Below are 70,871 nucleotides of genomic sequence, written 5' to 3' on the forward strand. Positions count from 1 at the left end.
TTTGGTGGGTAGCTGGTCCAGATGACATCTTCCAGACACATAAAAGAATTAAACCAGCTCTTCCCTCTGCTTGGGGTCACACCAGTGTATTTTGTTACAAGAATTAGAAGTCCACGGCCATTTGACCATCATCTGAAGAAAGATGGTGTATGGGAACTGTTGAGTCATGGCCTGAACAACTGATTGAACACCTGAGGATAGGACTGGGTCAGCTGTGAGAGCACAGGTGAAGGCAATTCCTAGACTCCATTTAAGGGCTGTCTGCTATGGAAAAGGATCACTTTCTGGAGATCCCTCTTCTGTGGAGTCTTTTCTGTGAGTCTAAATCTTTGGATATAGGTTTGTTTTCTGTTCCTTCTTTGTTTCTTTTCCCATTTTCACCACAATAATCTTTCCAGCTGTAACATCAACTGTAACAGATGGCCAGTGCTACACTTTGAGCCAAAAGCTTACATGCTTTTCCAAGTGAGGTTGTAGTGTGGGTGTACAGGTATGAGGAGCTGCACATTGCTCCCTTGCAATCAGCAAAGCTAGCCCACACTTTTCCTTCTCTTTCTTTTGAACGTACTAAAAGTTCTCCTTGAAGTTGCGCTCTAGTTATTGATGTAACCAAGGAGGAAAAAAAAGCAAAATAAAACCCAAGACTAATTACCCTTCCAAGTAGAGTGTGGAGATGGTTGGCTACAATTAGGTTAGGCCAGGATTATGCTCTTAGTTTATGTCCATCTTGCTAAGAAAAACCTCTATATTTTTACACATACAAGTTTTTGCTGGGAGCATCTAAACATGTCCGAAAAATTTTGTTTGCCACCTGACATTTTGCTTTTGTTGCCTGAGAGATTTATTAGATATTGTATGGAAAGCATGTACCAGACTTGGAACAAATTCTAAGTCTCCCTACTTCTAGTCTAGTGCTCCAGCTGCAAGACCTCCTGCCTTGGTCCCCAGAGTTTTACTGCATCCTCTTTTTCCCCAGAATCTCTCAAAATCACATTTGCTTGAGAGAAGCATTGTCAAAGAAAGGGCATGTGGATCACTGTATCATATTATTACATGCTGCAAATTAACTACTCACGTGTTGGAAAAGGAAAAGCTGGATTTTATTGCTCTTGCCTGAAAACAGAACAAGCTCACTTAATGTCCTCATACAGACTGAGACTCCCTTAACTGAGACCCCCTCATGTGATACCACCTGCATTATTCTGAGCTTAATTGCAACACTTTATTTGTTATTTGCACATATTTGCTCCTGAGTATGCTGAATTTCCCATGTGTGTTTTCTTTTCTCAGACTTCCGCAGAGCTCCTGAAGCCAACTGAACAGAGACTGCCCTACTGAAAGCTTTCTGAAGTCGTTCCTGAAATACAATGCATAATCTCTTGAGATTAACTCAATGGCAAAAATTAAAATGTAGGTTTAATTTGGCACCTTCCACTTAACTGATTCCTAGCGTATGAAAAAATGCTTCAGTTAAGTACTTAAGATGACATTTAATTGGTCCTGAGGTTCATGCTGCTCTCTTTAAAATCTCTGTACCCTTTAAAAACTTTAATCGCTGTCTTTCAGGCAGGGTTATACTTCTAAGGTACATAAAAGCTTTAAAAGGGGGCTGACTGAGAAACTTGTTCCAAACTACACAGCTGTTCTCGGTGCCTCTTAGTACCTCTGATAAGAAAAGGGGTTGTTGGTGGGAAAGAGTTTTGGAAAACTGTCGGGGCCAGTTGTTGCTGTTGTTTTTTTTTAACTCTAATTAAATGAGAAGGGAAGCACCAGTAAATAAGCAGCTGAAGGAAATGAGGAATTATCCTTGCTTCTGAGATCTATTTTAAACACGTGAAAGGGGTAGTGGGCTCTTTTGCTGCTTTCTGCTTCTATTGCACGGTTACAGCTCGTGAGGCCTAATCTGAAGTACCAAAGAGGTGGAAAGTTATCCAAAATTGCTCTCTTGTTTAAAAATAATACATACATTACTGTTAGTCATTCTGTGGCATTAGGACTTACGGTTACATTTCTGTGAAGTGTTTTTGTATGTTCACGTTCTCCCTCTTGCTTTTTTTTTGTGGCAGTGCTGCTCCTTTCTAACAGTTTTTTAGTGCTGAGAACTAATGGTAAGCTATATTTTATCCCCAAAATGTTTAATAAGGCAAAATGTGATTATTTGAATTAATTAAAGTATGCAAAAACTATGTCTGTAATGATAGTCACCTTTAAACGCGTGCTTATGTCTATTGGTTTATAAATATTTGAGGCAAATATGCAAATTTGATACACTAGCAATGCAAGGCATTATAGATCATTTGCAAGGGTGTTGTAGTGTGAGTTCATAGGTAAGCAATGAGTGGTGTTTGTTAAGGGAATGTGCTTCAGCTGGGTGTTTGGATGGCAGTAGTTTTTCTTCTAAAGCTTAGCTATTAACTCCATTGTAAAATACTGCAGAGTTGTATCTCAGCCTTTTTAAGTGATTGCTTGACTCCAGTGACTGTTCAGTATGGCAACTATAGTCAAAATATGTCTATTTGAAACAGATGTAATCATTAGCAGGCCTTCTAAACTATGGCTTCCAGCTTCTTCTAAGTCAAACTGTCTCCTAAGCAGGTTAGGAGATAGATGATTATCACTCTTTCCTCATGCATCAAACGTAGCCATGTTGCTGCAGTGGGAAGGAGGTGGAGCCAAAGAAACAGGGCTCACTGCTTAGTTAGCAGCTAGGTTTGCTGATACTCATGCTCCTCGTGATGTCTCATTGATCCTGTTAAAAAATAAGTATTAATACTTATCAACAGGCACTCTAAGGAATGTTACTCCCCAGTATTAGCTTTAGCTTTTTGGTTTTGTTTTTTAATTGCATTGTGTTGCAATGCTACGGAATGCTGGAAGGAAGGTCCTCTGGTCTGCTATGATCCCAGAGAAGCAGCATGTCAGCACCTAGGGTGGATTTAACCACAATGCAGAGAGCAAGAGTGGGCTACAGTGATCTGCTATGAGAGAGAGAGAGAGAGAAATAGCAGAGCCTGAGCAAGGCCTTGTCAGAAACAGAAAAGAAGCAAGATTGTTTTCCAGACTGCTCTCATCCCGACCTTAAGATAGGGATTTCTGACTGACCCTGAGCCATGAAGCATTAAAAACGCAACAAATGATCCACTGGGCTCTCACTTCTTGACCTCCCTGTGAGTCGAGGAGCTTTTCTAGCTCTTACTGAGAGAATGATATAATTTCTGTAGTTATCTTTGAAGGTCTCAGACTGAGTTTCTCACCTGCCTAAAGAGAACTTGTGGCAACAACTACCATTTCACTCCAGTTATTTTCTCATTTTAGGATAGCAGTTCCTTCACTTCTGCCACTTGACCAGAAGAATGTGAACCTGCCTGCCTGGTTTCAGTACTTTTCTTCATTTGTCAAGGTAATTTGTCAGTTTATCCACACACTTTAGGAGTAGGGGAGTTGCCACTACTGCATATCATGGAAAAAGAGGAGTGCTTTCTTGGGGGCTCAGTAGTTCACAAGCTCAAGATCTTCCAGTCTCTTAGCTGTGACCCCATTATTGCAATCACATTTCTCTGTCTTTATCCACTGGGAAGACAAGGGAACAGAGGAAGTAGAGGTGATTTACATTCTTCCTGATAGAGGAGTTTGATGATATTCTGACAGTATCTGCGTGAATCATGGCATGTGTGATACAAACAGGTGTTAACACATGCAAATGGATGCTTCAGGTGTGTTGCTGGTGTTATAGGTCTGAGTCTGGTGTGCACTCCAAGCAAATGGTGTCTTGAAGCCAAACTCACCACTGCAGCAGAGTTTCAGTGGCTATTCTCTTTGGGTTGCATCCGTAAGGATGAAGCTAGAATTGACCACTGCTGCTTTGCTGGGTTATGTGCTGACCAGTGTATGTTTACTCCGTGATGCTGTAGTATAGACTACTGCAAACACATCCTGAATTCTTTTAAATGAAGGCAGGCTACATTTTGCTCTTTAGAAACCTCCAGAATTCAGCTGCAGCCATATAGCTGCTATCAAATACAAGCTGGCTGCAGTTCAGGATGTGGTCCAGTATTTTTTAACAGCATGAAATTCAATTGTAGGCCCTCTGGAAGGATAGTGTACACTAAATGTTGAACTGAAGATAAACCAAAACTGACGTTCTCTATGTGGAAAAACAGGTGGGGAAGATCTTGGCTGTGTTTGAGAAGGTAGATGCATCTCTCATGTGTGATGCAAATGCCCTCTAATGACATTAATTCAGAATAAGGTATGTCTTTACTGTTGACTTATGTTAACAAATGCATTATAATGTTGTGGCCTCTAGTATCTGAGCAGGCATTTAGTGGAATATTAATCTAATCGATATAATAAGAAAATGACTTTTTTTAATGTTACGAATTAAAACATAAATTCTATTCACTCTGTCTGGACCTGTCCCTCTGTGTGTACTTTCATGTGGCCGCTGGTGGCTTTTTGTTTGCGTCACAGCAACCGAAGAGTAAATGCAAGGCAAGATCCAAGGTAGGAAAGCAAATTGTTTTTGCAAACATGGCAGAGAAAGTGTCTGGAATCAAATGCCAATATTAATGCACGACATCTGCTCTCTGCTCCAGTTCTGAGTAAAGTAATCCAGTCCTAATTACACACTGCTGTGCCCTCTACCAGCTAAGGAGAATGGTGCAGCCATTCTTAGTATCGGTATATAAATTTCTTTCTGTATCTGATAGATACATTTGATGCAGGGCAGGCTTTTCATTTTTTGGCTGTCAGTTGCTTTGGGTAGCACAAAGAGAGGGGAGGGGAAAGGTTGCAGCGAAAAAAGATCAAAATCTTCCAAAAAGGACTCTGCTCCTAGAATAATTTTCTTTTCCTGGAGAACTTTCCCTGCAGACCTCAATCAATATTATTCTCATCTGAGTGCACATATTATTCATTAAGAAACATTGGCAAGATGTGCACTATAGTGTATGCCTTCATTAGAAGCTCTACCTGCCTACTTTTATCAGAAGATCTCCAGTAACTTTCACCTACATTAAATTTGTATCTGTCTTTGGATTGGGAAAGAAGAATAATGTAATTTCCTAGGTTGGATTTCTTTCTTTCTTTTTTTTTTTTTTAATTTTAGAAGAGAATAGTCAAATAGTACTCTCATTGTTTTGTGGCTGCTTTTTTTCCTCTCACATTAACAGGTCAAGATTACCACCATTAGATTCAGACTGAGCTGGATGCTGGTGGAAGCACGTGCAAAACAGTCCAATGCAGCAGTCCCTCCCTGGCTGTGTGAGCTGGGAATAGCTGGAATTCCTCTGTTGAGTGTTCAGCACTTCTGCTGTATACTTTGTGTGCACCTACCACTACTGTGCAAGCAGCTTCTTTCCTACAGAATCAGTGTTTTAGATGACATGTTGTTGGAATGACACTATGAAGACCTGGCAAATGTCACCTATGCCAAGTAGAGACAGAGGGAACCACAAAACACAGGTGGCACTGCAGCGTCTTAGAATATTGTCATCACAAAGCAACAAGAGCCTGACACTGCATTGTATCTGTTCAATTAATGTATTTCTACCTCTGACTTTCTGTGTCAGTCCTGCTGGTCTCTTCAGTAGCAAGGCAGTGAGGGAAGAATGTATCTTTTTTAAAGAAAGTCACTGGGATTTTTGGACGTGTTATGGTCTAGTTCTGTGACTGGGACCACATGTAGTGCTGCAGGGTGAACTAAAACCAACAGCAACAGGCTAGGAAGAGTCAGCTCCTTAGCTCTGCCTCTGTTCACCCATCTCACATTCGATTAGTCTCTGCTTGACATCAGGCTGGGAGCAATGAGCTCTGATCAGAACAGTGGATGTGGCAACATGCCCGTGAGCTCCATGTGTCACTCCAGAATTAGATGCTGTCCCACTGGATTCCTCCATAAAACAACAGAGGCAGATACGTGGAGGCCAGATTTGTCTTTCTTGTCTATCTACCACACCCTCTGAGGTTAGGAAAAAAGGCAGAGCCACTTGCCAGAAAACATTACAACATGAACTTTAAGACAGAGAAGAGCATTCAGGGATGTTGGTTATCCATCCAGATGAAAGTGAGAAACATTACACAAACACTGTTGCCCCAACGTACTCATATCTCGGTGGTGTTTTGTTTCTGAATGATCCTTTCTCTCGTGCATTAGACTCTGGAAAGTGTTCAGGCTGCTATGCGAAGAGGTGGCAGAGCCAAAATCCATGTGTTGACTTGTTCAGGGAGGTTGGGCTAAAGGTGGAATCCCAAACTTCTGCCTAACTTCAGTTTGAACAGAAACTTTACATCGGCATTGAGAACTGGTTCACCATGCAGGTGGAAGAACATGAAAAGGAAAGCTTCATCCATGGTAAGACAAAGGAGGCTTATTTTGGAAAAGATCCATTTCCTATAAGCACGCTTTCCCTGAGGCCTGGGGGAAGCTAGCCTGTCCTAGCTCCTAGTTTGGGCTTCTTCTGAAGCCATCCACTTGGGTCATAGACCTGTCCTTGTCTCCAGCTGTACGGATGCTGGGGAGATGCTGATGGGTCTGCAAAGTGTCACACCCAACCTGATCCTCCAGTGGTTTATACCCACTCAAACACTGTGGATTCTCCTGTAGAAAGAAATGTTATGGAGTTCATTGCTACCAATCTGTTGTGGGGAGGCAGGATTTACATGTGAAACCAGGAAGCAGACCAAAAATGTAGGTCTTACTGCTTCTGTTTTTCAGAAATACTTTTTTTTTTTTTTTTTTTTTTTTTTTTAAGTCTGTGCTATGGGGAACAGCAGCAAAACTTCTAAATAACTAATTTATCAGCTGTAAGTTTCTTTTGAAGATTGCTACAGGTTGTAAAGCCTAATGACGTAAAGTGTCAGCCTTATATCACCATGGTAGAGAGCTCATTCGCTGGATGTTGCGTTTCTGAAGCTTTGCTGTTTTTACTCTATCAAAGGAATTGCTGTGTTTTGAACACGGCATTATTTTATTTTTTTTTAGTACCTCAAATTTGCAAAAACATTTAACATTATTTTCATGCAAAACATTATCAGAATTGAATCTGGTTTGTTTTTATGATGTACATGCACAGAAGTTCAGTTAGTCAAGCAGGACTTGACATAACTGAGGTCTGCAGATCTCAGGTATATGTTTAAGTGGTCTTTTGAACTGCAGCCCATGTTCTCTGTGAACATAAGTTTTCAGAGCTCTTGTGATTTTCCTCCTTCCCAGGAACTGTTGAATTGCAGTGTAAGGTCAGAACTGTGGTCAGTCTCTTCTGACACTCGCAGGCTAGGTGTAAGTGATTCTGAAATGGGTACTGACTGAGAGGGCTAATTCAGTATGGAGCTGTGTAAGTTGTTTTGCTTATTTGGGTAGTTTCAAGCAATATAATCCATGTGTCTAAACCAGCAGACAAATCTCATCTGCTCAGAAATCTGACTTTGGTAATAGCTGCTAAATTCACCGTGTGCGGCTGTAGGCTTTGGTACGGCCTGATCCTGCCCTCCGTGTGGGGTTCTGACTGCCACGTGGCTTAATCACCCTCTTTTCTTTTTTGTTTTTGGTTTTTCTTCCTCCTGTCAGCTGAAAGATAAAATAAAAAAAAACATATTAACCTCCCCGATGAAGCTTTATAATTCCCAACACTGAAACATTAACCAACTCCTTAATTAAGAGAGACTGAAAGTAGAAGAATGCTTTTATGTCATTAGCTGGTTTTTGCTCCAGTCATCTGCCTCATTCAAGCATGGGATAATATGAAACCTCACGGGTCTGCTGAAGGCTTGACTTAAGTATATTGCAGGCTTCCTTTGCAATTTAATAAGGGCTGCACGTTGTTCTTAAGAAACTTGATTTTCTTTTGCTTGTGCTCAAGACTAGCAAAATGAAAGGAAGACCAGCTAGACAGTGAGAGCCAGAGTTCCAAGCCCTATTCTTGCTTCAGCACGTGGATGTTTTTCCTTCCTGTGGCCTCTTTCCTCCCACACCATGAGTACTGGGAATTTGTACTAGAGCAAAAGCTCTCCTGGGCGGAGAACAGCTGCTCTTTTATCTGCATTTCTGCAGTACTGAGCACAGTGACTTCCCAGTGCTGCCTGGACAGAGTGTACAGTAATGGGGTGGGCAATGTTAGTGATACCTGGTACCTCAGTGGCTGCAGGCATGGTCCTCCCCTGCTGGAGCTCTGCCTGGACACTGTGCTGCAAAGGCTGGAGATGTGGCTGCTGAGGCTGGATCCCATTTCCGCCACTGACCTGGGTCAATGTTCCCAGTTGCTCCCTGTGACACCCGTTGTCTGTAAGCACTGTAACCCGCTGCTCATCTGTGTGCTGTCATGGGGCTAATAAATGGAAGCGTGGTAAAGTTCTTTGTATGGCATTTCCATCCCACTGGGTGAAGGAGGCTTGGAAATTACTCAGAGCTGCTCACTTGTTTGAAAGGACTCGCTGAACAGATCCAAAGGAAAACCATTCAGAATAGTGCTTTGCCACACTGAAAAAGTCATCTACCTGAAGTGAGGGCCTTTATCCCATGTTAAGGCTAAAAACCCCAAATCCATGTAGATATAGTGTTAGGATTACAGCAAGCTGCAGAACGTTTGTTTGGGAATGGAATGATGTAGGCTTTGTCATTCTTTTGCATTATTTTTCTTCCCTTGTGTGACGCTCCCTCATGCGCGTGCACATGTGCAAATTTGCCTCTCACTTTTCCCCTCCACCTCTTTCTTTTTCATCTCCAGTGACCACATCTCTCTCAATTCAAGTGTGAACATCACTTCTTAAGAAGGTACCGAAGTCAACATCTGTTCCTTCAGTTTCTTCCCGTTTCACCCTTGGCATCCCAACAGTGACCTTGAGCTCCAGTGCACACAGACAAATACCTGCTGCTCGGTAGGTCTGTGCTTAGGTGAAGCTGTAAGTAAAGCTCAGAATAGGGCTCTACAGCTGCACACTGAGATCCTGAGGCTGTGTCTTTGTGTCCAAACTCTTTGGCCGTGGGAGCAAAGGAATGGGCTCAGGGACCTTGGGTACAGACAGAAACATGCTGATACACAACGCTTTGTTGGGAGGGAAAATAAAAATGGGTTCATTGAGTTAGAGTTCCTGGGGGGTGCTGTGTGTACCACAGACTGGAAATGGGGTTTGTTGTGTTAGGAAGTTGTAGGCATTTTTGTCCTTATATGTGTGCATTACAGACAGAGGTACCGTGTTAATTAAACACAACTTTATGTCCCCAGACCTATTTATGCTCACAGTGCAGAGCCAGTTTGTTTGCTGAGCTTTTTGGTGCTGTTTGCGGGGAGAACAGCAGCTCTGTGTGCTGGCTGCCCACGGCCCCACCTGGGTTCTCAGTGTACAAGGTGTGCTTTGCGTGAGTGGGGAGGGCTGCCAACTGAGCAAGTGTAATCACAGCTGTCTTGACGGGGGGGAATGTGACGATGGGGAACTGGGGAGGTTCCCAAGAGGAGACATGCAGCATTTTCTCCTCTGAAACCTACCAAATATGCTCTGTCTCCCCTGAAGGGGGACCAGCCTGAACAAGGTACAAAAAAAGGCAGCTTGGGGGGGAAAGGAGGGGGGAGGGAATGGGGTGGGAATAAAACCAAATAGATGAGCTGAGCTAATATCAGTTTCCTGATATATAAAGCCAAATGGATTAATGGATTGGCTCATGCATTGCCTAAGGAAACAAAAAGAAAATCTTCAATACTTCTGCACACGTTGAGGACATGAACAATATAGGTCTTTACAAAGTAAAAAACTAATCTGGGGGAATCAATTACTATTCCTTTTTCTTCCCCCCACCCCACTCCCCTTTTCTTTTAATTGAAAGGAGGGTCATGCAGAGGTAAAATTTGGGTAACGTGCAAGCCAGAAGCCATGTGTCTCAGATGCTGTAGTGATGGTCGATCTCAGTCTGCATCAGTCTTGCCCAGGCTCTTTTTAGCATTCCAGCTTCGGCTAATGGAAATCAAGCCCATTATGGTAAATGTAGGAAGCAAGTACATTAATAGTGGGCACTGACATTAATTCAAATGGTAAACAATTCAGAACCGTTCCCAGTACATACTAGATTATGTATCATCTTACCGGCTGCAGCAGAGGGCCATTTCTTTCACTGGTTTCTAAAGTACAGAAGATTGTCTGCCGCGCAGTTTTCTGCTTTGATAAACAAAACTATTTGCGAATCCTGCTTTGCTGCCCATCACTCCTATGTACTTTGTGCCGTTGGGGTCTGGCTGCCACCATTGCGATGCAGATCTGCTCCCTACTTTAAAAGAGATTATTTTGGTGGAAGGAGATGTGGGAAACGGTCTGATGCAAAAGGTAGAAAGAAAATAGAGCTTATTTGTATAGTAACACGTGCGTTAGAGGAATGCCTCCCTCCCCGGCTGGGCGCTCCCCCATTTTCTCTCTCACACACGTATATACACACACACTTTAACTGTGCTTTTGTGTTTTGTCAGAATTAATGAGAAAAGTTCCCTTGCCCTAGGGGTAATTAGTGTCCTTGGAGTTAAATAAGCTAATACTTAGACACCTCTGGCACAGGCAATTATGTTTGTGTATTGAATAATTGATTCAAAGAGGGGGGGAAGGGGCTGCTAATCAGATCTGAGCATAATGAATTGATTTAATTAACAGGGGAATCTGAGGGTCCCTGGGAAATGTGTGCATTTATTCAGCAGTAGGAGAGAGCGCAGAGCACATAAATTGAGAGAGAGAGCGAGCGGGCGGGAGGCAGGCGGCAAGTGCCTCTGCTTTCCGTGATAGGTTCGCAGCTTTCCTCCCTCCCGCCCCCCCGCCTTTGAATATAATTTTAGATTTAGAGTGAAATCGAGAGAAAAGCACTTTAGAAGCCGGGAAAGCTCTCGCAGCCGCAGCAGCGAAGCGGGGAGAGGTTGCGAGCCGCCGTCTGCCACCGCACCGCGGCGATTTCTGACAGCGCGGATTGCGGGAGGACGGAGCCGGGCCGCTGTGCCCCGCACCGAGCTCCGCACCGAGCCCCGCCGGCTCCGCACCTAAGCTGGCCGCCGAGCCGCGCCGGCCCGCCTCTCTGGCCGCTCCCAGAGCTCGTCCCGGGGCAGCGCCCGCCGCCCGAGCTCCGCAGCCCAGCCCGGAGCCGCCCCGGAACTCCCCAGCCAGCCGGAGCGGCGGCGGCCGCCCCCGGCGCCCGGGACGATGGTGCTGGACAAGGAGGACGGTAGGTGGGCCGGGCTGCGGGGAGGGAGGCGGGAGGGAGCGGGCCGTCCCGCAGCCTCACGAAGGGCCCCGCGGCGGCCGCTCCCCGCCGGGGGTTCGCCGGCTGCGGCGCGTCCCGGCCCCGCTGGCCCCGGAGCGTCCCCGCCCGGCCGGGAAGCGGCTGTGCGCCGGGTGCGGAGCTCCAACTCGGCAAAAGTGAGTACGGGGCGGCGGGCGGGAGCGCCTTCGAGCGCGGTTCTTCCGCGGGTTTCCCTCTCTCCTGTTCTCCGCTCTCTTTTGGACGCGGAGCCTCTGCCCCGGGGAGGTTCGAACCCGCCCGCCGCGGAGTCGCCGGCAACCGGGGAGGGGCCGCGGGGCTCCAGCGCTTCCCGAGCCGCGGCCCCGCACCGCCCGGCCCCGGGAGCCGCTGCGGCCGTCCCTCGGAGCCTTCCGTGTACGGCCGCGGCGCTGCAGCCGAACGCGTGCGTGGAGCAGAAGAGGGAGCGAACTTCCCCGGCCCGGCGGAGCGCCGAAGGACCCTCTGGTCCAACCGCCCCGGGCGGAAGGTAAAAGGGGGAAGCGACGGCAGAGGCCGGGATAATTCCTTGCGGCTGCGGAGCGGAGCTTGCCTCTCGAGGGTCACCCCGCTCAGAACGGAGCGATGCAAGTTTTGCTCGCATGTTGCGCGGAGTGTTGGGGGAGGGGGAAGGCTCGCATCCGTCACTGTCCCCTAAGCGTAACAGTGAGCGGGGCGATGCCTTCGTGCCAGCTGTTTTCGCGCCTGCCTGGCGCTGCGGGGGTACAGGTGGGCTGCAGGGGGCGGGGAGCTCTGCAGGGGCTCCTAACGGTGCTCCTAACGCTCTCGTTAAAACACGAGGAGCTCGGGGTTGGTGCTGTGAGGAGACGAAAGCAAGTCTGCTGATTATCCAGACAGTTCTCAGCAGCCTCCTTCCAGGAGTCCTCGCGAGCGGCTGCGTGGAAGGGGGTAACGGTAGCAGAGCTAAAGAGGAAATGAGTGCAGGGTGCGCCTGAAGGGAGTGCAGTGGGCAGCAAACCTCTGAAGAAAGGGATGTGGGGTGGCAGCACTCAGCCAACTGCTGTTGGCCAGGCAGTTGTGCTCCAGGAGAAAGGGCACTCACTTCTAAAAGTGCTGGGGAAACAAGTAGGAGATGAAGTGGAGAGGAGAAACTCTTTATGAAGAGCTCATTTTGCCGTATTGCATTTCTTCCCACTTGATTCAAACGGGCTCTGTGTGCCCATCTGTGGGTGTTAAAAGGGGATCTGCATTACTCCCATAACCGGCTCTATGTCTTATCACAGAGCAGTCTGATTTCTGCCACCTAAAAATCCTGCTGCTGTGGCCAGCATCCAGTTGCTCCCCTTGGTTTGGAGAGGGGTTTGCCATGTGGGGTTTTGGGGGGTGTTTCTTATGTGGTCCTTACCATCAAGGTGGGGTTCACAGCTGTCGCTGTGGAGAGTGCAGGCTGTCGGAGATGGTTTCCCCACCATGCTGGTGCACTACAAGAATGCTGGCCGACTTGTTGGTGGGGTCTGCAGCATGCTGCACTCCCAGGGCTGTGCAGCAAGCTGTGCTGGGGCTCAGGGGCAGTTGCCCACTCACCCAGCCTCTGGGTCTCATTGTAGCAGTGCTTTTGGAGCCATGCAAGCCCTCATGTGACAGCCACATCATCCGTGGGGTCTGACAGCCACTGTACAGCTTCGTGAGTGAAAGCCTTCGTTGGTGCCAAGGGAGGCAGTGGAGGTACTAACACCTTGCTGTGATCTTCACAGTTATCACTGGGGGCGAAGGGACAGGCTGAAAAAATAACAGCAATAATAATGTTTCGGACTCGATGTGTCGTGACATCGTGTCAAGTTGTGTCAGGGAGGTAACGTCGCTCCGTGTGTTGGAAGTGACATGGTGTAACCTGACTGAGACAGCATGACTCGATATTAGAAACTACAGCCTTACCGTTTGGCAAACATCGTCCCGAAATATGAGCTGGGGGGAGAGAGCTGGGGAAAGAACAGAAAGGTGGAGAGCAAAAAAAGCTTCCCCTAGGTTTGCGTTGCAGTCGCTTCCCCTGCGTTCATCGCTGCTGGGTTTGCTATGGGCAAGCCAGCCTACGCACTGCATTGAGGGAGCTCGGGATAATGAGAGTTAAGATACTTCTCAAATACATAAATGTTTTGATTGCAAAGCCCAGATTTCTGCTTAAAAAAGTAAACTGACATGAGGCATCGTGATTAATTCCGACAGATTGTGTTAATTGTCGTTGGCTTTAATTGCGGTACAAACGCGTTGGGGGTTAGGAAACTTTTTTATTGTTGGTGTGTTAAATGAGTAAGCAGAGAAAGCACTTAGAAATAACCATTTTCAAAGGGAGTAGTGCAGCTTCTGTGATGCTATGAAGCAGCAAGGGATGAACACGTATGGGATCTGCACTGCATCAGCATACCGCTGTCTGCATTCCTCCCGTCAGTTCGCTCTGCCACAGAACTCAGCTGCAGTAGGCAGTGGCTAACTTTATTTTTATCAGAAAGCTGCCCCCAACAGTGTGAGTGTGAATGTGCCATGTGTTGTAGAATCAGCGTGTCCTCTTTTAAGGCGATGGGACTGAAACAATGATGGAACATTTTTGGAGTTCACAGATCTCTGCTGAAGGCGGGTCTTAACTTCAGAAGTATTAAGACGCTTCAAGTGTAGAACAGCCCAAGTTCTTGTTAGCTTGTGCCCAATGCTTTCAACTATTAGCCTTAATTTTTGAGTGAACCCTCCTTCTTTTTGGGCCATGATACTTATTGGGTTATTGGGATCAAGTGTTTAGAATGAAAGGGAAGGAAATGCCACCTCAGCTGGGAATAAGGGATAGTACTGCAGATACGCAGCCTGAGCCTGGAGCGCATTGTACGGGTTGCGAAGGGAAAGAAGTTAAAATAGGAATATAGTGCTTTCTGTATCAAAGGCTGACCGAGGCGGTGCGGCTGGTGGCAGCGGAGCTGCTGACCCCGCGAGTTGTGCGAGCGCGGTCCGGTTGAGGGCTGTTGCGAAGCGCAGGATCCGCACTTGTTGCTTTGCGTTCGGTCGGCGATGGCATCTCTGACAGGTGGGGCGGACCTGCGAGCTGATATATCCACCGTAATTGCGACCTAGCGAAAGTGGAGCTACAGTCTGCGGAGCGAGGCAGTAGCGAGCAGCGGGCTGCCGCCGGGTACCACCTCCACTCGCTCTCCGGCGAGCCCGCGCGCTGCGCTGCGTTCCGCCAAGGGGAGCGGCGGCCCCGAGCCCTGCGGGCCGGTCTCCGGGAGGCGCCGGGCCGGGCCGAGGCGCGCGGTGCGTCCTGCAGGGGGCGCTGCCGCGCCGCATCCCGCCGCCGGGGGCGGGCGCCCGCCTTCCCCGCTGCGCTCGGGGCCGCGGGCCGGCCTGCCGGGGTGACGGGCGGTGGGGTTCAGCCCCAAGCCAGAGGGAGACGCTTCATAAAGCTGCGTGCCGGCTCGTTGCGGCGGCCGGGGTTACGGGCCGTCAGAAGCGATCGCATTAAAATAGGTTATGCGCTGTAAATTGAGCCGTTGAGGAGGTGAGAGCCGGAGGAACCGCTCCGATCGTCCTTCTTTCTGAATTGCAGTTTTAGTTCCTCGCAGTTCTGCGGCGCAGAAGTAGGTGAGCCCGCAGTCGATCCCTCAGAGCGCTTTACCCCCCGAGCGCCGCTCTGCCGGAGCGCCATCCGTGTTAAACGCCGGACGGGAGGCTGTCGGAGCCCCGCGCCGCACGAGGACTCTCCCGCTCCGGAGGTCCGCGCTGCCCGAGCGCAGCCCCGCGATGATGGTGCTGGAGCAGGACGACGGTAGGTGGGGGAGCGGCGCCGGGACGCGGCCGGGAACTGCGCGCCCGCGCGTGTCAGCTCCTGTCGGAGGGACCCGAGGGTTTACCCCGAGCTCTGCGTGCAGAAGCGGCTTCGTTTTTATTTTTATTGTTACGTCTGTTTAGATTATTCCTCCTCGAACTCCCTCTGATACATCCATTTTAGCCCGTTTATTTTAACAGCTCTCAATGTAAACCTGATGTTGAGATGTTTTCCTTCCCGTTTCGTATCATTTGGGTCTCCTTAATGTACACCCTTAATATGTATTTCTTGCAGCTTTTCTCCGTAACTGTGCTGATGATAAGCTAATGAGCTGCTCCGGCAGAAAAGCGGTGCCTTCTTGCCGGCTCTAAATGGAGGTTTGCTAGGAGGTGATTGAATGAATGAACGGAAGTAGGACCTGACTTAATTGAGGACTTTGCAGACACTCGATGTTAGGAGCAGCCCTCGCTGCTGGTGGCTGAGGGCTGTGTGTTGATGCTGGCGGGCAGTGCTCAGTGGTACCGAACCCGGCTGCCCGCTCACCTCCTGTGCCCGGGACAGATGCAGTAAGTTCCATCACAACTTCTCAATGAGGATCTGCTATGTTGTGGTTTGAAAATTCCCTGATAACTTGCACACTGCGAGCAAAGAAAGATTGAAGCAGTGGGAGCCATCCGTAGCCATCCATCCCAATGGAATCCCATGCTGGCAGTGCCACTTTGTGTAGCGAAGGCAAGAGCTGCATCGTAGCGCCCAGCACACTGCTGTAGCCATCATCTCCTTGCTCCATCTCACCTTTGTAAGTGAGCAAAGGGCTGTGCTGATGGCTCTGTTGCTGGATTCTCTGCTTTTATTTTCGTAGAATTCTCTTTCTGTGGTTAGAAAATAGAAGTAACCAGCAAGTTTACTTGGAAGTAGGAGAAAACAGTGAATACTTGCAGGCTGTGGACAGGAAGCAGCTTTTCACAGGGATCCAAAGTGCTTGGAGAAAATGGAATGTTCTGGCAGTACGGTGGATTTTACTTGAATGTATGTATTACTTTTAGAAATATTTGAAGAAAATAACTTGCAATTCAAAGTCTCTTGCTTTCCTGTAATTGTGCATTGTGAGCAGTGCGGAAAGCTTCCCTGTTGATAGGTTGGAGCAACATAATTTCTTTTCCCCAATACCTATCTATTTTTTGGTGTTTCAAAGCCAAATTAATCCTGCCCTGGACCACAGTCAGAAAAGAAGATTTGACTGTAATGGAAGCACTCACTTTTAACGAGTCTTGGACTGAAGCTCTTCTCTCTCCCCACACGGCACCCCAAGAAATAATAAGGGGAAATACTATGCTTTGCGTCTAGCATTTTGAGGTCCTTCATCTCCTGACACCTTTGATTTGTAAAATAGTGCAGTGTGCTGACGTGCGTAGAGTTTGAGTCTTGTTTCTGGGATGGAATGTGGATTTTTGTCTCATTCAGGTGTGGAGTGCTTGGGACAACGGACAAAATGTATGTGGGCTTGGATGTTACACACCCAACATTCGTGACCAAGCAGAAGTGCGTCGTTGTCAGTGTCCTCTTTAAGCGGATTCTGATCAAATGTTGACTCAGTGTGGGGTCTCAGCACCCACACGTAAGTTCTCTTGCCCTTCTGAAGGGATTCTGCTCAGTGAAACTGGCATCCTAAAACTGTGAAATAATCTGCAGGTCAAAACACATAAAATCCCTCTCTTGATTTCAGTTCAGAGCTCATAAGTCCCTTTGTTCACGCAGGAGAGCTCTGAAAAAAAGAGGTAGATGTGAAGCATCTGTTACACATCTTCTAGATCAGCTTTGCAGTTGACTGGACTGCGGATAAAAGACACTCTAAGTGGTTGAGCATTGCTTATGCTGGGAAAACAAATGGAGCTAACAGGGTTTCAAAGGCTTTGAAGCAGTGTCGCTCTCAGAGGTGTTCGCTTGTTTTCTTTGGCAATACAAGTTGAAGCAAGCTAGTTTACTTTATTAGAGGCGTAGGGCTACTCTTGTAACCTTCCTCTGACTAAGATGAATTTGGCTGGCTGACCTTATTTCTTACTGGACCACACGTGTTGTGCTGGTCTTTGTTATTTTTTGCTTTCCTCCCCCCCCTTCTTAAGGCTCATCTCTTAAAGGACGGCAGCCTTTTCCATATTTTGTTAAATCTTCCTTTTCAATTTGTGTTTCCCTATAGAGTTGTGTTCTGCTATGATGGAGCAATGCAAATCAAGTAGAATAGCCCAAATTAATTCTTCACATTGGCGGCAGCGTGGTTGCCTGCATGGAATCAATAATGCGTCGTGGAGGGATCAAATTTTTGAGTATAATGTGTGAATAATGCTTGACACAAAACAAAAATTCAGTCATCATAATAGCAATTAGGAAAAAGCTGCAGCTTATCCCAGCTGTAATCTCTGCTAACAATGAAGCACAGCCTAGTAATCAGCATGTATGGTATGAAATGCACTAATAGAAATCACAGTTCTTTGTTATATGTGGGGAGGGTGAAAGTTTCCTTTTAGCTAACTTGTACTGTGTTAACTAGACATCGTATCCTTGAACCAAATTATTGACTCTGCGTGCACTTGTAAAAGCCCTGATCAGCTGTGCATTTGTCCCAGTGCTTGCACAGACGTTAGCACCCCAAATCATGGGTCCTTTGTGTTTTGAAGTAGAACTCTGATTAAATAGACTGTAAGAGTAAATGGCATTGGAAGGGCCGTGTGCCAATACACAAACCTTAGTTTTAATAATAGTAAAAAAAAGAAAAGAAAAAATAAAATCCATAGCTCTTGAAAAATGAGAAGAAAAATGTGAGTACCCAGTGGTTGCGTGCGCCAGCGTTGGAGAACCTCCCGAGTTTGATGGGAGGCATTTAGGGCAATGAACGTTTGGTAATTTGAAGCTGGCTGAGTAGCAGCAGTTGGGTTCCCTGTTGCGTATGAGCCCATCTCACCCTGCTCAGGAGGAAAGAAACAACATTTTGGAGTTGGAAAATTGATTCTGTAATGGCAGGCCACAAGTGTGCCCTAGCCAAGGAGCAGGGCTGCAGGCTGGCCTTGGGAGTACATTTGTGAGCAGCTGTGTGTGTGCACATCGGCATGTGAGCATGGAGGGAGACCTGCTGCCAGGCAGGCAAGCCCTCTGATCTGCTTCTGTTGGTAACAATCATGACACCTGCAAAAGTGAGGCCCAGAAGCCTCATGAAAGTAGCGCTGCATTGGAAGGAGAGTTCTATGTGTAGCTGGTATCTTTTGTTTTCACTTTAAGGCATCTTTCTCACACCTACCTACTGAAGAACTGTGCAAAGGGAGAGGAGGAGAAATGGCAGGCTGGCTGTTTTTCCCTCCTGTAAGATGGAATTTAATTTTTCTGTTTCCAGACAGTCCCAGCTGGTTTTTTTGTTTCTGTCTTCTGCACTTGTCCAAGACCTTCCCTATGATCCATCATTGTCTAGCTATCCATTTACAAAGAAATACTGTGGATCTTCCCAGGCAGTGGCTTATTTGAGGAATGGTTGATGCAGGACACTGAAGACCCCGTATTTCCCTATTTATTTGGATTACCCAGTGGTTTGTTGGGACAGCAATCTTGGCACATGTGGTCTTGGTGTAATTGCAGAGGTTTGGCCTGTCTAGTCTTGTGACTCAGATGCACAGCAGTGGATTCGTGTATTTACGAAACAACAGAAGGTTGTAAAAGCAGGAATCTGAAGAAGACCAGAAGAAATTCTGAAATGCTTCTCCAAATCTGATTAAGGGCAGAGCTGGAGGTAGTCAGGGTAGCCTTCCACAGGTGCCCTCTGCACCTGGACGCGGTGTACAGAGGCGTGAGCCACTGGGAGACTGAACTGCTTAAACCTTTTCAAGAAATGAAAGGCACTGTAGTTGGAGCCCTGAAAACCTAGAGCTCTATTAAATGAAAACTAGTTACTTTTTCTATGAGAAGAAGATGGGTGAAAGGAGTTAGCAGTCCCGATAGGAACACGCTGCTTTGTGTAGCTGCATTGCTGCCAGGCAATCAAATACTTTTAGTATCTGCCTCGATGAGATAGCTGAAAGATTGGGGTAGGCATCTTTATAGGGCATCGTCGTTCTTCATTCCCAGATGCTGGTGAGACGTGCTGGTTGTCTGGTTGACATAAGTGCTCAAACAGCCTATGAATGTTTTTCAGCCCGAGTAACATGGCAGAAGAGGAAGCTGATTCTTGGAAATTAGTAGCACTGTAATTTTGGTTTAATACAGTAGAAAGGATGCTTGATACCCCGGCAGCAGAACATAATTTGTCTTCTTTGGAGTTATTGTTAAATTTTATTATCTTTAATAGCTGCAATGTGAACGTGTCAGCCTGTTTGTCATAACCATCCTGAAAATACTCTCTTATGGTAGAATCTTCGGAAAAATTCCTTTTAAGAGCAGTGCATTATTAATAAAGTAATCCATTAGGTCTGGTGATAAAGGGTCACAGCAGAGTCTGAGATATGTTTCTTAAATGGTTAAGAAATTTATCATGGTTGGAGGATTAATTGATTTCATTCGGAGGCTTTCTTGAGGTTTTCAGGCTTTGTGTTCGGATATAGTTTTCTTCTATCTGCAGATGGGCTTGCTGCTCCAAGTTTTGCTTCCCTATCATTGGCGTGAGCCATTCCGTTCCTGCTAAAGGCAAACTATTCTTACAGCATTATGACCAATTGCATCCGTGAGAAGCCTTACTTAGGTAGAGAACATGAAAGTTTATGGCAGATAAGGTGTTTCACTTGAAATCAATTCGGAATCAGAATGATGGTATCAAGCATTAAGCGTTGCGATGGAAGAATAAAAAAGGCAGTGCAGATGCTGCTAAATGCTGGACTATAAAACTCTAATGGGTCCATATCTTTTTAAAATTGGACAGAACTGTCACCATTTAGAATACACAGACATTGCTTTAAGCCGCATGGAAGGCACTGCCCCCAACTTCAGTAATGTCCGTAACTGTTGCCAGGGAGTGATTTATTCAGTGAATGTAGAGCCTATTCACTGAAGACTTGGGGGCGGACGGAAGGGTGACTTAAAATGAAAGTTGCTCACTATTAGATTAACATAATTAAACCTATGGATGGTCGGGGATCAATTCACTGCAGCCACTGTTTTTAATTCTGGGTGTGTAAGCGTGTGTGCCTGTGTTTTCTCTGTTCTCCAACAGGATGACTCCCGAGCCTGAGTTTCCAAGAGTGATGTTGGGTGCTATCTGTGCGAGCAGATGCTCGGCTCTCCTTTCCACTGGATGTTCTCACAAACTCGTTCCTTCACACATTGCACATCAAAGCAGATAATGAAGGCTGTTGTCCAAATTTAGAGGGTTTTTAAATTTCCTTGAATATTTGAGTTCTTTTCTCCAGTGTTCAGAGTTTCTTGCACGCTAATCGAGCTCCGAAAGGGTGATTTGGGTGGTGGAAGTAATATTTGCCTTCTTTTTAAACTATTTATTTTGACAGTTGTGTTTTTTCTTAAAGAAAAAGTGGATGACTGTTGCATATTCATGACTGAACTGCGGAGAACTTGGACCAGAATTAAACAATTAACCCTCTCGCCAATATAAACATCCATTTGAGTGGAAGCCAGGGATGTTCCTACTCATTTTATTATGGATCTGAGATACAGAAATGTATTCTGGAAGACTGTGTTTCTAATAAATAAAAAAGGCATAATGAGAATGTAACTGGGAAGGAAGACAAAAGCAGCCATGCTTTAAATTGTTAATGATGGTGCCAGTGGCTGCAGCTTTACCACAGCTGTTTAAATTGATCAGCTAGTGAAAATGTTTTGTTTTGGCATTTTCCCTGCCTATGCAAATCTTTTGGAGGGACTTCTGGATGCTTTTCAAAGGAGAATCATGATCTTTTTCAGACTAGACGTAGAGCAGCAGAGTTTACAGTGCTTTAGAATCCAATATGTAAGAGTGCAGTTCAGTTTTTCTTTTGTGAAATTCTTGCCTGATTGCTTCCCCTAGGTCCACTTTACCCCTCTGTTTGTTTCATTCCTCCTCCAAAAGCACTGCAGATTGCTCCCTGCCCCAGTAGAGGTGGCAGCAGCACGCTCCTTCCCATCCTTTCCTCCCATCACCTCACTTCTTACTGCTGCTGAGCTTGGTCAGAAGAGCAGCGAGGAACGATGTCAGTTTGCTATGCATCTTTTGGTCAGACAAGCAGTGTGAAATTGTTCTGCAAAAGGTGCTTTGTCAGAGGGTGCTTGCTCTTGACTTGCTTCCTGGTTGGCTCTACCTTGCACTGACGTGGGTTAACCAACATCTCTGCGATGCAGCAGGTGACTTGTGGACAGGCCGTGCCAAGGAGAATGTTGAGCAACTTGGGTTCTGCCTGCTGTGCTCGCCGTGGGGGTGGGTATCGAGCATTATTCAGAATCCATTATATGTTTGTCTTTATCCTCCTTTGTAGAAAGTGATTTCTGTAAGTACCCTGTTATGGTTATGAAAGCCTGAACCAAGCATCAGTCTCAAACCCTTTGACCTGTCTGCGCAGAATGGAGATCTGTTTTGAAAAGGACTCCTTTATATCTGTTTTTACTCCGTGCCCTTCCATTCATTTGCCTATACAAAGCAATAAAGGGTAAAACTAAAGTAACATAAATTGGTCTGTCTTCCTGAATCCATGTCTCGCTAATGTACCCAGATTAACTCAACTGTAAATTGTCTCCTTTGGATGTCGTGTCTTGCTAAAAGTTTCCTATATGATTCATGATTTGGATTGCTTTTAACAGCTATTGGCTAAGCAATATGGTAAATGTACAAGGTGATGCAATTGGCATTAGTGAGAGGATGCACAGGAGCATGTAATGCAGTCAATACTACATTAACTACTGATGCCCAATTACAGAAACTGGAAGAGTGGCTTTTAGGAGCATTAGGACTTGCAGAAGAGCTGAGATCACCTGCCGCTCCTTGCCTAAAAGCTTCACCCTTTATGCGCTGGGATCAAAGCAAACATTTAGTTGCAATTTTGTCATGTATAACAACGAAGGTATTTTTCCCCCTTTCTTTCCCCAAAAGTGTCACACCTATGCTTTTAGCACATGTAAAATCCTGTCTCCGTCTTTCAAGATTCCCTTTCCCTCTCCTGGGGCAAGACTTTATTAGAATGAAAACTCTGTATTCACCCCAGAAGCTTGCTCCTTCCTCCGTTTTAATTCAAAGAGGTTCTCATTGCAATTCAGGGTGTCCTATTGCAACGTGTCAGATGAGGCTCCCCTTCGCTTCCGCAGCTCCTTCCATTTCCTAATCTCAGTGTGATTGTTTGTGACCTCAGCTGGCTTGAAGTCTCTAGGAAAAGTGTTTTAAAATACAACCAGATACCACAGAAAACAGGATATTTGAGTGTGTGACCTCTCTGCAGGCCATGCTCAGATTAAGCACACATTGTTTCCACCGTTGCTTTTAGAGCCCATTTGCAGTGGGTGGCGGAGGACCACGCTTTGCTGAGAGGCAGTGTATACTTCTGGATTGAGCTGAGTGTGATCACAGCTGCATTACTCTGCAAGCTGTCCCAGGCCAAACGCTTGAACAACTCTGTGTTCAAGCATCGTTTTCTGTTTTGCTTTGACTGGATGGAGCGTGTTGGTGTGCACCTGGGCAAGACGGGAGATCTGGCTGCTGCCATTCCTCCTTATCCCTGCTGTGCTTTTCCAAGGAACCTGGCCTGGAACGTAGGGAGCTCAGACTAAGCAAGGGTTTGAGTTGGCTTCTCTCGTTCCCATATCTCTCTTTAATTTGGATCAAATAAAACACCAAAGCCCGCATAATAAGGCTCCCTTAAAAACCCGCGTGTGTGCGTACAATCGATCCATCGACTGGTCTTTTTGGGGGCTTTTAGGCATTCAGTCTAAGTGGGCTGCTCAGTGAAATTTGTACATTCATAAAATAGCTGATTGAAAAGCAATATTTCAGATAAATACAAGCCAGCGATCTATCAGCAGTTGTAATAAAAGCTGGGCTTCAGGCTGTGATTTTATTTTGAAATAATAAGAATTGCTTTATTCTTTTTACTTGAGTTACCATGGTAATTCTGTCGTGTAGCGGTGTTATATTGATTTAGAAAGTGGACAGTAATATTTCTTTTGTGTTATTCTGTTTCTAGGGGTTGATTTCTAATTTCCACTTGGAGATTACTTTTATAAATTTCTTAAGTCCTTCCACTTTTTTCTCTAGCAGTGTAATTTTCCTCTCACACATTGCTATTTTCTGAGCTTATTGGTTTGCTCTTATTTTAAATTAAACTTGCTGGTTTCAAATATTGAAATGACATCTTTGTCTGTGTCTGTACTTGGGTTTAGCAAAATATTACAGTCTGCTGTTTTATGCTTAATAATTTAAGGGAAGCTTTATGTCTGCCATCGGCGCTGGTTGGTAACTTACGACTGAACCAACACAGGGCTTAAACCTCTGACGCTTTAATAACACGTAATGGTGCTTCCACCCTGCACACCTTTTTGAATCCGCCCTGATGAGGTGATACCACTCCTCCTCTATGCAGCTGAAGAGCATCAGGTTCCGTGAGAGCAAAACTTGGGTGGGCAGATGTGTGTGCATGTGGATGGCAAAGGGCAAAAAGTAACGAGCCGCTCAGTTCGGTGCTACATTCCTATGGAGAGCTGATCTGGGGTTGTGGCTGCTTTAAGGAACGACAGCCTGAACAAGGTGCAACTGTGCCTTGTGGCACAGGTTTCTTTATTAAGAAGTGGCAGTTGAGAAGCTAAAGCCAAAGCCATGAGTTCTGCTGTCAGACAGGGCCTGTCTCGTTAATGAACCTATGGTGCTGGTTGACCTCAAAAGGCGGTGGGGTGTGATAGCTGAGGAAGAGGAAGGGCAATCCCAGCATGGAGTGAATGAGGAACTGCCAGCAGGTGAAGGGAGGTGATATTCCTCTATTCTGCTCTGGTGAAGCCACATTTAGACTACGGTGGCCAGTTCTGGGCTCCCCAGTTCAAAAAGGACAGTGATCTCCTAGAAAGAATCTGGAGGAGGGCCAGGAAGGTGATGAGGGGCCTGGAGCATCTCCTGTATGAGGAAAGGCTGAGAGACCTGGAGCTGTTCAGTCTGGGGAAAAGAAGATTGAGAGGGGATCTGTTGTATCTGAAAAACATTTATAAATATCTAAAGGGAGTTGGGAGGCAAATGGACAAGGACAGGTGGTTCTTGGTGGTGCGCAGCAATAGGGCAAGGAGTAATGGCCTAAAACTTGAGCATAGGGAATTCCATACTAACAAGAACTTCTTTGCAGTAAGGGTGACGGAGCACTGGAGCAGGTTGCTCAGTCTCCTTCTATGGAGACATTCAGGACCTGTCTGGGTGCCTACCTGTGTGACTTGTTGTAGGGTACTGCTTTAGCAGGGGGTTGGACTCAATGATCTCTTGAGGTCCCTTCCAACCTCTGCAATTCTGTGATATTCTGTGAATTGCCGATCACGATGGCTGTCAGTGCTGGAGTGGCTATGAGTGCTGGAGAGTGCACAGGCAGACCTCTGTCTGTAAGAGGTAAGCCACAGGTCAGCTGAGGACAGTGAGTGAGTGAGAAAAGAGAGGGTACTCCTGAAGAGAGAGGGGTCTGTGCATGGACCAGTCTAGCTCTGCAAAGCAGAGGCTGGCTGCTTTGCCCTGCGTGAGGCCACAGGGAGGGGAAGCATCAGGGAGGAGAGGAAAAGAGGCTTTTTGCTCCCTAAGGATTTTATTGTTGTTACCATAAGCGTTTTTAAATGGCTGAGAATATTTCTAGGCTAGAAACAGGAAAGCTTCTGGTCTTCAGAAGGAATTTAGTCTTTAGGTCATCTCTCCCAGGGGAGTCCTGGAGGTGTGGAGCTGAACCGCTCAGGTTAGGGATTGAGGTGGTGTGAGAGCCTGTGGCTGCAGGATGTGGGACTCACCCGTCCCTCAGGTCCGCAGTCCATGTGGAGGCATTATATCACGCTGTATGAAGTTCTGTCAGTGTTTCCATATAAAACCCATATTTTCCTCAGTGTTCATTTATGGTGGAAGTCTGCACATAAGATCCTGCCCGAGGATACCTTTTTCTTTCCTATTAAAATTTTATAAACCCGTCACTTGGCTGGGATTTTTACTCCTCTGTGAAAGTAAAATAAAAGGGGGGCCCCAATGGGGAAGCAGGGAGAGGGGCGTTCTCTTCCTCGATGCTCCTTTAAAAAATAAGAAGGAAAAAAGTGATTACACCTTCAAGTGTAAGTGATTACGTGATTAAGTGTTAAGTGATTACACTTGCAGATGATCTCCTTGGTAGGAATGGCAAATGCCACGTCTGCAGTTTCTGAACTTCCCAAGGATCTGATGTGGCTGGATCCGAGTGTCAAAATCCATAAGCAGCTGCTGTGGCAGAAGCGTCCCCTTGCTGTCCTGCACGTGTGTTGATGTGCAGGTGTTGCCCATGCTGCTCGGTGTGAGAGCAGTGATCCACAAACTTTAAAACCTTCACACAGGTCTTGACTTGTGAGGCTGTAATGGCCCTTGGAGCCTTCATGGCCCATCGGGTGATGTCTGTTACACATTACCCTGTAATTGCTCCAGAATAAAGAACTTAATTTTTTTTCTTTTTTTTAAGTCAGTAATTATATCTCTCTGCCATAGAGTGTGATGGCTCTTAATGCTAAAATGCAGTTTTAAAGTAATGCAGCAAGAGACTGCTTAATGTCTCTGGCAGTTTCTGGACTGAGCGAAAGTCCTCTGCTCTTTCTCCAGCATTTTCTTTCTCCTGGCAAACTCAAATTACAGTATACTCCTGTTTCAGGAGCTGACATTTCTCCTGGGGTTCTCTGTGTTGCAGCAAACCCTTATTTGATATTATGGGTCTCCTCAAAATAATGCTTTGGTCTGTCCCCATCTCACTTGCTTTTCAGGAAGAGCTTGAGCTGATAATTTGCACTCATCTTAGTAGGGCTCTGCACTCGAGAGAGCAATCTTGCCCTGGAAGGAGAAAGGACTAGGTGATTTAATACTTTTTTTTATAAGCTTTTCTCTCTCTACCTGATCTTTCCACAGGATGACTGCATCCTAAGTTGGGATTTGGGTTTGCTACCCCCTACCTAAAATATATTTTCTTTCCCTATGGTTCATTCAATTATAACTGTAGGATATATCTTCTGGGACTGAGTAATTGGCTAGGTCAGAAGTAATCTTTATTTTCACTAGAGAGATGTTTACAAACTGATGCTGCAGTATCTCTTTAAAACCCACTGAGAATCTGATTAAAGGCCTGAGGATCTTCTGCAAAGATTGCCTGCTCCCAGTTGACTTGAAAGGGTCAGCATGCTGTCACAGATTCGACTACTAAGAATTAACTTAAGGCTGATTCAAATGCCTCTCTCTATGCGTAGCATTGATTGGACTGCTTTCAGATGGGCAGAGGTAACTTTATACTGCAGCATGTGTGAACTCCATTTAGTTAAATAGGAAGGCTGAATGAATATAGTCACTTGTGACATGGCAGCTCAAAGGTGAACGCATACTACCCCTTTGGCCCTGAATTAAGTACGTAGGGGAAAGTGGGAGAGAAATATAATTCCCGTGGTGGCTTACTTGGGATGCTGACTGGTGCAGTTGTTCTTCATCAAGTGCAGTTCCCGGGTTTCATAGCATCTTTTCTGCTCCTCGTCCCCCATGCACACTCCACCCTGAGATGGAATTGCTCATAGTGGAAATGGCAGCAGAATGCTCTTTTGAATGGAGGAAAAAACAACCAACAACAAAACAGGCCCAATGAAATGAGTCCCAATGACTTGCCTCCTGCAGTGCCTGGAAAGCTAAAGGTCTTTCTGCTGATACAGTCACAGCACCTGCACCCACAGGGGGGATTTCAGAGATGCATCAGTTTCACCCACAAATGAACAGCCTCAAAGGTTTGGTGTATCTGTATTAAACGAGTTGGATTTCGCTGGGGACATTTCATGGGGGTCTGTCCTAGCATTGTCTCAGAGTGAGGGTGACGTACCTATAGACTGAGTTCTTAGGCTAACCTGAAGACTTGCTGTGTTTTTATTTATTTATTTATTTATTTATTTATTTATTTATTTATTTATTTATTTATTGTCTCGCCTGTTGTTTTCTGTTGTTTTGGAACTGTTGTAGTAATTCCTGGTGAAAGAGCTGCTGGAAACGCTGACAGCTCTGAGTTAGAGCAGCCAGAGGGGCCCTGCTATAGTAATGCACTGCTCGGCTCTAACTGTGCCCAGCGCAATTCCTGTGCTCCCTGTGGGCAGTTACTGCGCAGCTCTGGCATGGTGGCTGCATTATGTCCGGAGTTGAAATTTGCCAGTGGTCACTCTCAGAAGAAAAATGTGTCCCAGCAGGATCCTGAGTGGGCTGAAGGCAATAACAACTGTGTTCTGGCCAAGATAGAGGGAAGGAGAACAGTTTTGATGTCTCCTTGTAGGTGTCCAGCCATGAAGTCAGAGAGTTTTCTGTCTGCAAGACTTGAAAAAATGACACTGGGGATTGATAGTCTCATGTCTTCTTCCTCTGTCTTCTCTCCCAGGCTGAAGGATCCACTGCCCTGGGGTCCCCATGGTATGTTTCACTGTACACAATTGAGTCCGTTTTCTGTATGATAAACAAGTTTCCGATTGCCTCCTGCACCAAATGCTATGACAGTATTTGTTGTTATAAATGTTTTCTTGCGTGAAACAGAGCACTGAAATGAGAAGCTGTGGCCATGTTGCAGTAGCCTCTGTTTGCTTCTTTCTGTCTGATTGTTTTTTTGCTTGGGATGGTTGGCTCCTTCCCGATCACCGAGCAAGCTCTGTATGTCCAAGTCTCAAGCGATGCCTCATTCTGCCCCTCTGCACCCAACAAGGACCCAGATGAAAAACTGAGCTCAACAAAATCATTTCCAAATCCTGATGGGTACTCAGGTTCTCTCGGCATGTGTTCTATTATCTTGTAAACTTACAGCAGTGACTCTTTGAAGAGCACTCCTTGGTGATGCATTATCAAAGAAAACAAATGTTTCTTGGCTTGGCTTGAGTTTCCATTCAACTTAGAGCAAGCCAGTTATGAATGTTATTGTGCTGGTTTCAGCTGCAAGACAACAATGTGAGTTAGTCAGCAGTACCAGCTGAGAACTGTGTGACAAGTCTTGTTTTGTTTCAATTAAATTAATACTCTTAGAATGGTATTACACTAGCTTAAAATTTTGCTTATGAAGGCAAAATGTTTAAAACAAGCTGGTTAAGTGCATAGTGCTGTTTGAAGTTGTATGAGAACGCAGGAGGAGTTGCTAATTCTTCCTCTGCGTATCATGATCAAGCACTCAAGGCAGCTTGAGCATCCCAGTGAGCTTGTCGTTAAAGGAGCAGTGTTCATAGCAGGGCTGTGTTTACTCAGCATTTCCCTCTAAGCTCTCTGAGAGCTCTTTCCACGTAGGTGTTTACCTTTGAGTTTAACAGGGATGCCTACCCCGTGAAGGAAAGGTCTTACACATCCTGTGGGTGCTGATTGACAGTGTGAATACTGAAGATGGTTTCTGGGTCCTGGAAGAAATTATTAAGATGTCACGTAGGTGAAATAAATAATAATGAAATAAAAATGCATGACCCTATTTGTACTTATTTGGTGCTGTACTGCGTAAGGTAGTGTATGCATACAGAAGAGGAACAAATAATCACTATATATTCCAATTTTTGAATTTTGGACTGAGCATCTGAAAAAAAAAGTTGAGAAAGACAAAGAAAATGAGATAAGTTTCCCAAAATAGCACCATTTTGGTAACCTGTACTGAGGGTGCAATTCTGTTCTTCAAATCTCAGGGCTGAATACTATATGCTGAATTGCAAATAACATGTAAGTTCTTGTGATTCTTGTTTCAATACTATACCCAGGGGCAGATCAGCATGGGTGTTGGCTGTTTCCAGTTTGAGAGTAAAATTCTGTGTTTTACTGTGTCAAATGTTAATCTGGCTAGGGCTCTCTGTGTTGCTTAGGCAATTTAATATATGTCATCTTCATTTTCTTCCTCATTGACTTCACCATTCTGTGTAGCATGTATTATGGTTTTTCCTCTGAACTACAGATATACAATTTGGGAACAATGCATGAACTTCGTAAAGCATCTGCTCTACTGGAAGATCCCTGGAAATGCTGAAGAAAAGGATGGACATCGCACTGAGGGACGTGATCTAGAGCAATTCAGGCATGGGTTGATGGTTGGAGAGGATGATCTCAATGGTCTCCAACCTGAGTGATTCTTTGATTCTAAGATTGGTTGAAATCAAAGTTTTAAAAGTATTAGCAGGGAAACACACACATATCTTTGGAAATGTTTAAGTAAACTGAGTCTTGTGTACGTATGGGAGGAGAAGAGGTGTGGTCACCTGGTATGGGAAGAAGAAGAGAGTGGTACATATGGGTTGGAAGAAAGACTCTTGCTTTGTGTGAGGTGGTGGGCATGGAGGCTGTGCCTCGCTCATTCTTGGGAGCATGTGGCCAGGAGGCCTGCTTCAATGTGTGGGAACAAAGAGGGATGAAGGGGAAGTGGAGACTGGCCCAGGTGCTGTGGCAGAGCTTTCTTTCCCTTTGCCCCCACGCTGTCTGTAGCAGGAGCCCCATCATCAACCATGAGGCCATTTGCCTCCTTCTCTGAGAAGCACATCCTGTTTAATACCTCCATCTTCACAGCTTCTTTCAGGCGTCCGCGTGGCTCTGCATTCATCCTGCCTCTTCAAAGATAGAAATCTTCATTTCTCCCTCCATTTTTTGAAGAACTGAGATTCCTGAGTCCTTGAATCATTTGGCTTGCCCTTAGCTATGCTGCCTTTGCAGCATCCCTTTTATATAATCGCTGCTGCTCACAGTATTCTGTAATACATCCCCACTCCTCTCTCTAATAGACTGCTATGATGTCCATGACTTACATCCCTGAATTTTCATTACTGCTGCAAAGACTTTTATGCACTTTAAAAGGGAACAGATGGATTCTTCCCTATTTTGGAAGAGATCATTCGTGCCTGTCCACCTTCTCAAGTTCACCTATTTTCATTACTTTAACTTAAATGATTTGAGGAGTCTTCTGAGCTCTCAAAATTAAACTGAAGCCTGAATAAGATTTGAACCTAGATTTTCCTCATCTAGGCTAAAGTAGATGATAGCTTCAAGGGAGGACCTAGAGAACAGTTCATTTTGGTTATAGTTCAAAACAGTAGTCAGTCTGTGCTTTCCCACTGTGCTCTTTCAAAGTTTCACCAAGGAAGCTCACAAAGAGCCATTCTGAGATTGAAGTGGGAACAAAGTGTTAATTGTTAAATTATCTTTCGGCCCCTAAAAACCTAAGGGAATCCATCTGAAGGATGATAGTTGCATACAGAGTATCCCTGTCTCCGTCCACTGCTAAGTAGTCTGTTTTAGAAACTGTTTTAGAAACCCTTTATGTTCTGTCCTTGACAGTCCTCAATGGGCTTTTGCTCTCAAACAATATGGACCCTAGCAGGTGGCATTTTTGGCAAATGACCTCTTCTCAATAGCAGGATGCTCAGAAGTTGGCCTTTCTCATCTTTTTTCAGAGCTATTGAAATAGGAGGTGAGGGGCAGATGTATTGCAAATAGCGTGAAGATGCGCTGAGATCTCAGACAGGAAGAAAAATCCAAATACTGGTTTCCAAAGAATTCAGTAAGTGGTGAAGAGCGTGGTTTAGCAGCTGAGCAAGGTAACGAGCAGCACTTCTCTCTGGAAACAAACGATGTAAACTTCCAAGAGCCGGTCCTCTGCTGTGGCAGAGGCTAATGATACGAGTGTTCTGCCACTTGCAGCTTTTTTCTCCTGTGCTCCGCTCACATTTGCCTCTCTGACGTGAACCGCAGTAATACGCACCATTTATGTGTCTCTGTCTGATTCTGAATAATTGTAGTAGTAATTACTAATTTCCAACCCTTGACCCGCTTTTTTAATCGCGTTTTTTAAAGCAGTCTTTTGGTGCTGTTTTAAAATTTGATGTTTGGTTTTTAATTTAGATAAATTAAACCGAAGTGTTCTTGAGGGAGCTGCACGCTGAGGTCAGAAGCTTCATCCGCACAGTGCCCGTTTTCTTTAACCTATTTTAATAATTGCAACTGCCTTCTTTAATGGCTGGTTTTTGTCTGAACAATGCTGAATTTGTCCTGTTTAGGCCATGCTGCTAGGGTTAGCATTGAAGCAAAGCGCTGTGGGGTGGCACTGGGGTTTAGGGATCAGCTTCTGGGTTGGGTAGGTTCTGGGGCCAGGTTCCCTCCCTGCCCAGCAGCCTGGTCCTGGAGCTCCCCAAGCTTGTTCTTTTGAAAAAGGCTATTAGGCTTTGGCATTCGTTGGCCACCCTGCCTTTGGCATCCGAGCATCAGCTTTGGCTGGTTCTGGTAAACGGTGCCAGTTTTTAGGCTGGTCTTCTTACCTTCCTCTCCTCCTCTCCCTTCTCCTTTTGCTTTCAACTGGGAAAGTTTAATGGGGCGTGATGTTTTTGAACACGGAAACAGGTATTAAAGAGCAATTAGCTGGCCAACCTGAGTGGATAAAACAGAGAAAGTTTGCCAGAGATCTTCATGTCTTCAAACATTTGTACAAATCTCTCGTCAAGTACAGAAATAATTGCCTTTTTTCCCCCTCTTCTTCTCCTTTCCCCTCAACCACTTTCAATCCCCCGTCTGGTTCAATAGAACGGCTGTTTGCATGAATGGCTTAGTTAGCCAGGGTGGTAATAAAACACTTTAAATTTATTGTGACATTTGGATTTAATTAAAAAGTACACACTTAGAAAAGTAAAACATAATGTGGAGAGGGAGTCAGGAAGGTTTTTCTCCTTTTCTTCCAAAAAGCTAATTAGAGTTGTATTTTAAATTGTTTATGTGCTGCTAATCATTGTAATAAATCATTTATACTGGGAAAGACACACTCTAATGTGCTTGTGCAACTGTTTATGCTCTCAAGTTTCTATCATGAACAAATTGATCTGGAAGTGGATTTATTAACCACTAGGGAAGAAATCATTAGTGCTTTCTCTAAATATTCCCCAGGTACACTTTTATTATAGTAGTTTACTGTTTTAACTAAAAGTAACGTTATAGAGCCTCGGTTGTAATTATAATGCAAATTGACTTTCCGTCACTTAAAAAGAAGGAAAACTGCCTTTTCTCTGGGAATATATAGCTTGCTGCTTCCAAAGACCTAGCCGAAAAGGAAATGTAAACTGTGTCTAGAGAAACACAGGGACTTTATGGAAGTTCTAAAGTAAGCTAGCGGGAAGTTTCATCCCTTAAATCTACCTGGCCTTTGGCAGATGATTTTAGGCCAGGATAAATTTAGCTGGTTACGTTAATTCTTCTGCACCCGGCAACCTGCTCACAAAGTGACCTGGAGCATTCAGAGAGCTGGGAACCACTCCGAATCTGTATCAGATGATTGGTATTGCTGTTCCCCTGGGACTGGTGAGGACACCGATGAGCAGATTTGCACGCAGAAGATTGGCAGCAGAAGTGATAATCTGAGCCCTTCTGGTCTGCGGCGCCGTCCTTAATCACAGCCGGGGAGCTGCTGGCATCCCAGCCCTCGCCAGGTGCTTTGGAGGTGGGTTCATCCTGGAAGTGCAGAGCTAGGTGCTAGGCTGAGTGCGAGGGGATTTGCAGCCCTGTGCTGGGCCCGAGGCTGAGCAGCAGCTTTCATGCTCCAAGATGCTGCTGAATTAGCGCTCAACACACGTCCTTTCCCATGATAGTAAATTGCTTTTCCCACCCTCCCTGTGAAACCAAATCCAAAAATCGAAAACTCCAGCAAACACTGGTAGGTTTTGTGGGTGCCTTTTAAATTTAGCTGCTCTTATTTGAGGACTGAATTATTCATTTACAGGTCTAATGTAAGGCAACCAGACGGGAATACGTGCAGCATGTTGATTTACACAATTCAGTAGATGGTTAGACGCTTTCATTTGAAGTCCTCAAAACAGTGAACTGCGGTGCAACTTGATAGGGAGGTTTCATCTTAAATGGGATATTCTTAATTAAAAAAACAAAAATGCCAACTGAGCAGTGTCCAAATTAGTGGAAAAACCAAAGGCTGCTCACTGTTGGCTTTCTCAGAAACCTCCTGTACGTTTTCTACAACGTTAGGCTTCCCTAATAATCCGTGGGACGATGCAACCAAGATGTATGACATCCTCCATGCAATAGGGTGGGGACGTTTCCCATTCCATGCAGCAGCTGCAGTGGCTTTTCACTTTGCTGCCTGCAGATGTTCATGTCGGTGTTAGCAGAGCGTTGCTGCACGAAGCGGCTCTCAGAACTGTAAGGAATCAAAGGATGGTTTGTGTCTTCTGCAAAATGTGGGGTTTTTTTTGTGTTCTTTAGATCCTTTTATGGCCGTTTTCAGAGTGAAATAAGAGGCCCTCAGTCACTTCATATTCTGCTGAATCTGACACTTAGAAATGTAAACGTGTCTATCAGTATGCCATTAATTGAGAATAATAAATGTCCCTTTATATGCAAAGTCTTTATATAGAGGTGACTCCTGCTGCGATTCCTGAAGGCATTTTTCTTTCAAAGCACAAAAATATCAGCACTTAAAGCAGCATTTGATATTGCCTCTCTGTTCCTGCAGCCCGAGCTCTGAGTTGCCAGGGCTTATTTCTCTTCTCTTGGCACTTTATAAGGTATGTCTTGTCCAAATGGGGACCTTCTCTGCAGAAGTCCAACGGGACTGTGAAAGAGCCGGTGGCAGTTGTATGGAAAGGGACAGAATTCCAAATTGGCATCTCCCGTGCCAAAGAGAGTAAGAAGGGAAGGGACATACAGCCCCATAAATGCAGTCAGTGGAAGCAAAGCTGGTGCCCATCTCCCTCAGGTGATGAGGATGAGCTGTTCTTTGTGTGCAGAAACTCCGCTCATACAGTTCTGGGTTTGCAAGAAGGAATGAAAACATCACAAATGCTGCTGCAAGCTTAAATATGTAACTTTGGAATACCAGGTCTGTCGGTGTTAGAGCTCTGCTGAAATTTCAGGTACATTTTAATAACCAGGGCACATAATGACCTGGTAAGGTTTGGTACCTCCTGTTTAAGCTGCATTTTGTCCCTTGCTTTAACTCTTACCTTATGGAAAGGGCAGCATGCAGGTATGCACACTACCTCGGACCCTAGCAACGTGGGATGTCATGTTGCAGCCCTGTGGTAAAGCCGCTTAGTGGAGCTGTGATGAATCTACCCATGAATCACGTTCTGTAGCATTTATAATGCAGAGCACCTGCCTCAAATGCTAACTTCCAAAACATTTATGTACACTGATAATGTGACACTAACCGTGGGACGCAGGTTTGTCATTTTCTACACAAATAGGAGCCTGGGTGGAGTGGTACAATAATATGTTGGCATAAAGTACACTGTAAAAATAGACATTCCTCCCACCACAACTGGAGAATGGACAGAGGATGTTGCCTGCGGAGCTTTGTATATTGTACTGCAAGTGTATTTTGACACTAGAAACTGAAGAAATGGGAAACTAGATATGCCTGGGCAGTAACTAGTGATCCAAGTGTCAGGTTTGATGCTGGCAGACTCTGTGGAACCAGTAGCTCAGATCTCAGGAGGGCTGGCGGAGTCCTTGACCTTCGTAGCTGATGAGCTGTTGTTACTGCTGTGGGCTGCCTTCAAAGAGAGGGATGGGCAAATCATAAATACAGCAGTGGTGCCCATTCTGCAGAGATACAGGACGTGCTGGAGCGCTAATACAGGGGAAGTATTTTTCCTGATTTAAACAGCACTGTCTGTGTGATGTCTGCTGGCTTTGCTGCTCACTGGAGATGGAAGTATGTCAGCCCTTCAGCTGTTTGTGGTTGCAGTATGGAGAAGTTTCTAGGCAAAAGAAGTGTGATGTCAGCATTGAAAGCATATTTTAAAAAATCAAAATTTCAGATTGCCCAGGCTCTAGGGATAGTTTGTGATGGAGCTCAAGAGAGTAGAGCAGGAGCTTCAGTTTGAGGATTCTTATTGGTCTTCCCCAGAGAGATGAAGGAATTTGTGCCAGGAATTCCATTGGGAAAATAGCCTTCATCCCAGCTGTCAGCAGAGGTGAGACAGGGAATGGATGATGTCAGTGACACACTGGGAGGAGAAACAAGCTTTCAGCTTCCTGGGCCGTGTTGGCTTTTGGGGCAGATATGCAGCTCCTCTTGCTCTGCCTGTTGTGGCTGGAGTCAGACTTAGCTGTGTCGAGTTTGGGACTGAAGTGAAAATAAAGCTGAGCCTGCATAGATAGTGAGAAGTCTCTGCGAAGTCTTCCTGCTGGTTAATTCTCTGAAAGGAGGGTGGCAATTCCACACTCTGCAGTTGCTGTAAATTTGCTGCTGCAGATAACGGAGATGGGATACATGCACTTGGACTGTCAGGTGGCTGGGATGCAGATGTCTATTCTTGTTCACCCGGTTCCTGTTGTAAGTGCTCAAAGACTCAGGGTGGATCTTGGGTCTCGCAAATTCTCCTTCATATGTTTCCATGAGGCATTGGATCAGGGGCAGATGTTGGTTTTTCTTATCAGAGTTTTGGTTTTCTGTGAATCCGTATAACTACAATAACAGTATGTAAAGATGAAGCAAAGTAAATTAAGATATCTGTGTGTACCTTGCCACTTCAAATGCCATTGGTATGCAGAAAGAAAAAAAAAAGGACCATACAGCACTAGAAACAACAGATTATTCATCTTAAGCTCTGCTTGCCTTCCTCATCATGGCTCACTTTAAAGTTGCTTTCCTTTCCCTGGCTTAGGTAATGTAGGCACTCCTCTGAAAAGAGGCACCACGCGGAGTGTGGTAGAGTCGAAGTAAATTTGAGAAAAGGATTACATTTTCTATGTGGAGGCAATGAATGTAGGCTGCAGATAAACGACATGGGTTTAGAGCGATCATTGTTGCTACAGCTTGATTATTTTTCTCAGGGCTAGGCGCTAGCTTCTTCCTTTGAAGAACTACTGTACTCCTGCCTGTACTGTATTTTATATAACATTTGTGCTGTCTTCTCTTCTTCCATTTGCTGCTTGCTTCTCTTTCTCACCCAAAAATAGAATGCTGCAATCACATAACTTCTGAGTCTTCAGCAGTGGCAACTGACTGCTACAAGAGGTTTGGACAAGAGCACCCCATGGCCTGTGAATATCCCCATTGTGTACCTACGCCTCTATAAGCATCTGCTCCAAAGCTTTAAAAAACGAGAGCTGCAGAGAGGATGACATGGTCTTGGGAGTGATCAGAGCTAGGAATAATGCAGGGCTGCCGAGAAGCTCTCTAGGTCAATAAGCAAATGTTTGTAGCTGTCTCTGCAGAAAGGTGTGCAGAGAGCAAGCTGCACACGGCAGGGCTGGCGGTGTGCTCTGGAAAACCGCTGCTGTCTGCTTCCCTCCCAGCTGGATGCCCAGTGGGAGCGTATTCCTTGAGGACTACATCTGCTTTATGAAAAAAAGAGGCAGAGAAAGAAGGACTCTACTATGTTTTGGAAGTAATAAGGTGAGTTTTGCACAGCCCTGTCCTTAATTACTTAGACTGTGGGAGACAAATGGATGAAGCCAGGCTTTTCTCTGTAGGACAAGGAGTAATGGCCTAAAACTCGAGAACAGGAAGTTCCACACTAACGTGCAGAAAGACTTCTTTATGGTAAGGGTGACAGAGCACTGGAGCAGGTTGCTCAGGGAGGTGGTGGAGTCTCCTTCTGTGGAGATGATCAGGACCATCTGGGTGCCTACCTGTGTGACCTGTTGCAGGGTACTGCTTTAGCAGGGGGTTGGACTCAGTGATCTCTTGAGGTCCCTTCCAACCCCTGCAGTTCTGTGATGTTCTCACAAACCTGACTTCCAGATATTTATAATCTGTAAACATCTTGAAATATCAAAATAATCGTGGCTTTTTTATTCCTTTCTTTAGGAGGGGGAATAAATTACCTGATCTTGTTTGATACCAGTGCACAAGTTGATAAAGAGCAAATTTTCTTTGGTTTCAGTTTCTTGAGCTCACTGGAGAATTGTGGAGTGCTGAAATACCTGGAACAAATTCAAACAGCCAGTGTGGGGTGAAAATGCACCCTCCACTCTTATGGGCAGTGGGGAAAGGCAGCTTTCCGGCTGCTCCACAGCCTTGTGGCAGCCCAACACCATTCCTTGGCCTTGGGGAAATGTGCCTCAAGTCCTAAAGCGGACTCAAGCTTTAGGAAGCGCTCAAGGTCCTAAAAGGAAATTAGGATCTCTGAGGATTCTGGACTGCTTGTGTTCATCCGAAGAACAAATCCTTAAATAAAGGATTTTTTTCAAGTTTTCCTAATTGCCACACGTTCTCTCTCTCCCCCCCTTTCAGTGGCTTTGGACAATTGCAGAACTTTGGCTTTAAATTTGTCTAATCTCTTGAGATATCTGGGAAGGAAAACTATTGTAACTGAAAGTGGCTCCTTTTCTTCTTTTTTTTTCCCCTTTTCTTCCATTTTAATAGATATGTTTAGTCTACTTTAAAAGCTTTCTGGAGAACCTTTTATAAATGGCTAATTTAAGCTTGTCAGGTTTTAATTATAATCTCTCTATACACAAGTTAAGATGCTTAATGCTAGTGAAAAGTTCTGAACACAAAGCAAACCTGTGTCAAGTTGCAGGGCACTCTCACCCGTCTTAATTGCTTTTGGTCTGAACTTTAACCTCAGCTCTCCCATCTGTCTTACACGCTCCCTTCTCCCATCACAACTTTCCTTCTGCAGAGTGCTGAGGCACCACCTTAATTCCACAGGGTTTCTGCTGTGGCAAAGTCCTGCTGTCCACCTGTGGATGTTCGGCTCATTCATCTTTCCCCTGCAGCAGTGCACATTCATGGAAAAGTGCCCCGAGTCCCAAATATCACAACTTCTGGTCTCAGTTAAACATCTCTTCCCAGTGGTATCAATAGTGTTTTTTTAATCTGTGGTTTTATGGATGTTGCCTTAGGTAGTTTATTCCTTTGCAGCCCCGTTCTCTAATTTTTGAGCCGTGACCCAGCCTTTGTAGCAAGGGTTAGCGGTGTTTTTTTCCTTAGATAACAATGAGCTTTATTCAGGCTTAGAAAATTAGTCTTGAAAATACTCAGTCAGTGCAGATTCTTTCTGGAGAGTGCATTTAAAAGTTTAAATCCAAAATTGATTTGGAACTGCTCTAATCTAAAATAACCCTGATGTTAGCATTGTTGTCTGCAGCTCCTGCTAGCCCCGGTGTTCCAGTACAGTGCATTGGCACACAGTTCCCTGATGCTGTGAAATTGAGTCTCATCTGGAGGTACAGGCTTTTTTAAAAAGGATTGCAAAGCACTTCAGACTTCTTATTTCATTAGTTCGGTGAAGGAGTTCATTTCAGCAGTCAGGAATCTCATGGTGGGGTGGAGGACAACCAAGCCAACCGAGCAAGGGTGGAGGACAACCAAGCCAACCGAGCAAGAGTCCCACCAAAACAGGGTGGAGGACAGGCTGCTAAGTCAGCTTCCTGGCCAGCAGGTTAGGATTTTAAAGCCAGAAGCTGGTGATTTGGGAGTTCTCTTTAGCTTGAGGTTTGAGGCAAATCCTCAGACACGTGCCCTCTTCAGGCTTCAGGAAGAACCCTTCAGGAAGCCCTCGGTTCTGCATGCTGGACTAGGCCATGTGTTTTTTTTTTCACTGTTTTAAGCAAGTGAAACCATCAGTGTCTTCATGTATGTCGGTGAGAGTTAAATGGAGCATAGGTAAGAGCACTGAGGAGCAGACTTCCACTTTAAGAGAATCAGTTGCTGCACGGAGCGGTGGTAATGATCCAGGGGAGCAGGAAAAGAGTAAAGTGTGAGCGCTATCCAAGGTGCAGGCAGCAGGTCATAAATTCTTGTAGTGGTGGTGGTCTGAAATTCAAGGAATAGGATTAGAGAGCTACTGCAGGTTAATGAAAATGACTCCCTTAGGATCAGCTTGAATGCAACTCAGCGGTCAGCCATAAGAGGAGGAATGCCTCGTGCAATTCCAACTTCTCATCCGTATTCTGAATACTGCGATGCCGAGCTCCTGAATGCTTAATAGAGTAGAATATGCTCTGTTACGCTATATTTCATATGACTTCTAAGATGCTTTAGTGCAAACTAAATGTCATGCTGACTTGCCCCAAACCCTTTAGAGCTCACTTTACTCTGGAATATATGGTGAATTGCAGCAGGGTTTTCCAAGCCTTTCTGGGGCATTTCACAAAAAGAAACAAAAGAAAGATGTTGTGCAACCTTTTCCCCTTACTTGGGTCTCTTCTGTTGTTCGGGGTAATAGTGCTCAGCTCCCGTCTATACATCACCACCACAAAGTATACAACAGCTGAAGCCAAGGAACCGCTTTTAATTCCTATCAGTGTAGTTCCTTGTGAAGAAGAGTAGTGTTAGAACAGCTGTGGATTGTGAGGTCTGACTTTGTTGGTTGTGACCAACAAAAATTGGTTGGAGACATATAGGAATGGCCAACTTCAGCTATGCAAATGTTTAGCGAACAGCACTGTACTGGGATCTTCATACTTTTTCCTGTGACTGAAAGGAGAATGGCCGAGTAGCAGAGTTTCTTAGTTGCATTAGTGAAATGGGGTAGATTAAAAGCTGTTGGTGGGAGCAAGCAGTGACTCAGTAAGGCTAAATCCAGACCTCAGTAATGAGATTAACAGCAGCACTGTAAGCATTTAGCCTCTGCTTCTACTGTCTCCTCTGTCTTCATGGCACTAGGACAAGATGGACAGAAGCTGTGGCTGGGCAGAACGCACCCTTGTCCCCATTCTGGCTGTGCTGGAGAGTCAGGGGCAAGTCAGACTGCTGACCCTCTTGAGCTCCGCCACGAGCACACAGGGAGTTTGGGGGTGGAGTGCAACCTTTAGGACCTGGTGCTAGGACTGTCAGGGTAAATTCAGGCTCCTGAAGATTGGCTGGACGTTGCTGTGTTGGCTGCAGGTGTCATCCAGATAAATTCAGTGCGCCCTGTGCCGGTCTGAATGGTGTTTGACACCCATTCTGGTCTTACACTGCAGGAAGAAGCATGCTGCTTCCAAATACTGGGGGAGGAAGGGTGTTCTCTGCTACTTGGTTTTTCTCTGCTGCTATCATGAGAAAAAATTCCAGTCTGCTTTATTTTTTAAGACAGCAAACTGATTATATATTGTAAAAGATCAGTGTTTTCATGGGTGAGTAGTAATTACTGAGTAATGGCTTAAAACATTTCCTGAAGGAACATAAAGCTGTTTTTAAAAGTCAAGAGTACATTAAAAGGATTACCATGTAGATTTGATTTTTAGATAACACTAAAATGGATCCCAAATGGACTTATGAAAAGGGATGCTATCTCTTTAATGGAAAGTGCATGGTCTGACAGCTCAGCATGCAAATGGTCCTGGAAAAGGCTGTGTGTTGTGTTTTTTCCTTTCAACAAGAAGAGAAGGAAATAGCTTTCCTTCCTGCCCTGCTCCTTTCAACTTTTAATAGCAGACGGGTCGGTCTGCTGTCGCTAGGAAAGGGAGAGGAGCCCGTGTTTCCAGGATAACTGCATCTTTCTGAGTCGTTAGGGAGGTGTATTTCATGACTTCCCGAAGGTCGTCAGCAATTGTCTCCCTGACTTGGACTGCATTAAGTGCAGGGACCCTCTCTGTGTTCCTTGCAGGTGAATCTTTCATCATCTCCTGGAATTGAAGAAAAAATGCCAATAAATGGTGCATTCATAGAGGTAAAGGTGCAGTTGTGCTAATCTTGTGCAGGGCATATAAGTGTAAGTGTTTGGCTTTGTGGTGAGTTTGGGTGGGAGACCAGTGCTTTCATATAGAATAACTTGCAGTCACCACAGCATTTGCTAGTTCAGAGTTGCCAGCACAACTTTCTAGTGATTGATGGTGTAAAATATGCTTTTGGCCTGAGAATGGCTTCTTCTAGAAACATTCAAAGGAGTATATTCATATTTCATTAAATACGGAGCAGCAGGATTCCAAATTCTTTTGTGGTATTGCACAAATGATTATAGGCTCCAAAAGTCTTGAGAAATTTCTCTAAGCCTGCGAAAGCTTTAGATTGGGTAGTCATCATTGCCTGCATTAAGGGCTATGACAGATTGCTTCATCAGTGTACACAGAGCAGAACATCAAATGGCCATTTGGCAGTGGGCACTGAAATTCTATTAAGGTTGCCGAAAGCTTAGGTTGACATTGTGTATGTCTGCAAAGAGGCAGAAGAAAAGATGATGATGATTGTGCAATGATATAGTTCCATTCTCCTTAAAATATTCACAACTACAGTGTACCGAATCTGTCAGGGTGATGTTAATGTCTCCCTGCTAAGCCTTAGCTCTGCTACATTGCACGTCTTTGCATATCTATTGGAACCTCGGTGGCAATACGTTAAGCAGTGTGTTTTACCCAGGAGGTCAGAACTGTGGGGTATTACATGTCTGCATGGAAATAATCGACTTGAGTTTTTGCTTCTCAAACACTCTTTGGGATTTTAACTTGATACAAGGTTTTTCTATTTGATTTGTTTTCTGTTTTGGAAATGGGCAGCACCAGACTGCATTTAGCATTCACAGGTAGACATTCCTAAGTGAGCTGAAAAGCGAGGGATGAGTTCTTACCTTTATGATCATTTGGCTCTGAGACTTGTCTTCTGCTGGTTTGCTTTGACTAAACTCCGTGAAGAGAAATTCTGGGACATCAGTGTCTCCTCAGTGGTCACTTGCAAAGCAGAGGAGTAGTGAGGAGTATGGGAAGAGTTCCAGGCTCATCATCCTGAGTGAACACATCTGTGATATTACTCATGCCCTGGGTGGGTGGTTTGTGGGCATTCTCTCTGTACCCTCTGTACCAGACTTCATTCTACTACAGAAACTGAGTGAAGGAGCTGGCCACCAAAAATCAGGACCTTTGCTAGACTGTAGAGTGCTAAATGGTGAAGGTTTAAGGTACAAGAAATCTGCACTTTTTTTTTTTTTTTTTTTTTTTTTTTTTTCACTGTTCCCAGGGCTTCAAGCAGTAAAAATAAATTTTACTGAAACATTACATGTGCTAAGAATAAGCTTTGGGCACACGCCAACTGTGAAAAATTAAAGCTCTAACAGGTGTGTTTTGCGAGCACAGGGAAAATGTTGCTTACAAGAATGATGTATAGAAACTTTTGCAAAGGTAGTTGCGTTCAGCCTGCTGCCTTGTGTTCCCTTACAGCGACAGGTTGTCCTCAGGTGAGGGCAACTCTGCAATGAAGAGACTTAAACCAAGCACTAGAAGACTCGAACTCTGGGGGAAAATGGAAATTTAGATGCTAACTCTGAGCCTGGGATCTGCTTTGGTACTGATTCCAGTGATGTGAATGGATATCGCTGAGCAAAGGACATGAAAACAGGGTCTGCCTATAGTGAGGTTGGAGCAGGAGGTAAGCCCTCGAGGAAAGCTGCTGTGGGAAATGAGAGTCTACAGTGTGCTTCACTGAGGCTCATTCAGAACTGGAGAGCCCCAAAGTTGCTATGCTACTGGGAGGAGGATTATAGCATAGTTAAAACAAAAATACTGATCAAAATGTTGCTTCTCCTATTAAGCACACTCTCCAACTGTTTGGTTTTTGGTTGTTTTTTTTTTTGCCTTGCTTGGGGAATTTATTCAGTAATGACGCAGAAGAAAGAATACCGCAAATGAATTGCTAAAGTCACTGTAGAAATCACCTACTGTGTATTGCACTATGAAACTGGAAATGAAAAAAGACTGTGGTTATTCACTGAATAATTTTGATGAATGGTCGAAGGCTTGTTCGTGAGTGGTTAGTTGCAAGTACTCAGTGTTCCAAAGGTAACCTTTTAATTGGATATACTGATGAAATGATGAGCTTCACCTTGCTGGCCATCATCCTTCAATGAAGGCATCCTGGACAGCGTGCTCAGTTGAGAGGAAGTGCATGGTTTGCCTTCTTTCACAGGGCCTGATATTCGTAGAAGGTGAGTAATACAACACTGGGAACACAAAGGGAGCTTCTTTTTAAGGGAATGAAAATTCACTGCATCTTTTTGGCAGCGGCTGTCTGCATTTACTTAAATGGGTGATGCAGGGCTCTAAAGCTTTTAAATGATACCAGATCCTCTGATAAAAGACACAAGACTGCAGCTTTTTTATTGCGATGAGACAGGAGTTAATAAGATTACTCCTACTCTTCAGTTACTTTTTCATCTTTTGCAGCCAAATGCTCTTTTTTTTTTGTTAGTAGGCAAAAGGAGGTCAGCTCATTTACAGGGTGTTGTGCTAGAAATAAACATTTTTCCCTCAAGTGGAACTCTGAAACCCAGGCTTAAGTGCCCAGCTCCTGAAACACCGGTCTTGGAACCAGAATTGCTCTTAGTGCTGGCATGCTGCATCCCTGTAAGGATCACTTCTGTAAGTTCTGTAAATTGTTAGTTCTCTGCTTTGTTTTTGAGCAGGCTTTTATGGGAGAGGTAGTTAATGAGAAGGAAACTTTAAACAACAAACAAACAAACAAAAATCCAAACTGGAACAAAGGAGAGAAAACTTGCCGAGGGAAAGAGTTAAAGCCATCTGCCCGAAAGCATTGTGTGAAACTTGCACACAGTGTTGGGGAAATAAGCCAATTATGTGTGCTTCACAGGAGGTGGGGGACTGACCTTTGTGTATAATTAGTTCTTTTATTTAAAGCAAAGATTTGGAATAGAATAACTAATTAGCTGTCATAAATGGCAAATGGAGGACTTGGCCGACTCCTGGGGGAGCTGGGGGAGGTCCTCCTGCAGCTGAACGACTGGGCTCTGCTCACTGGGTGCTCCTTTCTGCATCCCATCCCACAGAGGTGGTGGTGGCAGTGCTTCCTGCAGCCCCTTGGTACCAGAGTGGGCTGAGAAGTCCTGCTGATGTCACCTGCCCTGCTCTTGCCTGCAGAAAGAACAGCAAGGCTGCAAAGCCTCCAGGCGCCTATCGTTAGCCAGCGGTCCCACATTGCTCTTCCAGACCAATTAACCTTTAGAGTTGCATTACAGAAATCAGGTGGCGAGCTTTCATGCATTCAGAGGGACCAGTCACTCTCATGCAGATCAGAGCACTACAGAGATGTACTCCTTAGGACCATCGCAGGTAACTGTTGTTAGAAGGTCCACCATCTATAAAAAAAGTTGCGGGGCAGTCTTGGAAACAAGGCTTTATGAGCATTGCCCTTAGAGGAGTTGCAGCTGATTGCCGTGTTGAATAGAAATGTCAGTAAAACAGGCTAGAAAAACTTGGAGGTGTGCTTAGTGGGCGCTCATCTTACAAAGCCAGCAGAATAATTTTGCAGGAGGACCCCAGCTGAGAAGATATGGGCTGATTACAGCTGGTTCACCCGCCTGTGAACGGAGGTAAAGTTTAGATTACTGACTGCAATAACTGCCTCTTTAGACACAGCCATAAATTTAAGTATGTCCAGAGGTGGCGTCTATAATTTTTTAATGTGCATTGGAGCTCTGAGCACTCAGAACAGGTTTTGTTTTGTATTAACCAGCAGCAAGTCTATTAAGTTGTAAAGGGCAAAGAAGGGAGCGTAGGCAGCCAAGAATAGAAATGCTTCATCCACCACTCTTAAGGAAAGATGGAGATGGAAGATGAGCGCCATGGAGTTCAACTGATGGTCTTTTTGGAATGTAGTGACCAGCCAGCATTCTCCATCACTGTGTGTGTCAGTGGATGAGTGCCTATCTGTCTCCCTAGCTCTGCACTGCTGCTCTTTGCCTTCTGGGTGCACGTGGCTGGAGTGAGCCCTTCTTTCTGGTTAGGGCACCAGAGTGTTACCTCACTGAACGGGGGATCTTGGTGGAAAAAATCTGCGCAGAGGAACAAAGCAGCACTGTGGTTTTGCAGTGGGGAAATTTCCAGAAAGGAAGAGCAGCTCTGCAGGTGGTGGCTTCTGCCTGCAAAGTCTGGCTTGTTTGGGGTTTGCTGGAAGGAGGCGGGCAGAGGAAACGGGTTCAGCGCTGGCCGTGCCCTCTCTCCACTCACCTCCAACTGCGAAAGGGGTTAAGCTTCTGAGATGCTGCTCTCTTGTTGCTTGGAAATGACATGGCAGGCATGCGAGGAGCCCGTGCTGATGGAGTTTGGCAGTTTTTGAAATTTTGTTTCACGCCTTGCCTGCTGTGTCAGCTCACCAGCTAATTGCAGCCGCCGCTTGGCCCGGTGTGTGTGCTCTGCGGCGCTGGGCTGGCGGAGGGAACCTCACAGACCAGGATGTAATTTCAAAACACTGAACCTGACCAGCAGAGGCTGACCTTGCTCGTTATTATCTGAGTGGGAATAGCAGCTTTGAACATCATATGATCTCTGAAATGGTACCTTTTTTCATTAGAAAGCCCCCTGCTGAAAGCTGACCAAATACATTGCTTTTTTCCTTGCTTAAGGTACTGTTTAAAAATATATATATCTGTTCCTTTGCTAGTTATTAGAAGAAAATCAAAGTAGTACATTCCCCTTCTTGGAGGAAGCCTCTCGTAAGACAATGGAGTGCTTGGAGGAGCAGGGAGCCGAAATGGCAGAGAGGCAGGAGGGCTCAATGGTTCCAGTTATCCAGAACCAGCATTTTGAAACCCCCATTTGTGTCGTCCTGGGTTGCACGTGTGCTGCTCAAAAACAGGTTTAAGTTTCCACTTCATTACTGCATATTTTCCACTCACATCAGAAATTTGCCGATGTTGACTTTGCCGGTGCCGCAGCGTCGAGCAGGAGGGCTCTTTAAGTCTGGAGACTTCTCCAATGTTACTTGACCCGTCTCCGTGCTGCTGGGACTACTTTGATAACAACCAGATCGATGCCTCGCTGTTGGCGTGGAGGTGTCTTAAGTGCTATTGTCGTCTGCTCGCGGCTCTGACAAAGCAATTATTACTGTACGAGCGGTGGGTTTTACATGGGCTGCGCATTAGCCACCACCACCGGGTCACCCTGGCTTTTAAGGAAAGCAGCAAATGTCACTTACTGCAATAGCACTGGCTTGTTCCATTCGGGCCAAGGGACTGTTAATAATTCCATTATCAAGCTGTTACTTTCTGGGACATCCAGCTTGCTACAGGAACTGGCCTAACTTCAGGTAAGGGCATACAACCAGTGGTGCTGCTACCCCAGCCACAACGTCTCATCTGCTTTGCGTTGGTTAAACCTGTGTCTCCAGTGGGGATTATAAAGGAGGAGAACCAGTGGCATGCCCCAGCTTTACACCCACACCTCTCCTTTCCTCGCAGCTATATCCAGGCAAGGTGGCGGATGGGGCAGAGCAGGGATGCGCATGCTTGGCCCTTCTGATCATGGGCAGTTACCGATGCGAGGGCACTGCTAATGAAGGAAAAACAAATGTTAGAATTGCAGCGGGTTGGTTCTGCTGCAAAATGTTGATAAATAATAACTAAAAAAAACAAAAAACAAAAAACTTTTTTTTGTGTGTCAGCCCTACCCTTGGGGAAAAACTGCAGGTGTCATGTTCCTACCTACCCTGCGGCAGCAAATGAAGTTCCTCTGACCACCACCTTCTTGCAGCATGAGCTGCAGCAGAATTTGCTCACAGATTGCACTGCTGCTCCCAGCGCAGCCCCGAGTGCAGGAAACTTGCTCAAGCTGTCTGAATGTCTTGTAACCCCGCTGTCTGGTTGTGTTGCAGGTGTGCCGATGTTATCCGTACAACCCAAGGGGAAGCAGAAGGGCTGTGCTGGCTGCAACCGGAAGATCAAGGACCGGTACCTGCTGAAGGCCCTGGATAAATACTGGCACGAAGACTGCCTGAAGTGCGCCTGCTGCGACTGCCGTCTTGGAGAGGTTGGATCAACCCTTTACACAAAAGCAAATCTCATCCTTTGCCGCAGAGATTACCTGAGGTAAATAGAGGCATGTAGCGTGGGCTCTTCCCAAGCGCCTCAGTTTGCTGCCAGCTGTTTGCCTTTCTAGCCCCTACTGTGAAAATGTGCATTTGTGCACAATTGGCCCTGCCCCAGAGAGGCTGGAGGTTCTGCCCTAGCTGAGCGTGGCCTTTGGTTTGCGGTTCATGTATTGCATAGTCAGGGAGGTTAGGAAGAGGGCACATCTGAACTCTACTGTTTTACCCCAACAAAAGCAAAAAGATCTTTCAGAGGAAGTAAAGAGGAGGCCATTAATTCTTCTTGAGTATCTGTGATGCTATGCTCCTGCACAATGGCCGACATGCTATGACTCTGTGATCTGACCAAGCTTTTACCTTTTCTTTTTCGCTTTCAGCGCTGGCTTTTAGATAGGCTTCTGGTGCTTGTTTTCAGTGAGGCTCCTCCCATGGGGCTCCTGTCTCTTTGCTAAATAAACAGAGCAAAACACTCCAAAATTACAGATCAACTTCAGAAATTTTCTTGTTCGTGAGGAAGTCTGCAGAGACCAACTCTTAAGTTGGAGCTGCCCTGTCAGTATGTGTCTGCAATATGTAACAACAGGGCATTTTTTTGCCTGGTGTGTATGGTTTGTTTTTTTTTTTTTTACAAACTACTTCTGATAAACACAAATGAATTTTAATAAGGCAGCAGCCCTAATGCAAACATTCTTAGGAGGGTCGCACTGCAAAACACTCCAAGCTTTGCTTTGTTTTTTCATCTGGAAGAGTGTACTTGATCTGTAGCCAATGTGTTGTGTTTTTTTCCTAAAGGACTGATAACATTTCTTGAGCAAACTCAGCCAGAACAACAGAAACCGCCACGCTGGTTTCAGAAATGGAGGTGCATTGCTGGCTAACCTTCGGTGTGCAGAGTGTGCTTAGGTAGTCAGGTCCTTCACATATTCCTGAAAATCTTCCATAAATGTTTTCTCAGTAAAAGTTTTACATGCGAGTTTCTCTCTCTAAAACAAGAAACTGACCAAATAGAAGACAGACATCTAATAGCCACCATTTGGGAGCTGCCGCCTTCCCTTTCTTTGAGGCAATGTACAAAAGCATCCTTCTCACACAAGGACTTTTGCTCACAGTTGGAATGCGTTCACAGGGACCCCCTAAGTCTTTCAGAAGAGCTTCTTCTAGAAATAGTTTTCCTTCCACGAGATACAGGCTGCATTCATGTCTGGAGTGTTTCTTTATAGATGGCTTTATTAAAACACACATCTTGTTTGCACCCAGCCTGCCAAGCAGTCCTGGTCACTCCATCAGTCATCCTCCTCTTCATTATTTATCACTTCTCCAGACTTTGTTGTAAGTGCACTTGATAAACAGTGTATTATTTTTTTTAATCTGACCTGAAAGATAGATACTCAGTGTTGCTCTACGAATACTTCTAGAAGTTCTTCAGCTGGGTGGTGATTCCATCTACATTTGCTTTCCAAGACTCACAAGCTACTCTTGTGTCTCATCCATTTAACGAGCACCATATTGATTTTGGTTTGCTCTAGTTTCATAACAAAAATAATATGTATCATCAAATCAGACACATTAGAGTGCCAAAATAGAGCACTATTGATGCTGTTAAACTTAGAAGAACTTTTTTATCACTGCTCCATCACAGTTGTGGGGCATCTCTTTCTTTTCTTGGTTTATCCTGAGAATACTGCTTGGAAGAAGAAAAATTTAATCCTTGATCTTCTCTCTGGGCCATGGATAGCATGACTTCGTGGGACACACAAGAATTCTGTGTTCAAAGTAGGAAAGAAGCCAGGAGTGCAGACCCCAAGAAGCATCCCACGTCCTGCTCTAAATATTTTTCCCCTATGGGAATGCAATCTGTTAGAGCACTTCTGACTGCTAGAAGTATTTTACTTTTGCTGTTGCTGCTGGGAGATGCATTGTAATTGTTATAACCTAGGAAATTTAACCGAGAGTTGGGTCGGAAGAAAGAGCATCAGTTCCACAACACAGTAATTGGCTTGCATTCAGTGGTTTGGCCAGCTTTACAGCTGTGATGGTTTGTGTTCTTGCTAATGAGCAAACTCAAGAGTGCTCACTATGGAGGTTTCTCCTACACCACTAGGTTCTGTCCTGCTTCTGTGGAACACATTTAGCAACAAGGGTCAATGCCATATAGTCCCACATTTTATGGAAGTATAAAACAATTTTTTAACTTAAAGCATCTCCTGTTGTCTTCCACACATAGTGTTTCTTTCTCTCTCAATTTAACTATTAGTTCTATTAATAGAAGGAACTAAAGTTGCTGTCACCATCCTCTTTACTGTCAGTTCACTGCTGGTAATTTGAATTTTTCTTCTTGGAGAATTACCCACTTCCATCATATTTAATTTCTTCCCTTTAATAGTTTTAAAGCCTCAACCCACATCTTTTTCACCTCACTAAACAACGCAAGATATTTGTTCTACTCGTCAAATGTTAGCAGAACTCATTGCTAAAAATAAGGCTTTGTACTTCACACTGCACTCATACCAAGAAGCAAGTACTTTGGAGGACAGCCAAAGGAACTGACTTCCTCTCCATCTCTTTGAATAATAGTAGTGTCACATTATGCTGCTGATTAGTATGTTGACCGTCACATGAAAAATAAGTGGTTGGATTGATTTGGAGCCCATAAATGTAAACGGCTGCATCTTTCTTATCTGAAGTCCAAAAGGAGTGCTGTTGTGTAATGGCCAGGAGAACATTGGTGCTTCTCAGTCTCTTTGTAGACCGGTGTCTTTGCTTTTGCCCCTCAGCTTAGCATGCAGTTCAGGATCACGAGCTTTGCTATGCACAGAACATGCGTTCCCCACCCTGTGCTGGGGCTTGGCTTACATACCTGCAGCAGGCTGGCTCCTGCCCATGCCATGACCCCCCAGTGCAGGGCAGCACACCCCTTCCTTCAGCGCAGGGGCACCAAGGTGTAGGCACTCACACACAGGAATGCCTGGGCACATGTCTGAGCAGTGAGGGCATGCAGGCTTCTGGGAGAAGCCTGCCTGCTGTACTTCAGGAGTCGCTAGCAGACTATGGCCTGATCATTTGTTTCAAAAGATAAACTGTCGTCATTGCTTGCGAAGGAACATTTGTTAACCTTCACATTTCATAAAACACTTTCTTGCTCATTTTTTAATCATGAAAGATGAAATTGGATCTCGAGCTGTTATCCTTGCGGTATCACCTCAGTCTCCAGCTGTGCCGAGATGGAGCTTTCGATACATTTCATCTGAGCAAATAGATTTACCATTTGTTTCATAATCACGGCTCCAGCATTCCTACCTCTAATTATTTCTGATAAGCAAATGCTGTCGAGGAGGCTGCTCTGGGACACGGCGTCACGTGCAGCTCAGGGGCTCCAACGCATCTCTGATAGCTGCTCCTGGTGCAATTCTGCACTCCCCAGCTCCACTCTGGGAGGTTTCAGTGCAGCGTGGTGATTGTGTGCTGTCTGCTCAGAGCCCACAGTGCTGCTGAATTGAAGTTCTGCTCTTGCATCACAACAGGGAGTGACTTGCATGCTACATAGGGCACCCTCACTTGTGCGCCCGGTGTCTGTACAGATTAAGGAGAATTAATTAGGCTCAAAATACGATGTGTCTTGGCAGCATTGCTCTGCTTTGTGATGTTAAAGCACAGATTTTTATTTTTTTTCCCGTGGTAGCTGGTCCAGGAGTTTCTCCTAGCCCATGCTTTTCAAGATAAACAAGAAATGTTTGGTTTGTTTACCTGCTTTTTTTTTTTCTTTCCCCCTCCACAACCTCTCCGGAAGGTGAAAAGCTTATGGGGAATATTACTTCCCAGCTATGGAATGCTGATGTGCCTCTTGGGCTTTGAAACCTGCAGTTTGCTGACTGCTGCTTTCAAACTCCCCTACGAGGATGCTGTACCCCAGGTGTTCAGCAGTATAGGGGCAGCCAAGATGGATTTTAGGGTGAGGGTATCAGTTCTAACACAGGAGGGTGGATAGGGGAAGAAGACAAGGACTTCTACCTGTTAGCTGTCCCAATTAGTATTGTTATGAGAATACAGAGGAAGAGACAAAAGGAGGAAAAATAAGTGAACATCCATCTGTATTCTTCAGCTGGAAACATACGCCCTTGAGCAACCTTGAAGTTTATGCCCAGTGATCTCAGAACTAGTGCAGTCACACAGCCAGAGGGCTGAGATACTGGGTGGTACAGGTCCTCCCGTTACGATGCCCATGAATGACAAACCCTTGGGCATATAAGATGGAAGTTCCTTGAGGCTGAACTTGAAGGCATCACAGGAGGACAGCTTGACCAGCTTCATTAGAATCAAAATGCACCTCCTCTGCCCCCTCTGCCATGACCTCCCACTGCGGCGCCGACAGCAATGTCCTGGAGAGGAGGGTGCCCCAGCTTATGTGTACATACTGTGTTGAAGTGCCCATTGTGAGGCCTTTTGCTGAGTGTTACACAAATTCTGATTACAGGGAAGTCAGAATCCTCACGTTTGAAGCTGCTTTTAAGGTTCATCTTTTTTATCTTGTCAAGTGATGTTCAGGCTTCCCTGCAATAACTGGTGTGTTCAGTACTCTGGTCATATCAGGCTTCTGGCTCAGCATATTTTCAGTATCCTCAGACAGGAGAAATATTAATTGCAAGCTGCTAATGGCTATTTGTTGGTCTGTTTCAAATTGTAAGGTCGGAAATCCACTTTTTCTAGCACTGAGATTTGGTCAGCCTTTTTCTTAGGTAACAGTGATAGGAAAAGAAGGAATGATGTCAAGTTGCACCAAGGGATGTTCAGGCTGGACATTAGGAAAAATTTGTTCTCCAAAAAAGTGGTGAGGCATTGGCACAGCTGCCCAGGGAGGTGGTAGAGTCACCGTGCCTGGAGGTGTTCAAGAAATGTGGAGCTGTGGCCCTGAGGGACATGGATAGTGGGCATGGTGGGTTTGGGTTGGTGGTTGGAATGGATGATCGTAGTGGTCTTTTCCAACCTTAACAATTCTATGATACTTAAATGTAAAAAATGTAGGTACTTCTTTGTAGATTAGTGTTTAGACCTTTTTCAATTCATAATCGTTAGCTTTTTTGTTGACAAAGCCTATTGTTTTGGGGGAATTCTCAGTCTCAACTCAGCAGTTTAATCTTGAACTTGTGTGCTTTAAGTAAAAAAAATGGAACCCCCCAATCCATCCATTGTGTACCATCCATTCTTTACATTTGCCTGTCCTCATTCCTTTTTTTTCTTTCCTTTATTGAAGTCAGCAGCTCCAATATTTTCTCTCTGCACTGAGGGAAAATGTTTTTCCTCTTTCTTGATGGACCATGTAGCAGCCACCAGGTCAGAGGGAAGATAAGGAGCAAGGACTCCTTCCTTGTAGCACAGATTGCTGTTTCTAGAGCTGACAGAAATAGCTAACGGAGTTCTCAGTTCGGCTCAGTGGCACAATTTGGCTTGAGAAGGAAGAAAGTCTGTAACGAGATGCCAAACTTCAAGTCATCTTATAAGGCATATTCTTCCATTTTCCTGCAATATGGACTCCTTGCCATTCTGTTCTCCTCCCCAAACCTGCAGGGTGCCAATGACTTTAGTATGCTTGGAATCTAGTTCAGGTGTATTCTCAGAGCTGGTGAAGTCTTTGTGCAGAAGGCTACTCTTGAGCACAAACAAAACTTTACCTAAAAAGCACCCTTCAATCGTTGCATGCTGCTTCCAGGAGTGCTCCCCTCGTTTCCCATTAATTCATTTGCATTCACTGCTGCTCCTGTATGCCAATTAGCTTTAATTTTTACTGTGCACACTGACATCAGCGGCCAATGAGAACAGTGCATAGCGAGGTTTTTAGTGTGCCTATAAACTACAGAAAATTGTCCTTGGACAAACTCCTGCTTTTAGACTGGCTGACAACAATAGACGTGGTTAAGTTCAGGCTAAGAGCCATTAAACATAATTACTACCACAGGGTAAAAGTTTAATTGTGTTAAATTTTAAATCTGCATAGTCTGTGCTTATTTACAAGCTGGCTAGGTCTTCTTGTTACATAAAGGGGAATAAATAAATCTGTGCTTTAAAATCGTTGCCTTTTAACTTCAAAAAGGGAGATTTAAAAAAAAAAAAAAGTGTTTTCAGAAGCAGCAAAACAGCTCCAGAGTGAAACCTTTCTGTATTTCCAGCTTCTTTTAAGCCATTGGCACCAAGCTGGTAAGTAGATGCTGAGCATCTCCTGACAGATTTTTTCTAAAGCGCTTGAACTTTGTGCGTGTGAGTGTGTGAGAAAGCATCGCATCTGTTGGGAAGGTGCCTGGGGGACAGGCTGCAGATCAGTTTGTTCGTGTGGGGTTGTTTGGAATTTACCCACAGATGGGGCTCGTGGTGGAGGGCTTTCATCCACTCCCTCGTCCAGCAACGCTCAGCTTTCCCCACCTTGGATTTCTGCTCCAGTTGGTGCTGGGTAAGGAGGGTCAGAGGTGGCAGGTTTGTCACAAGGAAGAAAAAAAAAAAAAAAAGGCAAAAGTCCGTGTTCATTTTGCTTTTCTTCAAGCAGATTAAAAAAAAAAAGTTTGTTTCTTGCTCATTGAGCTACAAACCGCAGCATATTTTTAGAAGCGTGCTGAATACACAGGGCTCTAAACGGCTCTCTGGGAAGCAGATTCAAATCAGGGTGTGCTGGAATAAGTGCGAAATGCTCTCTGATTGGGAAGGGCAGGGACGGAGGGCTGTGAAACTTGCTAGAAAAGGGAAAGATCAGCACATGGGCCGGCTGTGCATCAGAGCTGTGTAGACATGGGAGGCGACGCGGTTTCAGCCGGACTGAACATAAGCTGTAGATCTTATGCAAACAGCCAGAGCTGTTTAACAATCGGTGCACCCCCAGCCCCCTGAAAGGAGACAGGTGAACACGATGCCAAATACATTTTTCATGTTTCTTAAGCTAACTGTTTAAATAGTTAAGTGAACATCTGTCCAAATTTCCCCATCATTTCCATTTAGAAAAGTCTCCTATTTGAAGGCTGAAGAAAAGCGCCTGCTTAACAATGCAAATGGTGCTGTCTGGGGCCCCTTTATTTTGTTTAATCTAGATTGAGCTCCACACAACGGTGATGCTAATGAATAATGGATATTTTACACTTGTGCGCGTAGCAGCGCCGGGCACAGAGCAAATCTAGGATTAACCTCCCAGTCTCCCAGCCTAATGGATCGGGCTCATTTTTTTTTGAGTTTGCTGTGACTTGGGCGCTCCAAAAACGCACGCCTGGTTTTGTGACAGTGACAAAACCCCACAAAGCCATCAGGTCTCGCCATGCTGAAGGGAGGCACTCGGGCAGGGGAGGGGGCAGGGGGCTGCGCTGAGTCTGATTTGTGGATGGTGCTGGATGGGGGCCGAGCACTGCAGGGTGCAGAGCCGGGTGCGTCTCTGTGCAGCGTTTCCCAGCCTGCTGCTGCAGTGCTGGCCCGTGGGAAGTAAAGTGCTCCCACAGCAGGTTGCATGGCTTGAGTTTGGCAGGGCAAGGCAGCTGTTGGAAGTGCAGAGTTGAGGCTTTCCTGTCTCCTTCAGTCGTCATTTGATGGAGTCTCAGGGGAAGAGTATGGAGTTCTCCCATTGCAACTTTTCCATCCTGCAGCATGGTATCATAGAAGATCCCAAGTTGGAAGGGACCCATAAGGATCACTGAGTCCAACTCCTGGGTCCATGCAAGTAGTGCCAGTGCTTCCTTTTGGTTTGCATTGCTTAAGTTTTGGGGAGAACATGCTGCTGCTTCAAGGAGTTTATAAGTGAATCAACTTTTTACACAGTCTGAGGGTGGTAGGACAAAGGGGAATGGCTTTAAACTAAAGAAGAAAGATTTAAGTTGGATGTTAGGAAGGAGCTCTTTACTCAGAGGGCAGTGAGGCACTGGCACAGCTGCCCAGAGAAGCTGTGGGTGCCCCATCCGTGGAGGTGCTCCAGGCCAGGCTGGATGGGTCCTGGGCTGGTGGGAGGCAGCCCTGTCCATGGCAGGGGGTTAGAAATGGATGGAGGTCTCCTCTAACCTAAGCCATTCTGTGATTCAAGACACTCTCAGGCTTCCTCCACCTGGTGGGATGAAAGGCCGCTGGTACCTGACAAACAAGGGCAGCTTTTTCTCTAGTTTGGCAGTAAGCTTGCTTTGGTTGCACAGCACAGTGCGGGTGGGAGTTATGTGAAGGTTTCTATAACACTGCTGAGTGCTATAGTTCACAATTACTGGCCAGTAATAATTAATATTGATCAGCTTGGCAAATTGCATGTTTAGAAATTGGTTATAGATTTTCCTGGTCTGTGCGTTGTGGAATTGGCCAGAACCAATGGCTCGAAACGAGCTGGGAGCCTGCATCTGTCTGCAGGCAGCAGTGCGTGGCACACACAGGGCTAACGGGGTGCAGTAGCCATTCTGCCTCACTCTGAGGGTATTTGTCATCCCCAGAGCAAAGCAGCTGACCAAATGCACACTGACCTGGTGCTGTCGGTCTGTTGATTGGCGCCATGGCTGGTCTGTGTGGCGGTGGTTTGTGGGTTGGCGAGGATGGCTCAGAGATGGGGCCAAGGGGAGAACATTGCTGTCTTGGCTGAGTCCCCGGCGGGAGCTGTAACAGCAGCAGACATCTGGAGAGACAGATAGTGAAAGGCAAGATGGAAATGGCAGAGCCTCCAGTGCCAAGGGGCTGTCCTCGAGGGTCAGGGAGCTGAAGTGGAACAGCAAAGCACTCCGGTCAGGGCTTGGTATGGCGCTGAGCCACTCCCGGGAGGGATGCACAACCAGGGAGCAGGGCTCGCCCTCCTCCAGAAGCTTTGCAAACTGGTGCTGTACCCATCACCAGGAAAAGCGTGCTGCTGTGCTTTCAGCATTGAGTGAGCAAGGTTCTTCCCCAGCAGCAGCATGGCGGTGCTGCCTGCTGGGCTGGCAGAGCCGTGGGGGCAAGGAGAGCTTTTGACTGAAATTTTGTGAGCCCCAAAATTGTGCTGCGAGTGTTTAATGCTTTTCTCCATTAGACAGCAAATTAGCCCTGGGCGTGCAATCCAAATGAAGTTTTCGTCTGGATGATCGCAGCCCGCTCAGCAGGCAGCTTTAGCCCGAGCTCCTGCACACTGGTTGGTCAGCGAAATGGAGACCGCGACTTCTATTTATTGGTGCAATACAGTATTTGATACCGCTAATTACACTTAATTAGTCCTTCCACCATTTAATTAAAATGGCTTCTAATGATCGTGCTTCTTTGGCAGGCTCTTTGGTACCACCGGGAATTGCGCTGCCTGCAGTAAGCTGATCCCTGCCTTTGAGATGGTGATGAGGGCCAGAGATAATGTTTACCATTTGGACTGCTTCGCCTGTCAGCTCTGCAACCAGCGGTAAGGACGCGGTTATTGCACGCACCAACGCGGGCTCCGTTACGGCCCTGTCCGCACAGCACCGAGGCGGTGCGGCCGGCTGCTGCCCGTGCCCGGCTCCCGGCGCGGTGGCGGCGGGCGGCACTGACCCCTAGCGGCTCCGGGGCCGTTCCTGCCCGCCGTTCCCGTGCCTGCTGGCTGCGATACAGGGAGCCCCGAGGGTGAGGTTTTGTTGCTAAACCCCTCTTTACTCTCGCATCCCTCCTGCAAAGGCGTAGTGCGACCGAGGTTCCATTTCCGGAGTGGGAGCTGCATTCTTTTAGATGTCATCCTACAGACTTCTATGGCTTATCCTCTAGATTCTGGCCCCAAAAGGTGGCGTGGATGCGTTCCTGTAACAGCAGCACGGGAGGCTGAAGTGAGAACCATGACTTTAGGTCAACCTGGAATCAGAGCTGCGGACGTGGGTGCCCAAGTGCCTTTGGGATGGGGCACCCACCTCCTTCTCCAGCTGCAAAAGGTTTTGGTGGTGAAGGCTCCTGTCCTCTAGTTCTCTTCCAGCTTCCTTTGGCTGTGTCTGTGTACAGAGCGTTAAATGCATCCGAGCAAAATCTAATATTGATACAGCGCACGCCGTGTTTTCATTAGGCTCATTCTCCAAATCTGGGCTTGCAGGTTCCAGGAGGCACACCCTTCCCTATGTAACCAGCCTCTCTCCCAGGACATCAGGGCTCAAGGGACCCCTGGCCGTTCCTGGCAGTGCCATGCACACCCCCAGCCCCTCAGCACAGCAGCCAGGTCTGAGGAGAGGCAGCCAGGGAGGCTGGTGGCAAGAGTCACTTCTACATTTCTCTTTGGAGGCTTCTGTTAAGCTCAGAGTAACAAGGAGCAGCAGAATGTAATCAGCTGTGTCTGTTCTTCGAGGGACTGAACTGCTGGTGGAGCATGTGGCTTTCAGGACTGTGTGCGCAGTACGGCTCTCAGCTTAAACACTGTTAATTCAAAGTGAGATTGATTTCTAGCTTTTTAATGCAGAAAAAAAAATAGTTGAGTATCAGAATTAGTAAAGCAGAGACAGAGAGAGAGAAGTGCGGGCTCAGTGCTCCCTCGAGCCATGGGGCTGGGACCCAGCACGTGGGGCTGTGGTGGGCTCTGCAATGTCCTCGTCCCATTGGCAAGGTGGACACAGCATCCCCTGAACCAGGCTCTAAGGGCATTATTTGTTATCTTAAGAAGAAAAGATGAGCTTCTAACTCTTCAGCAAGCAGACAGGGTGAAAAAGCTACAGGCTGTCAATTTATACCTCTCCGATATTATATGTGGAACTTTTTTGACCTTAATGGTCAAATAAAATTGTTAAATATCACAAGCCTCTCTGTCAACTTCAATACAAACAGAACAATTTACATGGTATATGGAGAGCGGTGCCCTTCGCTCAATGAAGATAAAGGTTAGGAGCCCAGCCATCAGGAAATTTCTATTTGTTGTTCAGCACTGTACACAAGGGGGTGAGGAAGGACTTAATAGCCAGTCCTTGCCTGGAAATGAGTGCAAATAATGCCTTACTGAGGGGAGCTGGGGAAGCACGGGACCAACACAGGCCTCAAACAGGCTCTGTAACATCACCTGGAGCTCCATCTGCAGGGATGTCCCGCTCAGCTGCCTCAGCCCCAGCCTGCCCTGGTTGCCCTCCGCTCCAAGCAGCGTGTCCTTTCCTTCAGTAATAAAATCACGGTGCCAAAACCGAAACCGGTTAATTCTGTCTGTCTTCCAGGTTCTGTGTGGGAGACAAGTTTTTCCTGAAGAACAACATGATCTTGTGTCAGATGGACTATGAGGAAGGGCAGCTGAACGGGAGCTTCGAGTCCCAGGTTCAATAGCGATCCCTGCTTCGCTGGAGCACTGTGGATGGGCGCCGGGCCGCGCCAGCAGCCAGCCGTCTGTCAGCTTGCCTGCAATATTTTTTTAATTCTGGTCCAGAGAGGACTATATACATTGTAGTACTTTCCCCCCACCCCCAACACAAAGCAGTTACAATTTTAGATGTACAGTTGTGCCTGCTTAGCTGAGCACTGCATTGCCTGTATGTTTGTGAGTTTCCGGGGTCTGGGGGAGGGCTCTGTACAGTCTGTTTTCTGTATATAAACTGGAACATTTATTTTATGAAAAATGTAATGCAATTTTATTACTGGTGTGAATTAAAAATTATGAATGTTTCCTGGTCATCTTAGCTGTGGTTTGTTCATGTGGTGAAAGGCCGTATTTCCTAGGCTTGATGACATGCAGGTTTTAAACACATGTACAGATATTCCTGGGACCTGAGTAAATAAAGCAGGGGGGTCCCACACGTGAACAGGCTGCACAGGGACGTGGTGGAGTCACTGTCCATGGAGGTGTTCAAGAAACGTGGAGATGAGGCACTTAAGGATGTGAGTATGGTGGGGGTGGGTTGGGGTTGAACTGGATGATCTTCGTGGTCTTTATCCTTAATGATTCTGTGATACTTACATGTAAAACTGTAGGTACTTCTTTGAAGGTAAGCATTTAGACCTTTTTCAACTCGTAACTGTTAGCTTTTTTGTTGACAAAGGTCAAAAAAGGGTGGATGTCACATGGGGAATGTGATATGGAGTGGTCACAGGCATGGACTGGTTGAGCTGGATGATCTTAGTGGTCTTTCCAACCTTAAAGATTTTATGTGTCACTGAAACATTCATTTCATCAACAGCATAGTGCCTGAGCTTTAAGATCAAACTTAGGGAATCGACACCTTGCTGGTCAAAAGCTCCTCTAGGCCCAGGTTTCATTGGCCTGAGGTTAAGAATACTGAATATTTTTCCTTTGCTATAAGGCAAAAATATTTTTTTTATGATTAACTGATGATGGAAGGATGATAAGAAGGAAGCAGGTTGGGATGAGGGTGCGCTGCAGAATAGTGATAGAAGTGGTTTGTTGTTTTTTTTCTTGATATGCAGCAATCTAACAGGTTAAGCCAACCAGCAACCAGGAGTGGGGAGAGGAGCAGAAGACAGTGCAAGAGAAAAGAATGGCTGATGGAGTGGTGACTGGGATGGGTGAGTTGAAACAACTCTACTAATATCAAGTCTCACTGGCTCCTATGGCACTGGCAGCATGGTGATGTGGTGATGAGGAAGTTGGGGCTGGGGACGTGAGAGCAAAGCACAGAGCACCATTGCCCAGGAAGGGATTCCTATCCTGAAAGGTTCAGTTAAATCCTGGCTCACACAAAATACAATGGAGAAATCATGCAGCATCCCTGTCACCCTCTCCTGTCCTTGGGCTGTGGACACGGCCCACCTGCAGCAGCACGTGCCCTTGGGAGTGCTGGGAGTGCCAGTTCTTTAAAAATAAAACTCCCAGGAGGACGATGCAATCAGGATTTTTTGCCTGAATGCTGCAAATTTGCTTAATAGAAACAAGTGCTGGAGCGCAGACCTGCTGTTGAATAATCACTTCCACTCTAAAGAACAGAGCAGGAGAACCTTTTGATGGTGTTATAGTCATCACTTGGCATAAATATTCATTCAAGGAATCAGAGCAGAGTAAATGGCATTTTAGACTCTAATCACTTAGTATTAGCAGATAGCCTTTTTACTGCTAAAGATAACCACTGCTTAATCAGTTTAGTGACCACTGCCGTTCCGTGTGACATTTACGCCTCTGTCTCAGAGCCAGTGCTGGGGATGCGGCTCTGGGTGACTCCTCTGCCCATCCCACACACACACAGCTGGCTTCAGCCTCCGAATTAGCTTCCATTTGCCTCCTTAGCTCAGATCAAAGCGATATTTTGAGTTCATGCTGCGAATGTTGAAATCTGGGATCTTTTTTTCTTTTTTTTTTAAATCAGGGCTAATGGCTGATCACAGTGCAGCCTGGTTCTGAGATTGAAAACGAGGCGGTATTTAAAGGCAATCAAAAATCTCAACCTTCCTCTCTATCCATCTTTAATGCTGGTGTAATTGCTGCTTGGATTCTGGCTCTTCCTCCAGTCTTAATTTTTGTGTGCGTGCATCTGTGTTTCAGATGGATGTTATACTTCCCCGAGCAGCATTAGCATTATTGAACACTCCGCTATTGACAACCCAGCTCCTCTGATTTCATATCTTGCCAAACAAGTTAATCTAATATTAACAGCGGTTTGTTACCGTGTTGTTAGCTTAATTTACTTTACAAGAAATGCTATATTTGCATTTCAGCCCACTTTTATTGGCTCGCAGGCTGTTTCCTGACGCCAAGCAGAGCTGGCTCGTGCTGCTTTGTGCTGCTATGTGTGGCTGGGGGTACAGGGTGGGGGCACAGCCCCTGTGCGGGGCATGGGGGAAGGAGCATGTACTGGAAATGCTGTATTCAGAACAGCACAAGTGCAGCCGCAGCTCTTCCAGGAATACAGCTGAGCCATAGACAGCAGTTTTCCCTGGTGGCCAGTCTATACAGGAAATAGCTTTAGTATGGAAATCATACAGTCACAGAATTGTAGGTGTTGGAAGGGACTTCAGGAGATCATCAAGTTCAACCCCCTGCCAAAGCAGGTTGCCTACAGCAGGTTGAGAAGGGTGCTCCACAACCACTGGGCAGCCTGTTCCAGTGCTCTGTCACCCTCACAGTAAAGCAGTTTTTCCTCATGTTCAGATGGAACTTCCTATGTGCCAGTTTGTGCCCATTGCCCCGTGTTCTGTTGCTGGGCACCACTGAAGGGAGCCAGGCCCCATCCTCTTGACTCCCATACTGCAGATGTTTGTAAGTATTTTTAACATCCCCTTTCAGCCCCAGGTCTCTCAGCCTTTCCTCACACAGGAGATGCTCCAGGCCCCTCATCATCTTTGTGGCCCTGCGCTGGACTCTCTCTAGGAGATCCTTGTCTTTCTTGAACTGGGGAGCCCAGAATGGGACACAGCACTCCAGCTGTGGCCTCACCAGGGCGGAATAGAGAGGGAGGATCACCTCCCTCCACCTGCTGGCCTCGCTGTTTTTCATGCTCCCCAGGAAATCATTGTCCTCCTTGGCCACGGGGGCACACTGCTGGCTCATGGCCACCTGTTGTCACCAGGACACACAGCTCCCTCTCTGCAGAGCTCCTCTCCAGCAGGTCAGCCCCTAACCTATACAGATGCACATGATTATGGTACTAAATGGCTTTAGTATGGCAGTGGGCAGATCCAGTGCCGGTGCCACTGGTCCCACGCCTCGGCCTCTTGCACAAACACTAGGCCATGCCCCAGCAGCACAGCACAGCCATGTCTGTGGGGAGACCGGGCCTATTCCTACTTGCAATGCTTGGGAAGGGGTAAAGAGAGATAAACTAGCGTCAGAGTAACGCCACGCAAAGTTATGAAGGACAATCTTTTTTGCTGTCAATATGCACAAAGAGGAAAAAATTGGAAGCTTTTGAGGAAAAGAAATGCGTCTGAACTTCTGAGTAAATGAGAAAGTATTGAAAAGCGCTGTATTTCTGAGCTCCTCTGAGGTAACTTCTGTGCTCTGAGAGAATATTTCAGAAGACATTTCATTCTTTAGAAGATGCCAAAAATGCAAGACTTGGCACTTTAACAAAACAGAAAAAGGAAAACACATAATCTTCTTAACTAGTAAGTCTTTGAGCCCAGGATCACATTGTTGCCATATAATAAAAAGGAATGTTATGCAGTAATTTGGGCAGTTAAGGATTCTGTGCATACTCAAAATCATGACATTTCAAGGACAATAAAGTTGGCTGGCTCTTGGCCATTGGCCATACGAAGAGAAAACACAAAACGGGATTGTCAGCTGGTTATTCATACCGCATTACAAAACAAGCCTCCCAACAGGCAAACACTCTTTATTGCTTGTGTTTTTGCTCCAGAAATATATTTTTTAATTAAAAAAAAAAAAAAAAAAAAAAGTTCTTGCAGCATTCATCTTACAAATGTTAACCCCTTAGCAGACACGTCTGACATTCTTTGCCGCTGGCTTCTCCACTTTATGAACGTTCAACAGTGAGAATAATCAGAAAGAAAACATTTATTTCTGGCACGGCACAAGCTGTTTCCTTTTGAGCAAAGAAAAAAAAAAGAAAATCAACTTGTACAGGATTAACTGTGGGGAATGCTTTGCTTTTGGGGGTGTCTGCACTGAAATAATGTCTCAGGAAAGCCGCCCTGCAGCCCGAGGATGTGCACAGCCAGGGTGCCCTTAAGGCCCCCACGCTCCTTTGCTTTCCTGGCTCTATGCTGACACAATTTAATTTCTCCCCAGATAACTTTATTCTGGCTTTTAAATAAGGAATGAACTTTCTATTAAGTCCTCCTCTTGCAGAGCTGTTGTCCATTTCAGAAATGGCTGAAGTACCACAATTATTGAACTGCTGGATAAAATTGTGATGAAATTTTGTATTAAATCCTGCAAAACTTTTAGGAGGACTAAGCGAGAAGAGGGGGAAAAATCCTTCTCCAGCTCTACAAAGGGCTGCAGGGTTGGATACTTGCAGACTCTGGGCATACTGAACTGGGGGAGCTGGAGCAGGAGCTGAGTGAAATGTCCATGCAGTGGCCCTAAATGATGACCTTCCCATAACAGGGCACAGCTGGCCCAACAGGCAGGAGAGGTGGTTGGTCAGCAACATTGTTGGAAGGATCTTGTTTACCCCACCCATTGGGTGAGCATGAAGTTCTCCTAACGATTGCTCTGCTCAGGGAGAAAGGCTCTGCCAGCAAACTGGGGCTGGGAGTTTGAGAAATGGCTTGAGTTTGTGGAAATGCATTGGGATAGATCCTAGTCCATGGGGTTTGGCTCGTCCCCACGCAGTCCCTGTATCTCTCCCATCCTCCAGGCCTCATAATTGGCTCCCTGCAATTTCAGTGGTTTGTCCTCTTTCCCAGCCCCAGGACCACCTTCCCCGCAGTTCTCACCCCTTGTGCTTCTCCTCTCCTCCCAAACACCTCACTGTTGCTATTCAAGATTCACCCCACCTTATCACTGGTTTCTACCCCTAACCCCACAACCTCCCCTCTGGCTCTGCCTGTGCCTATTGTTCCCTGTATTTACCCTGTCCCGACTGCCAGTTCTCTGCAACAAAATGCAATTACCCCTTCTGCAGATAATTAACTTTCCAAGCTGCCTGCCAGCCAGCGGGGCAGCCCTCACTGCTACGAATGGGCTGGATATGAGCTGCCCAAATTTGCATGAGGCGGCTGTGATTTGTTGTGAATCATTTTGCAACGCTTTTGCATGAGAGAAGCTGTTGAAAAATAAATTGTATTGTATCAGACTAATGGAGGCAAATAAATTCCTTTGGCCTTTTAGCTTAAGATTCATCACTGTCGAGCACAGGGCGGGAGCCAGAAGGCATCCAGCCCCCAGTGCAGGGCCTGGAGCTCAGCTTGCCCATATACTTGCTCATACAGTGCTGTCCCTACCACAGCTGCAGGGCTTTGTCCTCTCTGTCCTGCAGTCACCTTCCCCCATCACTTCTCCTTACCCTTAGGTTCTGCACATCTTTCTTGCTGCTGCCATCCAGCTCTACAAGCAGCGCCTCTCCACACTGCAGCCAGATGCATGTGTGCAGAGAAAGAAATATCCTGAGTCTTGCTCAGCTCTACGCAGGGGATAAATCTGTGCCCTTGGTGGAAGGGACGGATGCGGGTATCATTGTGCAGTAAATCACACTGCTCAGCAGATTAATGTCCAGTCATCCTCGGCCTTATGAAGGTCTGTCTTCAAGATTCAATTAACTATACACATTAATTAGAGATTTCCTTATAAAAACGGAGCAAATTTCCTTCTGTGCCTGGAGTGGCATAAATAGGACTTTTCACATACAGTTTCAGTGTCCTGGGACTGACTCGTGGATGTATATGGCTGCTTAGAAAGATAATAATTTACAGGTGATTGTTTGGAGGGCTTCAAATTACCACCACTCGTATATATGGATATATAAATAAAAAAACGAAGCTTCTCAGGAGATTCTGCATAAACAATTTTCTGGGGAAGAAAAAGGATTCTCAATAAAATAATAAAAAAAAAAAAAACAACCAAAAAAACAACAACTAGTATTTCTTATATCTATGCCGCTGCATAAAGTGCTGGTAGATTATTTCAGCCCTTCATTTCTATTTCAGCATTTCTGGGCCATTTCCTCTAACATTTTATCTCTTTTCTTCCATCGTATAAATCCTCATCTACTGCACTCGTGGAGTCAAACAAGTTGGCCGCCTGCAGAAAGAAGGGGGTCCTGGCACCCGAGCAGCCACTGTGGGAGTGCTTATGCCAGGAGAGATGGGGAAAGGGTGGATGAGCACCAGGTGTGTGATGCGTGAGCGCTGTGGCTCCTGGGTTTCCCAGCTGCTCACACGCGAGGGGAGAGTTTGGAGTGCACCGTCATAGTGCTGCCCCACTGCTCACGATGTCTGCTCAACATTACCAGGTGTTGTACTTTTCATGGAAGCACAGGATCATCAAGGGTGGGAAAGACCTCTGAGATCATCTAGTCCATCTGCCCACCTACTGCAACAGGCCATTGTGGTGGGTCTGCAGTGTATGGATGCAGCTTCCTTGAGAAGCCCTCGAGAGACCACTTCTGCCATGACTTTCTCCCGTTCCTTTTCTTGAACTCCCATAAATTTTCGTGCATCTTCTGTGTCTGCATGATTTTTTTTCAAAATTATAATCACTTTAATGCAAGTTCAGATTACTTTATGTGATCTGAAGGTAGATCAGTTAACACTCCTTCTCACCCATCAGAAAACAGGATTTTTCCCATCCTTTTAGCTTTAAGCCAGCAGCGAAATCTGTCTTGAGCCACCAGCCTGCCTTTTCAATATAATTAAGGGGTTTAAGAATGAGCAGAACTTCTGTGGAGGAAAAGGGATATCTACGTAAGAAGAACATGCTTTTAATTGAGATTAGTTGATCCCTATTCCATTAACAAAGCGCTGCCCGATAACCACATTCCCCGCAGCACCGCAGGATTTATGCATAGCCTCGTGTGCTGCAGAGGGGAATTGCCTGGCTGCGCTCACCCAGGTGGCAGCAGGAGAGTGGGATGAGCTGCTGCTGTATATCACTGATCTCCTGCTCTCCAAGTGATGATTCAGACCCACACAGAGATCTATAAAAGTCAATGGTTTATTACTGTCTTGTATTTCTGTATTAACCACCTCATTATCATCCCAAATGGAGTATAAATCCGACAGTATCCAGTTGTTCAAACCTGTGTGCTAGCATTTAGCCCCCTCACCACATAAATCTTGCCTCTACGCAACATCAGGGGCCCCGCGACTTCCACTCTTGTGAGCAGTGAGACAGCTGTAAAGGGCAGTTTAGTCAGAATGGTTTGTCTTTGGGTTTGGGGCTCCCCACGTGCATGGTGGTGGGCTGGAGGGTTTGTAATGAAGACAACAGGGGGCTCCTGAGTAAGGGTGGTGTTAGCACATGTTGTAGGCACAGTGCAAGCTTCTAAGCGGTTGGAAAATCACACAGCCATCCTCAGTGGCCCCAGGGCACACCTCCTGCTTTGGGCACACCGCATTCTAGGGCTGCCATGAGGAGAGCCCAAATACATGAATAGGCTGAGCTAGATTGGGTTAGATAGTGGCACAAGCAACATTAAACAGCCATGGCTAAAGCAGGAACCTCTCTGGGATGCCTGCAGTTATTTGCTGTTTTGTAAAGCCCTTACGATGTGCAGTCATGGCCCCATGATGCATTGAAAAGTGCTTTTATACTACATCCACAGTTCACTGATTGTCACAGTCAGTTCATTACCAGAGGAGGCTGAGCATCTTCTGAGCTTCGTCATGTTCACAAGGGCTTGTCCCCAGGAGCAAGAACCACTAACAGGGGCTGCTTTCTCTGCCAATTCCAAGATAGCAAACATGTTAATTGTGGCAATGAGGTACAATTTATCTAAATTTAATGATTGGAAAAAAAGTTATGCAGCCTTTGGACCAAGATCTCCTAGATGCAGTGGTTCTCTGTCCTCAATAGGGTGACGTGGATGTGCATCAGCCAGGATGTTGGCCCCACAGATCAGATCTCTTGCATTTATAACTCAGCTGTAGACTTTGTAAGGACAGCCTGGCTTACACTGTTATGAATTTGGGTGACTCAGATGGAGTTAATGCAGATTGGCATCGCTGTTTTGTATTTTGTTTGTGTCTGGGGTCAGCATAGCAATTCCCTGCGTTTTACTAAATGAATCCTTTCCTCTGTCCTGTTTTCATTACGGAAGAATGAGCTCATTACTTAATGTCTCCAAAGTGCTTCAACACAGCCATCTCAAATCTGATGCAACTCTTTAGGATTACTTCTTAAAAATCCCGCTCTCCTCCGTATGTAGCTTTTCCCTTTGCATTAGTGCTAACTGCTGAGAAACTTGTGTCTGAGCAGGAGTGCAGTCATTTATCTTTCTGCCTATCTACCTGGTGCCTGCACAATTACAATGTGGTATGAAGGAATTTCCCCCGTTATGGGTGGAGAGTAACAACTCTGACTGCTTGGAATGCTGAGAAGAGTGGAGAGAGCTTAAAAGCGACGCTGGTGTTTGAATGCTGTTGCCTAATTTTGAAAATAAGAGATTGAAATTGCTGATGTTAAGATTTCATACATTTACATGATCCGTTACGTAGGTCCTGGGCCAAGACAAGCTGCTTTTATCCAAGAGCTTTTCTTTTTTGTCCACTTCTGGTGGGAGGAGACCGGATGAATGAAAGGGAGAGCAAACTTACAATTCTTTTCTATTTCTAATACAGGACAGTTTTTGAGTAGCTGCCTCCTTTAAAACGCTCAAGCCATCACTGGCTATTTTTGCTGCAAGTTTGTCCAACATAAAGTGTTGAATTTCTCAGAATGTGATAAATTGCATTCCAGCTCCACAAACATTTCTCCTTTAGTCTTGCAACACCTCTGCTCTTGACACGTGCTGAAGCAGGTGACAAGGTTTAGAACCTCATTTAATGCTCATGCCCACGAGTTGTGGAGTTTTCCATGTATTTTGGAATGTCTGGCACATTTCTCATGCTATGTATGCATGATTTTCTTTATTAACTACAAAGCTACTGCTCCTGAGGTGATTTATGCACCCAGGTCTATTGTAAAGCAAAGCTCCAGAGTGTGTGGAGAAACACAAGGGACAGAAGCAGTAATGAAGACTGATGTTATGCCGAGTTCTAAGGATGCAATGAGGAGCTGTGCCTCTCCTCTTCCTCCTCCTTCTCACCACTTGGCTGCTGAATATCTCTTGTCTTGCCTCCCATGCAAGGTCATCCCTCCTTCACACTTTGTTGTGGGGTGAAAGAATCTAGTGGTTGCACCTATATGCCTATTTTTTTCCTGCATGTTTCTACTCACAGAAAGTCATCTCGTTTGGCACTTGAGCTATGGGCTTCAGGCAGGTTTTTCCCTTGCTAAACCTTTTGAAGATACATTGGTAAAATGTTAGCGTTCGTCACATGATGAGGATACAAAGTGCACACTTATTCCTGACTTCATACCTCATCTCTCTCTTTGTCTCACTGGGAGCCTCATAAAGATAAAATATAATGTTATGGATGGACATTTGCATGGAGTAGGAGGCAAAGGGTTCACATAGTTCACGTAAGCAGGTTTACAAGGCACCCAGACCCCACTGTCAGCACATGGTACAACCCAACATTTTAGCCTCCTAAAGCCAATTAAGCACCAGGAGAGTCTGAGAAGAAAAAATTTAATCTGAAAGGTAGAAATTCCCCCCCAGCATTCATCAATCTTTTGAGTGTTTGCTGGAGGGTCCCCACCAGTATGCTCTGCTCTGCTCTGGTCACTACAGGCTCTTCTAGATGAAGATGGCTTACCCCGAGTTTGGAGCCACAGCAAATTCTAAGCACTTAACAAACGCTTCTGAAATAAGAAAACCTCTGTAGCCCTCTCAACGTCATTCATCTTCAAACTGATAAGCTAAATACTGTACTCCAGCATAAACAATTCTCAGGGACAAAGTATAAACATTTCTAGTGGAGTGCACTTAATACGGTTTTGTTTGCCAAGTGGCGCTGTCTCCTCCCCAGCCATGAGTATGAGAGGGTTTTATTTAAATGGAGCTACAAATTAATTGCACTCAGCACAGTCTCTCATCCCAGTGCTCTCCTGCATCCATTCCCTTGGACTATATTGAGGACGGGGCAAGTAGGAACTTCTGTCACACATTCTTGTTAAAATGCTGGAAGGACATCACCACAGCTGCTCTTCTGACTACTCAGTCACAAGGTTATCTTATATACTACACAACTATTATATCCTATTAGAAGAAATGTGACTGGATTCACAGACAGATGCAGGTGCAATCACGTGCAATCCTTGAGTACGCCTTTGCACTTTATCACAGCTTACTATTTGCAATTGTAAAGGTGCCTGGTGTCAGAGGTAGGTTTGGGCTGACCATTTCTAGTGTTGGTATGCAACACTGGACTGCAGTGGCATATCCTCAAATATCTCTTTGCATGTGCTGCAGACATGCCTAGCCACCAAACTGCCTCCGATCCCTTCTTCTCCAGGGATGCCCCTTACAGTTTATCATCCTTACTGTGCAGAGCTTTCTAAATCAGCGTTTCTATTCTGCTAAATGCTTTTTGAGATCTGAATATGGCACAGTCTCCTCCTTCCCGAGGGAAGGTTAATGCAGTGTGTTGCCACTTGGCTCTATGTTGATGGAAGCTACTGAGTCTTGGATTAGATTAGATTAATATACTTTGGATATTTTAACGTCTCAGTCAAGAGAAGAAAGCCTAATTTTAGACTTTAATTGAAAGCCTACCTTCATAATAGCACAGTAAATTTCCTTTCAAAATTGGCAAAATTTAGGCGTTCACAGTTTAAGTGTTGTCCCCGTTTTCAAGAAGAGTAAGAAAGAAGACTCTTGTAATTATGGGCCTGCCAGTCTCACTTCAGTACCTCCTAAAATTCTGGAGAAGACTATTCTGAGAGTTATTGAAAAGCACCTGAAAGATGATGTCATTAATGGTCACAGCCAACCCAGGTTTATGAGGGTAAAGTCCTGTTTAACAAACTTAATCTCCATTTATGACAAGTTTATCTATCCGGTTGTTCAAAGGAAGCCAGCTGATGTAATTTCTTGGATTTCAGCAAAGCTTTTGATACTGTTTCTCACAGGATCCTTCTAAAATCCATCAAAATGTCTAACATACGTCTGGGGAAAAACTTAAGGCAACGGGTTAAAAACTGGCTGTTGGGTTGGGCTCAAAGGGTTATGCTAAATGAGGTTACCTCAGGCTGGGATCCAGTCACTAGTGGGGTTCAGCATGGCTGGCAAGGCAGTCAGTTCTCTTTAATGTGCTTATGAATGACCTGGACTCAAGACTTTAATGCATACTAAATAAATTTGTGAATGATGCTAAATTAGGAGGAGTAGTTGACTTCCTCAAGGGCAGGGAGGTCTTGCAAAGAGGTCTTGACAGAGTAGAGGGCTGGGCAATCACCAACTGCAGTTTGGGGGGACCTTAATATAAGAAGGACATAAAACTATTAGAGAACCCAAAGAAGGCTGTGAAGATGGTCGAGGAGTGGGATGTATGAGGAGTTGCTGGGGTCTCTTAGTTTGCTCAGCCCAGAGCAGAGGAGCTGGGGGGGCCTCCCGGTGGCTGCAGCCCCTCACAGGGAGCAGAGGAGCAACTCTGAGTTCTGCTCTCAGGTGATAGTGATGAAGCCCAAGGGAACCGCATGGAGCTGAGTCGGGGAAGGGTAAGGAAAAGGTTCTACACCAGAGGGAGGTGGGCATGGAACAGGTCCCTAAGGCACAAGGCCACTGGAGTTCAAGGAGTGTTTGGGCAATGCTCTCAGGCATAAGATTTAGATTTTGGGCGGTGTTGTATGGAGCCAGGAGTTGGATTCAGTGATCCGTGTGGGTCCCTTCCAACTTGGGGTGTTCTATGACTCTGTAATTCTGTGACAGTGTCTTTAACAGGGCCCAGCTATGAACAAGTCTAAGCTTCCCAAGTCTGAGTTTCCCAACATCTGTTTGTCACTTCCCTAGCTAAATTCCATAATTCACATGGAAATTGTGCAAAGACTGGTGAAACCTAACTTACCTCAGATTCAACATCAGTTATGTGTTTTGCTTGCCTTTGCTTGACTTTGAAAAAAAAAAATGAAGATAAGGGACCCCTTGTCTGTGAATGGAAATCAGTTTTGCACTCTAGACTAAAATGTGTTCCTCAGAGCACTTCATGCTACCAAAATTGCAATCAGGTGCAGAGTGCTGCTATGAAACCTTTCTTCTTAGGCTTCTCCCAAGGGAAAAAGGGCAGTCATTTAAGTCACTGACTTAACACTGGGGTGTTTTATTGTTTACTGTGACGTTCTGAAGATCCTACGTGGATGATTTTGATAAAAAGATTTCCTACACAGCAATTTGTTCTACTCATCATGAAAGCGAAGGGGAAGGCTGGGGACTGAGGCTTCTGGCCAAGCGCTAGAGGCTCCTGTGGACCCTGGTCTGCTCGAGGCTCTTCCCTGCAAGGGGAAGCAATTTGTCAAGTCTGCTGCAGCAAACTTGTCCTCATAAAACATGCAGTAGTAATTTAAGTGTGAGAGGAGAGACGTACAGTCTGGGTCTGACTGCTCTTCAGAAAAATGGCAGCTAGCTGTTGTACAACTATTGTGTTCTTTCGCTTTCTTTCTAATTTTTCTTTT

The 70,871-nt window shown here is 45.6% G+C and overlaps 1 protein-coding gene and 1 long non-coding RNA gene across 5 annotated transcripts in view; both read left to right on the top strand.

Moving 5' to 3' along the window:
* LOC128087011 (uncharacterized) overlaps positions 1 to 3,380 on the top strand; it is a 277,851-nt gene extending 274,471 nt beyond the window's left edge. Inside the window, exon 7 of the long non-coding RNA XR_008209626.1 lies at positions 1,291 to 3,380. This is a non-coding gene — a long non-coding RNA (uncharacterized LOC128087011). The remainder of the gene's footprint in view (positions 1 to 1,290) is intronic.
* Positions 3,381 to 10,838: 7,458 nt separating this feature from the next.
* LMO1 (LIM domain only 1) lies at positions 10,839 to 58,409 on the top strand. 4 transcript variants are annotated; one of them, XM_052694819.1, is made up of 4 exons: positions 10,839 to 11,188; positions 46,646 to 46,859; positions 56,088 to 56,213; positions 57,967 to 58,409. In XM_052694819.1, the coding sequence occupies exons 1-4, from the start codon at positions 11,167 to 11,169 to the stop codon at positions 58,070 to 58,072; spliced, it is 468 nt and encodes a 155-aa protein (XP_052550779.1). In that variant the 5' UTR covers positions 10,839 to 11,166; the 3' UTR covers positions 58,073 to 58,409. The 4 variants fall into 4 exon arrangements, with proteins under 4 accessions (XP_052550779.1, XP_052550781.1, XP_052550780.1 ...); XM_052694821.1 differs by lacking the exon at positions 10,839 to 11,188 and adding an exon at positions 11,262 to 11,382; XM_052694820.1 differs by lacking the exon at positions 10,839 to 11,188 and adding an exon at positions 11,609 to 11,732.
* Positions 58,410 to 70,871: the final 12,462 nt, after the last annotated feature.

The sequence above is a fragment of the Tympanuchus pallidicinctus genome, unplaced genomic scaffold (assembly GCF_026119805.1).
Source record: "Tympanuchus pallidicinctus isolate F22 unplaced genomic scaffold, pur_lepc_1.0 scaffold3, whole genome shotgun sequence".
Lineage (NCBI taxonomy): Eukaryota > Metazoa > Chordata > Aves > Galliformes > Phasianidae > Tympanuchus > Tympanuchus pallidicinctus.

Coding starts and splice junctions, on each gene's coding strand:
- LMO1 (XM_052694818.1), top strand. CDS start 14,987: ATGATGGTGCTGGAGCAGGACGACG. Junction 15,012..46,645: donor GGTGCTGGAGCAGGACGACG/GTAGGTGGGGGA, acceptor GTTGTGTTGCAG/GTGTGCCGATGTTATCCGTA. Junction 46,860..56,087: donor TGCCGCAGAGATTACCTGAG/GTAAATAGAGGC, acceptor CTTCTTTGGCAG/GCTCTTTGGTACCACCGGGA.